Source organism: Sceloporus occidentalis, unplaced genomic scaffold, assembly GCF_023333645.1.
Source record: "Sceloporus occidentalis isolate IW3139 unplaced genomic scaffold, rSceOcc1.0.p SCAF_64, whole genome shotgun sequence".
NCBI lineage: Eukaryota > Metazoa > Chordata > Lepidosauria > Squamata > Phrynosomatidae > Sceloporus > Sceloporus occidentalis.
The window spans coordinates 5,551,913-5,624,001 of record NW_028317044.1 but is presented as its reverse complement, the minus strand read 5'-3'; the positions used below and the strand labels follow the sequence as shown (position 1 = coordinate 5,624,001).

The window sequence follows — 72,089 nt, the reverse complement described above, 5'->3', positions numbered from 1 at the left end:
GTGTTTTAATAAAGTTCTTTGCTATTTCAACAGACTGGACTCTTTGATGCGCAGAAGTTGTGAATTTGCACAAAACGGACCCTTTCTTCTCTCCTCATTCCTCAGCTCCATTCCCAGCCATAAGAACAGCAAAGGCAAACACACACACGAGATACGAGCCGACTTGGATGCCAGCATAATATAATAAGAAAAGATTTATTTCTAGCCCGCTCTATGAAGGAGAATCTGTGCTGGTTTCAACAATAAAATACATCGAGGTTACAATAAAATCCAAAAGAAATCAATCCCCCCCGATCCCAGTACTAAAACTGGATTAAACAATGAGAGTATAAATGTTGGGAGAAAATGCAGAGGTGAACTCAGAGCAATCTTGGAAGCTTGTGAGTAGATAGACAAACTGGCAGACTGGAGCTTTGCCAGGAAACACAACTGCTAGATTAAAGCACCGTAGGCTGGCTTTTCTCCAAGAGGCACTGTTTATTTTTGGTTGCAAAACATACACGAGAGCTAGACCAACCCCATCCACCAATTACAAAACCCACACTGTACAATGATGATCTGAGCTGATATACACTTTTGCCATGTGGCAATCTAGCTCAACCCCTTCCTGTACAATTTCCTGTGTTACCTGGATTACTGTCCATCATTCCAGATGTCACCGCATATTTACACAAGTGCTATGTGCTGCTCTCTGGCACACTCCGCCACAATCTTGGACAATCCCCTGCTGTCTGGAGCCACAGCTGCAACCAATTCCTGGTTAAGAGCAGCGAGTGTCCATTAGCTTCTCTGCCACATCTGAACATTTTCAATGCTGCTCCATACCTCAACAATAAACACAGTAAAGACATTCCAGTGACTCTGTGAATAAGATCATACTGGATCATTGTGAATCTGTGAGTACTGAGGATGGGGACAAGCTCCTTGGAAGTGTGAAGAAGACAACTTGCCCTCTCAACCCTTGCCTTTCATGGCTGGTCATCCAAGGAGGAGATGCTTTGAGGACTCACCTGAGATATATCATAGATGCATCTCTTAGGGAGGGCTATTTTCCATCTTGCTTAAAAGAAGCAGTGATACGGCTGCTTCTGAAAAAGCCCTCCCCAGATCCCTTGGAAATGAAGAATTACAGAGCGGTCTCCCGTCTTCCATTTCTCTTCAAACAGTCTTGCTATGGTTACCTTAGATGATCTCCGCTTGAGTATCGACAGGGGAAGTGTGACCCTGTTGATGCTTTTGGGCCTCTCAGTGGCTTTTGATACTATTGACCATGGCATCCTTCTGGAACTCCTGAGGGAATTGGGGATCGGGGGCACTGCATTGCAATGCTTCCGGTCCTATTTCTCAAGCAGATTCCAGATGGAGATGCTTGGGGACAGTTGCTCCTCTATGAGGGATCTTAAATGCAGCGTTCTCCAGGGTGCCATCCTATCCCCAATGCTAGTCAACATCTACATCAAACCGCCAAGAGAGTTCATCCGGAGGCATGGGGCGGGTGCTTTCTGTATGCTCATGACATCCAGAGATATCTCAGTGTCAAGTAAAGAAGGCATCTCCCTATGAATGAATGTCACAAAAACCCACTGAGTGACCTTTGGCAAGTCACACTCTTTCAGAGGATGGCCATGGGAAACCCACTCTGAAGGAACCTGCCAAGAAAACCCCTTCAGAGACTCCCATAAGGTCACCATAAGACCTGAAACAACTGGAAGGCAGACACCAAGAACGACATTGGGAAATAAGGGCAAGCCTTGCCTTGGGAAAGTGCAATGACTGGGCTCCAGTCAATGGAGGTCTTCTTCAGGCAGTAAAGGGAGGTTTATGCAAATGCATTGTGACATCTCTGCTACGGAAGGGTCTCTTGACCAATCAGAAAGCAAGATGAAGGTTTTTCTGGAAGCTTCCGTGAGAAGGAGATATAAGGCCTGAGAGACCAAGAGACAGTTGGGGGAATTGTGTCGGTCGGAGATCGAGAGTTAAAGAGCGGATCTTGGAAGTTAGTCTCAGAATTGGAAGCTTAGGTTTATTTGTTTTTTTAATAGCTTGTATGAATTGAGCATTATATACTTTCAAATATTGTACCTGCAAGATTCTTAATATCTTGTATGACTTATATTTCAGTTATATTTTGTTGTTTATAATACATACCTCCTTAGAGTATCTACTACTCGGCACTCCTTTTACACGTGTCTTGGCTCGGTTGATGCTTGGAAGATCAGTAAAGAAGTAGAAATAAGGTTCCTTAACTGGTCCCAGTGGAGGTTAAGGGAAACCCTTTGATAATTCACTGGGAGGTGGCAGCATGATTTAAGGAATTAAAGTGCCTTCTGGGCTAAGAGCCATAATGTCTAAATGTCTAATTAACAATTTGTAAGCCACTCTGATAGCCTTTTGGCTGAAGAGAGGGGTATAAAATATTATTATTATTATTATTATTATTATTATTATTATTATTATTATTACAGGGCCGCGGTTTGGCTGCTTGGACCACGGAGATCATCACAGTGAGTCAATTGGAAAAGCACATCTCACTCCAGAAAATAATGGTACTTGAGGAGTTTGCACTCTACATTTTTCTGTAATAATAGCTACAAACCTGATAATAGCATATGGGACATTTAGATTTTTAAGAGCAACTACTGCAGATTTAAATGCTGCTTTAAAACCTCTTTCCATCTGCCAGATTTGCGCTTGTTTTGGGGGGAAATGAGAAAGTGTTGGGAGGGAGGGACTGGCAACAGAATTAGGAGATGCATTGCAGGCTATGGGCAATTTGCGGCCAAGTAAGGTCCAAAACACACGGCAGCAATAGTCCAGCTTGAGTGCGCTTTAACTGCCCTGGCCCAGTATTAGGGAATCCTGGGAATTGGAGTTTATTGTGGCACCAGAGCTCTCTGAAAGAGAAGGCTCAATGTTTCACAAAACTACATTTCCCAGAATTCCCTAGCACTGCTCCAGGGCAGTTAAAGTGGTCCCAGTCCTGCAGCTGGACTGGCCTCCCTGAGCGGTCAAGACTTGAGCTGGTTGTGGACGATAGGCACTCTTAATATCAATATCTTTCACTATTGATTGTAATTAAGGAGGGGATCAGGTTCCTCCTTTCAATAGCATCAGGAAAATGTTTAGGTGTTGTTAAGGTTTGGAAATCCTGTTTGGGGACTTTTGTGTCCTCACAGCCATCGGGTGCCATCAGGAAAACCTTCCTGTGTTGTTTAGGTTCAGAAATCCTGTATGGGGTCCCTTCCGACTTTGGGGCCCTTTCATCTGCCATTTTGGGTTCCCTGAAGGCCTCAAACTGCCATCTGCCAAGCACCGAGGCAGAGGCAGCCATTTTGTGTTCAGGCGGCCATTTTGTGTTCTGGCAGCCATTTTGTGCTGCTTGTGACTGTGGGGAATAAGGTTCCAGAACCTTCTCTGAGGCCTCAGTTGAACAGAGGCTTCTCTTTCTCTCCTGAGGCTCCAGAGAGAGAAGGAGGCCAGGCTCCTTGGGCCAAAAGGAAGGAAGTGTGTCTCTTTGTGTGTCTTTTCTGAGAGGGTTTTCTTACACAGCTCTGCTCCTTCTGGGGAACGTGGGTTTTAAAAGGGATCAGAAATTATCCCTTCTAAGATTGTCCCCCAAAAAGGCCAAAAGTAGCTCCTTTGGGAGGTTTTAAAAGTCTCCCCAGTTTTCTTATCAATAGATTTTCAAGGAAGAAGGAAGGAGGCAGACCAGACCATCTCATATTACCAAGAATGATACATACAAACAAACAAACAAATAACAACAAGAAGAATAAGGATTAGACAGAAAAACAAACTTCTTATATTTAAAAAAGCAAAAACATTTTTAACAGGATAAAAATTCAACTTGGGTCCTTTTACAACTGAAACAGTCTGTATCTGCACTACAGAAATAATTCAGTTCGAAACTGCTTTAACTCTCCTGGCTCCATCCTATGGAATCCTGGGATTTGTAGTTTGTTGTGGCATGAGAGCTCTCTGGCAGAGAAGGCTAAGCGTCCAAAGGTAAAATCCCAGGATTCCATAGCACTGAGTGGTTAAAGCGGTGTCAAAGTGCCTTATTTCTATAGTGCAGATGCAGCCTTCTTGGGAAAGGGGCTGATGCTGGGGAAAAGAGGAGGAATGCATTAGGAAAGGGGGACGGACGGAGGGCCACCTGCAGCTGGACTGGCCTCCCTGAGCGGTCAAGACCTGAGCTGGTTGTGGACGATGGGCACTCTTAATATCAATATCTCTCACTATTGATTGTAATTAAGGAGGGGATCAGGTTCCTCCTTTCAGTAGCACCAGGAAAACGTTTAGGTGTTGTTAAGGTTTGGAAATCCTGTTTGGGGACTTTTGTGTCCTCACAGCCATCGGGTGCCATCAGGAAAACCTTTCTGTGTTGTTTAGGTTCAGAAATCCTGTTTGGGGTCCCTTCCGACTTTGGGGCCATTTTGTCCTCCATTTTGGGTTCCCTGAAGGCCTTAAAAGGACAACTGCCAAGAACTGAGGCAGAGGCGGCCATTTTGTGTTCAGGCAGCCATTTTGTCTTCTGGCAGCCATTTTGTGCTTCTTGTGATTGTGGGGAATAAGGTTCCGGAACCTTCTCTGAGGCCTCAGTTGAACAGAGGTATCTCTTTCTCTCCTGAGGCTCCAGAGAGAGAGAGGGAGGCCAGGCTCCTTGGGCCAAAAGTGTGTCCCTTTGTGCCTCTGGCCCTCCATTTTGGGGTGAAGGAAGGAAGGAGGGAAGGGAGGGAGAAGGAAGGAAGGGAGGAAGAAAAGAAGGAAGGAAGGAAGGAAGGAAGGAAGGAAGGAAGGGAGGGAGGGAGAAGGAAGGAAGGGAGGAAGGAAGGAAGGGAGGGAGAAGGGAGGGAGGGAGGGAGGGAGGGAGGGAGGGAGAAGGAAGGAAGGGAGGGAGGAAGGAAGGAAGGGAGGGAGAAGGAAGGGAGGGAGGGAGGGAGGGAGGGAGGGAGGGAGAAGGAAGGAAGGGAGGAAGGAAGGAAGGAAGGAAGGAAGGAAGGAAGGAAGGAAGGAAGGGAGGGAGGGAGAAGGAAGGAAGGGAGGAAGGAAGGAAGGGTGGGAGAAGGAAGGGAGGGAGGGAGGGAGGGAGGAAGGAAGGGGCCTGTGGGGGTCTGAGGAAGGCTGGGCAGGGACTCAGGGCCAGTGGGGAGGCTGGGCTTTGGGGGATGGGAGAGAGAGGTGGGAAAGAGACCCTCCCTTTTTGCCCTATCTGGGGAGGGTCCCACTGGTCCTTGCCTCCCTCTTTGGGAAAGGAGACCCCCTCAGCCCCCTGGACTCACTCCTGCCACTCATTCCTAGAATGGCTGGGACTCAGAGGGGTTCCTAGGCATTGCCACCTTCTGCTCTCCATGGCCATTGGCACTGACCTTTCCCCATTGCCTTCCCTCCCTCAGCCCTGTGGACCTCCTCCTCCTTCGCACTCAGAGCAACCCTTCTCTACAGTTGAGGAGACAGCCTCTGACCCAGGGAAGCACCGGCAATAAAGGACTGCAGGAGAGGGCTGCAGGAATCAGGGTCTTTGCAGTGAAGGTAGGCCTTTATTCCTGGAGCTGAAAGAGGACCTTTGTTTAAATGTTTCAGTCCAGGATTGTGTGGAAGGGTTGCAGTTGAGAGAGTGAGCCATGCTTTGCAGGTATAAAGCCCCAAATTCAGTCTCTGGCAGCATTGTCCTCCCAGAAGGTGGAAGTTGGATTTCCAGACCCCAGACGCACAGTGCGCCAGTGAGTCCTTTGTGTGGGGACTGTGTGTGTACATGTTGTTTACTACAGCTTTGTGAGATATTTGTTTCACTGGGTTTATAAAATGAATTTCCATAGGTCTTCACATCCCCAAAATTAGCATAGACCAGGATGCAGTCTTCCCTCATAAACCTATACAGAAGAAGCATAAATTAGATATCTAAAACAAAGGAGTTTTGAACCAGCAAACAAGCCAGGAAGATGGCTTGCCAATAAAATAAGGAAGTTGAAACAACGAAACACGATTACGGAAATAAACAAAGATTCGACATTAACATCTGGCCAAAATAAAATTAAGAAGGTCTTCCAAAAATTCTATGCTAAATTATATAAAGGATCTCAAAGGTCTAGAGCCAAAATAGAGGAGTTTTTGGGAAAAGCTAACTTAAAGCCACTTTCAGACCAACAAAGAACTATATTACGATTTTACTGTACACCGCTATGATCATCGCGGAATAGCGGTCTATAAATAAAACATATTATTATTATTATTATTATTATTATTATTTTAAATGGACCGATGACAACAGCAGAAATCATGGAAGTAATAAGAAAAAGGGAAAAAAGGGAAAACACCAGGAATGATGGCTTCATCGCCAGTTATCATAAAGTATTTGAGGATCGACTGTTAACACCACTCAAATTAACGATAAATGCCATCAAAGGAAACCATTATCCTGAAACATGGAAACAAGCTAATATAACTTTGCGGTTAAAAGAAGATATAGATGCAACTGAAGTAGAGCTATAGGCTAATTTCCTTATTAAATATGGATTATAAATTATTTTCTATGATTTTGGCAGATAGACTCAAAAAAGTTCTTAAAGACGGGATTCATAAGCACCAATCAGGATTTCTTCCTCACAGAGAAATCAGTGATAACATACGAAACACCTTAAATATAATTGAATATTTTGAAAGGCAGAACGGAAAAAACCTTGCACTTATCTTTCTTGATTTAGAAAAGGCCTTCGATAACATAGGATGGGATATGTCATTTGCGACACTTGAAATAATCGAAATAGTAGCTTCTTATTTAAGATAGGGGCAATGTATAAAGATCAAAGAGCCAAACTGTTAACTATAAAAAGAAGAAGAAGAATTTAAGATTTCTAAAGGTACACGGCAAGTTTTCCCACTATCACCCCTTTTGTTCATTCTGATCCTTGAAGTGTGAATAATAGGATAAGATTAGAAAATAAGATCAATAGAATAAAAATTAACATACATTGAGTTTAAAATGAGAGTCTTTGCAGACAACATTTTGTATTCCCTGGAGAACCCAGAAAAGAGCATAAGGGAATTGATGGATGTAATACTGGAATTGGAATATGTTTCGGGACTAAAAGTAAACAGAGACAAAACAACAACAAAAAATATGGAGGAAAGGAAGAACAAATCCTGGAAGAAATTAGTGGATTTAAAGTGGGAAAGAAAGTTAAATATCTTGGAGTAAATTTCACCAATAAAAACGCAGATCAGTTTCACAATAACTATGAGACAATAAGGAAGGAAATCAGAAAAGACCTAGAAATATGGGGGAAATTACACTTATCTCTATTAGGAAAAATATCACTGATCCAAATGAGTTTCCTTCCTGAAATACTGCTTCTGCTTCAAGCGATACCCATCATCCAGAATGAAAAACCATTGACTCTATGGCAAAAGGAATAAAAAAAGAGCCAGGATAAAAACAAAACTACTTTGTGATGACAAAAGTAGAGGAGGGCTGGGTTTACCAAACTGAAAACTTTATGATGCTGCTTGTTGTTTAGTTTGGATTAGAGAATGGTTTATGTTAGAGAATGAATAATTGTTATGTCTGGAGGGTGAACATTTAAGATTTGGGTGGAATGGATCCCGAATTTACGGCAAAGAGAAAGTTCATAAAGGAAGCACAAATCATTTCGTAAGAAAAGCTCTGTTGAAGATCTGGGGGAAAAACAAGTGTAGAATATGTCCAAAAATACCTTCATGGTGTTCGTCACATGAGGCTCTTTTTGGGAGGAACACTATCCAGAAAACTCAATGGTTAAGATACAAGGATGTACTGAAAGAATCGCAAGGAAAACTAGAGATCAAACTTAAAGAATCTGGCCTAGATTTTTCAATGGTGTCTTTATCGTCAAATGAGGGAGAGGTTTAAAATAGATGTGAAATGAGAAGGAATACAAAATGAAAAGTGGGAATTGTGGAAGCCATGCTCCATGTTCATTCCATGCCTGATGAGAGTGTTGGAGAAGCATGCAGCTGTGTTTCTCTAGCCAGAAGCAAAAGGAAGGCATTCTCCTCTGAGGGCCACTGGGGAGGTCAGGAGGTTTCAGCAGATGATGCGCTCATTTCACATCTAGCGACAGGGACATAGCCAGGGTCCTCTCCAATTCCCATCCCCTGACCCCCCTCCACTCTCACAAGGCATGGAGTGTCAGGACCATGGTGAACAGGTCTGAGGAAATGACATGCATGTGGCCACTAGGTGGAGCTGTTGTGGAAGTCATTGACAGCTCTAGTAGCAGCATTTAAACAGTGCATCATTGGAATGTTGATGCAACTGTCAACTGTCATTCTCAACTGTCACTGAGGAAGAGTCAGACAGTGTGAGCCTCAGAGTGGGTTGTTACTGGTGTGGATGGTGGGTGGTGTCGATGTATATAGAGTTGTACACAGTGGAACTTCTTATATGAATAAAAGCCTGATCTGAGAGAAGATTACAGTGTCTCTGCTCATTGAGAAAGCGACAGGTGTTTCTTCAGCTCACAAGCTACTGACTACAGTCAAGGTGGAGAATCTGGTGCCATACGTTAACGTGTTGCCTCACGTGCTGCGCAACACAGCAATGTCAAAAGCGTTTAACATGGAGTATCTGTTGTGTAGGGGAGCTGCAGTGAATCTATGCTAGGTCCAGAGGGCTTTGTTTGGTGAAGAGGGAGGAAGGGGATACCCACCTCTGCATTGGCCCAAAGGCATATGTCACCTGCGTATCTCACTAGCAGCATGCTGTTCTCTGTGTCTTGACAAATCAAGCCTAACCCTAGTCTCTTTTCTCAGGAACTTCATCTCAGTCTCCTTCTACACAGCCTTGGGCCATATTTTGCTGAAAGAGACACAGGTGCAGGGCCACCAGGACAACCTAATGGCCAACACAGAGCCCAAGCAGAGGGAGTTGGGCTCCAAGAGAAAGAGGCTGTCGAAGTACAACAACTCTTTGGTGAGTTGACATCCTGACTATTAGTTTCCTTTGTGTCACTGCTGGGGCTGTTCATGAAAGTGAGCGGAGAACATATTGTTCCAATTTGGCAGAGAAAGTCCTGGTTAATCCTCTGTCACCCCACTTTTTCAGGGGCTTTCAAAAATGTCCCGGTTTCTCTCTCCTCCTCCAACTTTGCCCCTTCTCCTCAGCTGCCTTGGGTTGCTGCAAAGTGACTTCCAAGGAATTTGCACCCCATCAACTCAAAAATGGGGACAGGAGAGGAGATAAGTTGCAAGGGTCTTCCCTTGCCAGGAGGCTGAAGCAAAAGCAAACTGCTGTGCCGTTCCTAGCTTGTGTGATCTTCCTCCTAAACAACCTTGGCCATCCTCACCACCTTCTGGTGTTGCTTGTCCACATGTGCCTTGCTTTTCCTGTCTGTGAAATGTTGGGGATATGGGAGACCATCTCTGGATCTAAATTGGGGGTGGCCCAGTGGCCTTCAAGTCCAGAATGCTCCCCAGAACTGTTTTTTAAAATGACCTTTGCCTCTGAAATGTGGCAAGAAATGGCTAAATGCACCATAATTCTTTTGTGGCTAAATGTACTCTATGTGTTGGGATAGTCAGTATCCTAATCCATCCTCAATATCCCAGCCATGGCCTAAATTATATTGTTTATGACATTGCATATACAGTGGTGCCTCGGGTTACGAAATTAATTCGTTCCGCTGTCAATTTCGTAACCCGAACGGCTTTCGCAAGCCGAATTCCCATAGGCGCTAATGGGGAAAAGCCGCGATTTGGTGTGAAATCGCGCCGAAAAGCACCAAAAGTTTTTTCGTAACCCGGAACAATGTTTTCCAATGGGATTTTTTCGTATCCCGAAAATTTCGTAACCTGGGTATTTCGTATCCCGAGGTACCACTGTAATATTGAAAGGATTCAAGACAAACTGATCTGAAAGGCAGTAGCTTTTTGCTTGCTAACAGAATTTAAAGTTTATTTCTGAAGTGATGAAATAACATTTGGGAAGCACCATGTGCTTTCCTCCCCTTTTCTTTGTCACTCTCTGGATGAGGGCTATTTTCTGTTTCAGGTGACCTTTGCCGATGTGGCAGTATATTTCTCCGAGGATGAATGGAATCTGTTGACGGCGAAACAGAAACTTTTGTACAATTCTGTAATGATGGACAATTATGAAAAGGTGGCTTCTGTAGGTAAGGAACCTGAATCCATGGCTCTTTCTATAAAGACTGAGGGCCCTTTCATTATTATCATGTCACTAAGGTTCCACTAGAATTATAGAGTCATAGAGTTGGAATAGACCACAAGGGCCATCCAGTTCAACCCCCTTCTGCCATGCAGGAATACACATTCAAATCACCCCCAAGAGATGGCCATCCAGTCTCTCTTTAAAGACCTCCAAAGAAGAGGACTCCACCAAACTCTAAGGGAGTATATTCCACTGTCAAAGTGCTCTTACTGTCACAAAGTTCCTCCTAATGTTTAGGTGGAACCTCTTTCAATGTGTCTGGCATCCATTGCGGTGTCTCCTTTTCTCGGTGTCAGCAAAACGCAAGCCTGCTCCTTGCGCAACAGGACACCCTTTCAAATGTTTAAACATGGAGGTCATATCCACTCTTTATCTTCTTTTCTCCAGGCTAAACATAACCAGCTCTCTAAGCTGCTCCTCATAGAGCTTGATGGTTTCCAGACCCTTCACCACTTTGGTTGCACTCCTTTGGACATGCTCCAATTTGTCAACATCCTTTTCGAATTGTGGGGCCCAGAACTGGACACAGGATTTTTCCAAATGAGCCTTGACCAAAGCAGAATAGAGTGGCACTATTACTTCTCTTGATCTAGAAACTATTCTTGTATAGAGGCAGCCTAGAATCACATTGGCCTTTTTAGCTGCCTCATCACACTGTTGGCCCATGTTCAACTTGCGGTCTACTAGGAGTCCTAGATCCCTTTCAAGCCTAGATTAATTGTGATAGCAACATCCTGTAGAATATTTGAATCTGTAGTTCAGTGAGGCGCTATTGCTCTCCAGGTTCTAAGGATTCTAATAACCCCATCTTAAACTGCCAATGCTAGGTTTTTATGGGAAGAAGCCATTGAGATTAATGCTTTTCTCACCCAAATGGTACTCAGCACATCCCTGAGCATGTTTCCTACCTCTTTTGGCCCCTCTTCCATCCTTTTAAGACTTTGTAGAGTCTTCTTAGGGGAACGCCCCCCTTGGGCCTGCAATGGTTCAGAGAGGGCCCAACAGTGGCAAAATGGCCTCTACATCCCCAAAAGGATGTTTCGGGATGTTGAGGGGCAAAATATTATTTCATCTGCAACAGGGGCCTGCTCAGGTCACCCACCCCAACTTTATTAAGAGATTCCACCTCAACATTTGAAAGAACCTTCTGAGAGTAAAGGCTGTTCGACAGTGGAACACACTCCTTCCTCGGAGTGTAGTGGAGCCTCCTTCCTTGGAGGTCTTTAAACAGAGGCTGGATGGTCTGGGATGCTTCGATTGAGAGTTCCTGCATGGCAGGCGGTTGGACTGGATGGCCCTTGCGGTTTCTTCCAGCTCTATGACTCTATGATCCCTTTTATGCATCACACTCTGTGGGTTTGTGTCTGTAACAGAGAGACGGAGGGAAAGTGAAAAATAGAAAGGCAGGGAAGAGAGGCTGAAAATGAGATGCTGAAGCAGTGCAGATGGGCAAGAGGGAAGGTTGGAGAGCGGAGGGAGAAAGGGAAGGGGATCTGGCAGATGGGAGCCAGGAGGGGAAGGCTGGAGCAAAGCCAGGATCTCCTAGCTCTGTGCGGAGAGGAAGGGACCTCTGGGAAGGGCCAGGAGAGGGGCCTTGGGGATTGGGAGGCAGCCACCAACCTGACAGATTTTAAGAACCGAACCTGTGAGAAGCAGCTCAGGTCCTTGTTTTCAAACATATTAAGGGGTTCCATTTAGAAATTATGAGCAATGTCTATGAAGAGAGGAAAGGGCAACACAAAAATGCCTTTTTGTCTAATGTTTCTTTTCCAACCTGAGCTTGCTTAGCTCCATGGGTGATTCCAGAGGCCCTTTGTTACCCGAAATGCTGGAGTCTGGGGAGGACACTCCCAAGTGCTATGGGGAATTTCATACTTAGCTCAAAGGAGAGATTGGGGCAACAGTGGCCATCTCCCCCCCCCCCGGTGTTAGGGGGATCCCATCTATTCTCGAGCCCTATTTAAATGAATGGGGCTTTGCACAGGCGGCATTAACCCTTATGGGGCACATCGCCCCTTTTCCCAGTGTGGCTTTTAGTGTATGCTGAAATCCACGTAAGGCGTGCCCGCGTATGACACAGGTGCACTGTACACGCATGCACACACATATAGGTGTTCACACAAACACACAAGAAGTAGGTAACAAAGGTAGGAGTGGTGAATAGATGTTAGGCTTTGCTAATGGTAATACATAACCTAGACGGAACTTGATTCCAATTGCTGAGGGTCCACAATGGGGAGAGAAGTCAGTAACTCCCATGGCAAGTGGAGCTGGCGAGTGTAGTGAGGCGTTTAGCAATGTAAACCAACAGAGTGTCTGTCTGCAACTGGACTGCAATATTTATACTGAAATGGTTGCTAGTGGGCAGAACCCAAGTTTTCTATAAGGTTTAAATCGTTTTAGAAAGTTTCCTGGGTGGGGAAAATATTGTCGAAAATCAAATTGAATGCAATGGGTGCTTGGTGCAAATACCTCAGACATAAGGGATTACCACACCGGTCCTCAGGTCCTTGTTGTTCTGAATTCCAGTCCCGTTCACAAGCCAATGTACAGCGCAATGTGAGCACGATGCTCCCAGATGCAGCTCAACAATAACATAGCACAGTATGGAAACAACTTTCCAGATACAGGTATTGGCAATGCACTGGCCACATTTCACACTTAAAAATAAGTCACAGACACAGTTGATTTCATCCGACTCTTTGGAGGTTCTCTATCTTGAGTTGCAATATAATCAAAATATTTGCAAGCTCTCCTCTCTGACTTCCATCATGTTCACCATCTCTTCTATACACAACTCCAATCCAATCCTATCCACAGCAATCCACATGTGTCCTGTATTGTGTATTGGTTGTGATCCATCTCCTGGTGCCACACAGCATGAAGCGTCCTCTGCAGTTGGCTTGCATCATGCCATGTGCTCAGACTCAGGACTCTCTGGCCGTCTCACAGGATATGATGCCACTTTTCAATCAAAATATTTTACACATGTTTAAAGGAATCTCTTTTCAACAGTCTGTATGACTATCTGCTTCAACTGATTACCTCAAGGTAGTTCCCCCACAATCTCTTCTTTGCCAGCTCCTGTGGATAAGGATATAATCGTTTCATGGATTTGGGGCATCTGCAACAGGGTCCTGCTCAGGTCACCCACCCCAACTTTATTAATTTAATATCAAATAGGGAGGTGTGAACGTAGGGCTAAATCTTGGGCTAACACTTTCCTCTCTTAACTCTGATATTCAGTATTGTTTTCCTTCTTTACAGAAGAACTTGTCAGTCATGAAAGCGTCCACACATCAGAGAAGCCATACAACTGCCAGCATTGTGGGAAACATTTTGCATACAAGTCGATCCTTCTCATGCATCGGAGAGTTCACACCGGAGAGAAGCCATACAAATGCCAACACTGTGGGAAATGTTTTTGTTTGAAGTCAGTCCTAGTGGCACATCAGAGAGTCCACACAGGAGAGAAGCCATACAAATGCCAGTATTGTGGGAAATGTTTTTGTTTGAAGTCGGTCCTAGTGAGACATCAGAGATTCCACACAGGAGAGAAGCCATGCAAATGCCAGCATTGTGAGAAATGTTTTTATTTGATGGGAGACTTAGCAAGACACCAGAGAGTCCACACAGGAGAGAAGCCACACAAATGCCAGCATTGTGAGAAATGTTTTTATTTGAAGGGAAACTTAGTGAGACACCAGAGAATCCACACCGGAGAGAAGCCATACAAATGCCAGCATTGTGGGAAATGTTTTTCTCAGCAGTCCTACCTAGTGATACACAAAAGACTCCACACAGGAGAGAAGCCATACAAATGCCAGCAGTGTGGAAAATGCTTTTCTCGGAGGTCAGGCCTATTCAGTCACCAGAGAGGCAGCACAGGAGAAAAGCCACACATACCCAAGAAGTGAATGAACATTATTTTTGTAAAGGTGGAATAGAAAAATATTTTTTCAATCCAGCGGTGCTAAAAAGCCCATGGTGGAATACAAACCGCCGCTTTGCGGCACTTCCCCACCGCCGCCGTTTGCTCCGCGCGGGAGCTGCAGCAGCCAAACGGCACGGCTCCTGCGCGGAGCAAAAAAGAAGCTCCATTTCGGAGCTTCTTTTTGCGGTGCCTCTATGATGTCGCGAGGCGCTGCTGGCGAATACGCGACGTCATAGACGCCGCGACACGTCTTGACTCTATGCGTCCAGTACGTAAAGATGGCGGCGCCCATGTGGAAGGGGTGCCGCCATCTTGTACGTATAGGATACGTACTAGGGTTAGGGGGGTGCGGAAGCACCGCCCCTTCCTAACCCTAGTACGTATCCTATACGTACTGTATGGTGGTTTGTATCCCGCCCATATGAATTTATTTGCACAGTTTCTCTATGCATATGTCTGTTTATGTTTTAAAGTTATGATTAGTAAAGTTTAGGTTTTAATTGCTACTAGTATAGATAATTGCTTTGGGTTATAAATTTGGCGGGGGATTATGGGTCGTGGTTTAGGTTAGTTAGATGGGGGGCTGGGGTTTGTTGCGGCTGGCTAGAATAGCAATGATAGCATTCGGAATTTGTGGGATGTTGGCTGAAGAAAGTTGGGGACCTGTAGTAACAGAAAGGGATCCAGTTTCTTCGAATGTCTGGGGCAGGGAGAGATTGTGCGTGTGAGAGGGATGGCAAAGTGGGGGATAGATGGTGGGAATTGTAGGTGGGGGCTAGGTTTGGTAGAAGGTGGAGTTTTAGGTTTGGGGGTTTCAATATATTCTTTGGCTTGGGGAGGGCAGTTCTAGCTTAAACACTCAATTTCTGACTATGTGTTTTAATAAAGTTCTTTGCTATTTCAACAGACTGGACTCTTTGATGCGCAGAAGTTGTGAATTTGCACAAAACGGACCCTTTCTTCTCTCCTCATTCCTCAGCTCCATTCCCAGCCATAAGAACAGCAAAGGCAAACACACACACGAGATACGAGCCGACTTGGATGCCAGCATAATATAATAAGAAAAGATTTATTTCTAGCCCGCTCCATGAAGGAGAATATGTGCTGGTTTCAACAATAAAATACATCGAGGTTACAATAAAATCCAAAAGAAATCAATCCCCCCCGATCCCAGTACTAAAACTGGATTAAACAATGAGAGTATAAATGTTGGGAGAAAATGCAGAGGTGAACTCAGAGCAATCTTGGAAGCTTGTGAGTAGATAGACAAACTGGCAGACTGGAGCTTTGCCAGGAAACACAACTGCTAGATTAAAGCACCGTAGGCTGGCTTTTCTCCAAGAGGCACTGTTTATTTTTGGTTGCAAAACATACACGAGAGCTAGACCAACCTCATCCACCAATTACAAAACCCACACTGTACAATGATGATCTGAGCTTATATACACTTTTGCCATGTGGCAATCTAGCTCAACCCGTTACTGTACAATTTCCTGTGTTACCTGGATTACTGTCCATCATTCCAGATGTCACAGCATATTTACACAAGTGCTATGTGCTGCTCTCTGGCACACTCCGCCACAATCTTGGACAATCCCCTGCTGTCTGGAGCCACAGCTGCAACCAATTCCTGGTTAAGAGCAGCGAGTGTCCATTAGCTTCTCTGCCACATCTGAACATTTTCAATGCTGCTCCATACCTCAACAATAAAAACAGTAAAGACATTCCAGTGACTCTGTGAATAAGATCATACTGGATCATTGTGAATCTGTGAGTACTGAGGATGGGGACAAGCTCCTTGGAAGTGTGAAGAAGACAACTTGCCCTCTCAACCCTTGCCTTTCATGGCTGGTCATCCAAGGAGGAGATGCTTTGAGGACTCACCTGAGATATATCATAGATGCATCTCTTAGGGAGGGCTATTTTCCATCTTGCTTAAAAGAAGCAGTGATACGGCTGCTTCTGAAAAAGCCCTCCCCAGATCCCTTGGACATGAAGAATTACAGAGCGGTCTCCCGTCTTCCATTTCTCTTCAACTCCAAACAGTCTTGGATGAAACAGATTACCTAGATCCATTTCAACCTGGCTTCAGGATGGGATACAGAGTCAAGATTGCTATGGTTACCTTAGATGATCTCCTTTTAAGTATCGACAGGGGAAGTGTGACCCTGTTGATGCTTTTGGGCCTCTCAGTGGCTTTTGATACTATTGACCATGGCATCCTTCTGGAACTCCTGAGGGAATTGGGGATCGGGGGCTCTGCTTTGCAATGCTTCCGGTCCTATTTCTCCAGCAGATTCCAGATGGAGATGCTTGGGGACAGTTGCTCCTCTATGAGGGATCTTAAATGCAGCGTTCTCCAGGGTGCCATCCTATCCCCAATGCTAGTCAACATCTACATCAAACCGCCAAGAGAGTTCATCCGGAGGCATGGGGCGGGTGCTTTCTGTATGCTCATGACATCCAGAGGTATCTTAGTGTCAACTAAAGAAGGCATCTCCCTCTGAATGAATGTCTTGAAGCAGTAATGGGCTGGATGAGGAAAAACAGATTGAAACTGAATTCAGATTAAACGGAGGTGTGTATTGTTGGAGGTCCTATTCTCGGTATGGAGGTCTGTTAACCGGTCCTGGATGGAGTCACACTTCCCCTAAAGGACTGTCTTTGCAGTTTAGGGGTGCTCTTGAATCCGTTGCTCCAGATGTCAGCTCAGATAGATAGGATGGCCAAGAGTGCCTGTTATCAGCTTTGGTTGATCCGCCAATCCGTCCCTTCTTGGAACCTGAAGACCTAAACACTATGGTGCATGCGCTGGTAACCTCACGTCTTGACTTCTGTAATGTGCTCTACATAGGGCTACCCTTGTATTAAGTCCGGAAAGTTCAACTAATCCAAAATATGGCTGCCAGAGTGGTCACTGGAAGATCTAGATGTGACCATATAACACCTATACTAAACCATGCCCTATGAGGAACTACCCAGGGAGCTGGGTATGTTTAATCTGGAGAAGGGAAGGTTAAGAGGTGATATGATAGCCCTGTTTAACTATTTGAAGGGGTGTCACATTGAGGAGGGAGCAAGCTTATTTTCTGCTGCTCCAGAAAACAGGACTTGGAGCAGTGGATGGAAGTCCTAGGAATAGAGATTCTTCTTCGTGGTCTCTGCGAATCATACAAATGGGTTGTACTGCGCCTGCGCAGTGCCTTCGGAAACTTCTGGAATCACTAGGCAAAGTACACTTTGCAACATGTTGAAACTTTTTGGCGGTAACCCCGCCCATCCCCTATAAAGCCTCCGTTCCCGCTCTTTTCCCCAGTTCCTTTTTTCCGCCGCGTTAGCTGCCACTAGGAACTTCGCTCTCTCTCTCGCATAAGGAATCACTGGAAAATTGACCTCGGACCGTTTTTTGACTCTTCTCTGCCTTGCCCTTTCACTGATTTTGGCTATTAAGACCCCGGACTGTTTTTGACGTCGCGCTTGTATCTCCCTCGGCTTGTTTCCTCGCTCGTTACCAACCGGACCGTCTGACTTCGCTCTTCGGATCATGCCATCGGTGCCCTTTAAGAAGTGCTCCGTGTGTGGGGGTAAGATTCCCGGCCAGGATCCCCATTCATCCTGTCTTCTGTGTTTGGGGGAGACTCACGTCTCAGCCTCTTGCGCTTTGTGCAAGTCTCTAACTCCCCAAGCGAGGAAGAATCGGGAGACCAGATTGAAGGCTGCGATTTATACCAAAGTCTTCACTTCGGGGGCAATGTCTTCTGTGGGAGCTTCGTCTTCGACCGCAACTCCCCTGCCGACCCTTGCTGAGACTCCGACTCAGCCACCACCGGTTGATCCGCCGGCCCTCGCCGTGGATGTTCCATCTGAGTCCCAGGGGCCGTCCGAACAGGTCCCCACGCCTCCTAAGAAGGACAAAAAACATAAGAAGGTCCCTAAGGAGAGCCGGACCGTCGACAAGGACTCGAGCTCCCATAAGGGCTCTGCCTCGAGGTCCTCTGTCCCGAAGGCACCCACTTCTACCACTCCAAAGTCGGGTTCCGCTTCGAGGCCTTCGTCTACCAAGACCTTGACGTCTTCGGGAGCGACTAAGTCTCCAGCTCAAACGGCAGTCCAGGTTTCCTCTAAGAGGCCCCGTTCTTCATCCTTGGATGACGACCATCGAGCACCATTCGTTGGAACGAGACCCGGAGGGCACTCCTGAGGTTCGCTCCGAAGTCCGCTCCGACACCGTACGCAGGCGCTCGGATGCCGACCGTAGGCTGTCGGATACTGTCTCCCGACCATCAGATCCGCGCCTGGCGGCCAAGAGGGCAAGGACCTCGACCTCCAAGACACGTGACACGGATACCAGCCGTGCAGATCGTCCCCTCGATCTAGCCTTGGGAACCCGACCTCTACCCACTTTCCGTCACACTTGTGAGGAGGCTGTCCAACTCCTCTTGGAACCTGCTTCTCCTGCTGGCTCCAGGGATGACCGTCGCTCTCCGACTCCGATGCCTACCCGCACACGTCGGGTTGTGTCTCCGTCCCCATCCAGAGACCCTGAGCCTGAGTATTACTATGACTCTGAAACGGGCAGGTACTATAAACTAGTCCGTCAGGGTGATGTCGAGTCCTTCCTCGAGCACCGAGATCGGAGGCCCAGACCGAGAGCCTCTTCTAGACCCTCCAGGGTATCGGCGTTTTCACCCCGTCGCGTGGAAGCCACTACTGACCCGGACGTCGTGAACCTCGAGTCGGATGAGGAGGCATCTTCCCAGGTCCGTTATCGTCCAAGACACGAGTCACTCTCTTCCCGGGACGATGACTATCAGTCGGTCAACCAGGATTTTGCCCAGCCAGGTGCAGTTTCCCCGTCCGATGACGTCGGAACCTTTGCAGAACACGTTATTAAAATGAGCAATGCTCTGGACATTAAAATCTCTCAGACCGAGGAGGAAGCGTCGGACCCGATCGAGAGACGAGTCCATGGTAGACTGCCTACCCCACCAGCAATACCTCTTCTTCCCTCCTTAGAGAAGTTGGCCAGGCGCTCTTGGGAGGCCCCTGCATCCACGGCATCTAAAAACAGAAAGATCGAGTCCCTCTATAGGATCTCACCGTCCAACCCGTCTTGGCTGTTTGGCCACCCCAAGCAAAATTCAGCCATTGTTGAGGGCTCGCAACGTGCGTCCACCCCGAAGGCTTCCCTAATGCCCTCGGACAAGGAGGCCAAGAAGATCGACGCCTTCGCTAAAAAGGCTTACTTCTCTTCGGCGTTGGGCATGAGAGTGGCAAATTACAATGCATGCATGGGCGCGTACATCCATTGGCTCATGGAGAAAGTCTCCCCTCTCATACCAGACTTACCTGACGACTCCCAGGCTATCCTATCGGAGGTTCGTGACGAGGCCCACTCGATTGGGGGGTGGCTCATCACCTCAGCCAGACATGCCACTGACTGTTCCGCTAAGTCTATGGCGGCTGCCATAGCGCTCCGCAGACATGCCTGGCTACGGTCTTCAGACCTAAACCAAAATGCTCGCTCCACCATCGAGGACATGCCCTTCGACGAGGACGGCCTCTTCCATCGCGAGACCGATGAGAAGCTTAATTTCAAGTATAGGATGAGAACCGCGGCTAAGAAGCACGGTATGTCTTCTTCCCCCCAGTCATCTTCTCGCAAGCGCTTCACTGCTGTACGCCAGTGGTATGGCCAGGGCCAGAGGCCCTACCAACAGGATCGGCCTTTCCAGCGCCAGGATCAGGCCAGACAGCGCTTTCCGTCCCAGTCTTCCTCATCCTCGGGCCGTCGGTCGGGGCCCAAATACAAAAAGAATTATAGGAGGCAAGATTCGGACCCAAGTAAGAAGAGAAACTGAGGGGACGCAGCGTACTCTGTCGTTTCTCCTGTCCCTTCCTTCCTGGACAGACTGAGGCCTTTTTCTAACACCTGGGCCGCAATCACCACCAATTCTTGGGCCCTCACCATCGCTGTAGGGCTTATGCCCTTGAATTTGAAGAGCTCCCACCAACTGGAGCTATCCTGTCCACACCCCCCTCAGACACCCTTCTCGACGAAGTACGCACCCTTCTCGCCAAAGGCGCCATCTCCACTGTCGATCCCGTCGACACCCCTAGATGTTTCTTCTCCCGTTATTTTACGGTCCCGAAGCCTGACGGAGGAGTCAGGCCTATATTGGACCTTAGACAATTGAATGCTTACCTGTCTTATTGCCGTTTTCGGATGGTAACGCTTGCTTCTATTCTACCTCTGTTGCAGCAGGACCTGTGGTTTGCAACGATCGACTTAAAGGACGCTTATTTCCATGTCAGCATCCGGGAGTCCCACCGCAGGTTCCTGGCGTTTGCCGTCGGGACGGATGCCTACAGATACAACGTCCTTCCCTTCGGCCTATCTACAGCTCCTCGCATCTTCACCAAGTGCATGGCGCCCGTGATAGCTCATCTACATCGCCGCGGCATGAGGGTCTTCCCGTATCTGGACGATTGGCTCTTCGTGGCCCCTTCACGTCAAGAGCTGCAACGGCACACCTCAGAGACACTCGAGCTCTTACGGGACCTGGGACTGGTGGTCAATCTCGAAAAATCCCAACTGCTCCCCACCAAGCAGATAAGGTTCATCGGGTCCATCCTCGACTCAGACAGTTGTACGGCATACCTGCCCCCGGACCGTTTCCAGGCCTTGTGCCGAGCCGTCAGCAGGTGCACCACCCGAAGGCGGGTTATGGCCAGGGACGTCCAGGTGGCTTTGGGCCACATGGCATCAACAACATTCGTCACTCCATGGGCAAGACTTCGTTCTCGACCGCTCCAGTCGTGGTTCCTGTCGGTCTTCGACCTGGAAAGAGACCCCCCTTCTCGCAGACTCACCGTACCAAGACCAGTCATACGCTCCCTCCGTTGGTAGCTCGACTGCCAGAACGTCTGCGTCGGCATGCCCTTTTCGCCGCCCCAGCCAGAGTTGGTGTTGACCACGGATGCATCAGAAGAAGGATGGGGCGCCCACACCCTAGACCTGTGGGCCAAGGGCATCTGGTCCCTAGACGAGAGGGCACTCCACATCAACGCGCTAGAACTGTTGGCGGTGGAAAAGGCCCTAAAAGCTTTCGAGTCCTCACTGTTGGGGAAGGTCATCCAGCTCAGGACAGACAACACCACGGTGATGTACTACCTGAACAAACAAGGAGGCACCAGGTCGCGCACCCTCCTAGACATCACGCTCCGACTTTGGGACTGGTGCATCGCCCGGGACATTTTGCTTCAAGCAGTACACTTACCTGGCACCCAGAACTCGCATGCGGACCTACTAAGCAGGTCCCCCTCGTCATGCCACGAGTGGAGACTCCACCCAGAGACTGTACACGACCTCTTTGCCCGATGGGGAACCCCACAGATAGACCTGTTTGCAACCGTGTACAACTCCCATTGTCCCCAGTTCTGCTCCCGGACGCCGGACGACGACTCCCTCGGGGATGCGTTCGGGTTCCGATGGTCGGGGATAGCACTCTACGCCTTTCCCCCCTTCCCGTTGATCACCAGGACGGTCTCCAAGATGGTCTCAGATGCAGCCGACGCGATCCTGATCACGCCTTGGTGGCCGGGACAGCCCTGGTTCCCTTGCCTTCTTCACCTCTCTCGAGCCAACTTTCTCCGGCTCGAGTCCAGGCCAGATCTCCTCACGGTTCAGGGAGGACGGGTTCGACATCCGGACATCGAGACCCTTCCCCTGGTGGCATGGAGAATCCATCCCTAGCCCAGCTACCGGCCTCGGTACGGAATGTCATCTTGGCTGCCCGAAAACCGGCCACCCAAAAGTCCTATAGACTTAAGTGGAACAGATTTCTTCGGTTCCTGTCTGACAGACACCTCTCCCAAGACCAGGTGACTACACCGGTGGTCCTGGAATTCCTGATGTCCCTGATTGATGCGGGCCTCTGTATCACATCTGTTAAGTGCTACCTGTCCGCTATCTGCTCTTCCTTCCAGTTTGACGGCAAGCCTTCTTTTTTCAAGGACCCCCTGGTCAAGGGATTCCTGAGGGGATGCAATAACTTACACCCTCAGGTATCTTTGCCGACTCCGGCTTGGAGCCTCGAGACGGTGTTGGGGGCCTTACAGTCTAAACCATTTGAGCCTCTAGCCACCACTGACATTAGACTTTTAACCTGGAAAACGGTATTTCTGGTGGCTATCACTTCTGCCCGCCGTGCGGGCGAGCTTTGTGCCTTACGCCAAGACCAGCCCTTCCTTAGATTTCACTTGGACAAGGTAGTTCTCAGGACAGATATTACCTTCTTACCCAAGGTTGTTTCCACCTTTCATATGTGCCAGGATATTGTTCTACCCACCCTGGCACCGAGCCCAACTACCGATACCGAGAGGACCCTGCACTCCCTGGACGTCCGTAGGGCCCTAGCCTTTTACCTGGACAGAACTAGGGACTCGAGCCGCTCTGAGAGACTGTTCCAGTGCTACTCGGGGCCGAAGAGAGGACTGCCCGTGTCGGCTCAGAGACTCTCTAAGTGGGTTTCTAGTACTATTGCCCTATCTTATGAGCTCTTGGGCAAACCTTTGCCGACCAGGATTTGCTCCCATGCCACAAGGGCAGTAGTGGCCTCTTCTGCCTTCCTGTCTGGTATTCCTTTGGACGACATTTGTAGGGCTGCTGTATGGTCACAACCTTAGACTTTTATTAAACACTACAGGTTGGACACTAGGGCAAAAAGGGATGCAGCTTTCGGGAGGGCTGTGTTGGTATCAGAACTACATTGATTTGTTTAGCTGTCTACTGTGCTCCATGCAGACGGCACAAACCTAGCCATTCTCGAAGGACTCAATGCTTGGGTTGCATGCCCTCGTTTGGGCTTGTTTCATAAGGTGGGATTTCTTTGCAAGTATATAAACAAACCATCAACTTTTATGCTTGTGTTCAGTTATCCTTTATTGACCATTAATTTATTGGTTCACTGAGGTATCATGACACTCCCGCCTCCGCTGACCTTAGCTTGCCAGTCTCAACCCATTTGTATGATTCGCAGAGACCACGAAGAAGAAGGACAGGTTGCTTACCTGTAACGGTATTTCTTCGAGTGGTCATCTGCAAATACATACAAATCCCGCCCATCCTCCCCTCAGTGTCCTGCTCTGATTGGCTCTTTTTTTGTCGCCTACACGGCGGAAAATTGAGGAACTAGGGAAAAGAGCGGGAACGGAGGCTTTATAGGGGATGGGCGGGGTTACCGCCAAAAAGTTTCAACATGTTGCAAAGTGTACTTTGCCTAGTGATTCCAGAGGTTTCCGAAGGCACTGCGCAGGCGCAGTACAACCCATTTGTATGTATTCGCAGATGACCACTCGAAGAAATACCGTTACAGGTAAGCAACCTGTCCTTCCACCTCAACATTAGGAGGAACTTCCTGACAGTAAGGGCTGTTCGACAGTGGAACAAACTCCCTCGGAGTGTACTGGAGTCTCCTTCCTTAGAAGTCTTTAAACAGAGGCTGGATGGCCATCTGTCAGGGATGCTTTGATTGAGAGTTCCTGCATGGCGGGGTAGGACTGGATGGCCCTAGTGGTCTCTTCCAACTCTATGATTCCAGGATTCTATGATTCTGAGATCACAATGGGACAGCCTCAATGCTTCAGGTAAGGAGCACCAGCCTGAAATCAAAATGTGCAGACTCAATGCATGAGGGAAGGAGCATCAGCCTTAGGTCACAATGGGCCATTCTCAATCCAGGTAAAGAGCACCTTAACTGATAATAGTCCCATTTCAATCTTTAAGGCAAGGAACTTTAGGCTGAGATCACAATGAGCCAGTCTCAGTTATTCAGGTAAGATGCATGAGCCAGAAGTCACAATGGGCCAGTCGCAATCCTTCAGGTAAGGAGCATCAGACTGAGGTCACAATGGGCCAGTCTCAAAATGGCCGCTGGACCACAAAATGGCTGCCAGAACACAAAATGGCTGCCCCAGCCTCAGCTCTTTGCAGTTGGCAGTTTGAGGCCTTCAAGAAACCCATAATAGAGGATGTAACATCCCTAAAGTCAGAAGTGACCCCAAACAGGATTTCCCAGCCTTAAGAATACCCAAAAGTTTTCCTGATGCTCTAATATAGAGACTCCCTGAGATAGTCAGTATTCGCAAGCAAAGGAGGGCCAAGAGAGCCCTGGAGAGCCTTGCCTTGGGGTGGCTCTGGATCTCTGGTGCCGCAAGAAACTACAAATCCCAGGATTCCACAGGAAGGAGCCAGGAGAGTTAACACAGTTTCGAACTGGAATATTTCTGCAGTGCAGATACAGCCTGAGCTGGTTGTAAAAGGGTCGAAGCACCCAAGTCTGGTTTTTACCCTCTTAATCATGGTTTTACTTTCAAAAAATAAGCTCTTTTTTCTGTCTAATCCTTACTTTTGTTGTTGTTTCTTTGTGTCTATATTTGTTTGTTTTATTCTTGGTAATGTGAGATGGTCTGCTTTGTCAACTTCCTTCATGAGTAAAAATCTCTTAGTAAGTAAGAAAACTGGGGAGGCTTTTAAAACCTCCCAAAGGAGCTGCTTTTGGCCTTTTTTCTAAGAGGGGGCAGTCTTCCTCTTAGAAGCCAAAGCCCAATGTTTGTGAAGAAGAAGAATCAGGCTTGTATTAAAACTATCCTCCCCATTTCTGATCCCTTTTAAAACCCATGTTCCCCAGAAGGAGCAGAGCTGTGTAATATGAAAACCCTCTCTGAAAAGAGACACAAAAGACAACAAAGGGACACACTTCCTTCCTTTTGACCCAAGGAGCCTGGCTTCCTTATCACTCTAAAGCTTCAGTGAGAGAAAGAGAAGCCAATGGTCAGAGGAGGTTCTGGAACATTATTCCCCACAGTCACAAGCAGCACACAAAATGGCTGCCAGAAAACAAAATGGCTGCCAGAAAACAAAATGGCTGCCAGAAAACAAAATGGCCACCAGAAAACAAAATGGCTGCCAGAATGCAAAATGTGAGTCTGGGGCAGGCAGGGGCAGGGTCTTCTAGCTGCTCTGCCCCCATTGGCCAGCCTCGAGAAGAGGCGGAGCTTCAGCTTCTCTATTTAGCTCTATGCGTGGAAGAGTGAGCGAGGAGAGGAGCAGAGTGTCCTAGAGAGAAAGAGAGAGACAGACAGACAGGGAGGGTCAGCAGAGAGACAAGGCCTGGAACCACTAGGCTTCACTGCTGCACTGAGGGCTGGCTGGGCCTGGCTTGGGTCTACTGCTGCTGATGCTTTCCTTTGGCCACTGCCACTAAGGTGGGGAGGAAGGAGGCCCTGCAGTCCTTCTAGGCATGGGCCACTCTCTCTGAAGGTGGGAGAGTGGGACTCCCCAAAAGGGATTTTAATGCTTTTAATGGTGGCTCTCATGCTGTAGTGATGATGATGATGATGATGATGATGATGATGATGATGATGTTGATTGATGATGATATTATCAGACCTGCGGGGCAGAGGATGGAGCTGCTGCCACACCTTAATCATCATTAATGCCACCTTCCTGGGCCTTCTTGATGTGCCCCACCGTAATGGCCATGGCTCTGTCTTATGGAACTCTAGGAATGTTCTTTTGGCTTGGCATTTTAAGTGTTGTTAAGGTTTGGAAATCCTGTTTGGGGTCCCTTCCAACTTTGGGGCCCTTTCATCCTCCATTATGGCTTCCCTGAAGGCCTCAAACTGACAACTGCCAAGCACTGAGCCAGAGGCGGCCATTTTGTGTCCCGGCGGCCATTTTGTGTTCCGGAGGCCATTTTGTGTTCCGGAGGCCATTTTTTGTTCCGGAGGCCATTTTGTGTTCTGGAGACCATTTTGTGTTCCGGAGGCCATTTTGTGTTCCGGAGGCCATTTTGTGTTCTGGAGGCCATTTTTTGTTCCGGAGGCCGTTTTGTGTTCGGAGGCCATTTTGTGTTCCGGAGGCCATTTTGTGCTGCTTGTGACTCAGTTGAGCAGAGGCCTCTCTTTCTCTCCAGAGGCTCCAGAGCCAGGAGGAGGCCAGGCTCCTTGGGCCAAAAGGAAGGAAGTGTGTCCCTTTGTGTGTCTTTTGTGTCTCTTTTCAGAGAGGGTTTTCATATTACACAGCTCTGCTCCTTCTGGGGAACATGGGTTTTAAAAGGGATCAGAAATGGGGAGGATAGTTTTAATACAAGCCTTATTATCATTATTCTTCACAAACATTGGGCTTTGACTACTATCCCTGTTTTTAATAACTGTTTCAATAACTGTCCAATAATTTTAAATAACTATCCAGTAATTTAATGGCATTTTGTTTTGGATGGGAGTGTTAGGGTTACGGTTTGGCAGATCATGAAACATGTTTTTATTGTATTGTATGGATATTATTATTGTAAGCTGCTCAAAGGTGGCCATTCTTGTGTAGTAATTGTCTTGTGATTAACTCCCACAACAGCCTTGTAAGGTAGGCTTCGTAGGCTCCTAGGGCTGGAAGGGAGCCCCAAGGGCCAAACAGTCAGCCCCATTCTGCCCTCCAAGTCCTCCGAAGAGATGGCCATCCAGCCAGAGACTCCTCCAATGTTCTTTGAGGCAGCGTCTCCCATAGATTTGCTCACAGGTCATGGAGGTCCACAGTCCCATGGGAACCAGTTCTTTCCACCCCACTTTGGGAAAGGAGACCCCCTCAGCCCCCTGGACTCACTCCTGCCACTCATTCCTAGAATGGCTGGGACTCAGAGGGGTTCCTAGGCATTGCCACCTTCTGCTCTCCATGGCCATTGGCACTGACCTTTCCCCATTGCCTTCCCTCCCTCAGCCCTGTGGACCTCCTCCTCCTCCTTCGCACTCAGAGCAACCCTTCTCTACGGTTGAGGAGACAGCCTCTGACCCAGGGAAGCTCCGGCAATAAAGGACTGCAGGAGAGGGCTGCAGGAATCAGGGTCTTTGCAGTGAAGGTAGGCCTTTATTCCTGGAGCTGAAAGAGGACCTTTGCTTAAATGTTTCAGTCCAGGATTGTGTGGAAGGGTTGCAGTTGAGAGAGTGAGCCATGCTTTGCAGGTATAAAGCCCCAAATGCAGTCTCTGGCAGCATTGTCCTCCCAGAAGGTGGAAGTTGGATTTCCAGACCCCAGACGCACAGTGCGCCAGTGAGTCCTTTGTGTGGGGACTGTGTGTGTACATGTTGTTTACTATAGCTTTGTGAGATATTTGTTTCACTAGGTTTATAAAATGAATTTCCATAGGTCTTCACATCCCCAAAATTAGCATAGTCCAGGATGCAGTCTTCCCTCATAAACCTATACAGAAGAAGCATAAATTAGATATCTAAAACAAAGGAGTTTTGAACCAGCAAACAAGCCAGGAAGATGGCTTGCCAATAAAATAAGGAAGTTGAAACAACGAAACACGATTACGGAAATAAAGAAAGATTCGACATTAACATCTGGCCAAAATAAAATTAAGAAGGTCTTCCAAAAATTCTATGCTAAATTATATAAAGGATCTCAAATGTCTAGAGCCAAAATAGAGGAGTTTTTGGGAAAAGCTAACTTAAAGCCACTTTCAGACCAACAAAGAACTATATTAAATGGACCAATGACAACAGCAGAAATCATGGAAGTAATAAGAAAAAGGGAAAAAAGGGAAAACACCAGGAATGATGGCTTCATCGCCAGTTATCATAAAGTATTTGAGGATCGACTGTTAACACCACTCAAATTAACGATAAATGCCATCAAAGGAAACCATTATCCTGAAACATGGAAACAAGCTAATATAACTTTGCGGTTAAAAGAAGATATAGATGCAACTGAAGTAGAGCTATAGGCTAATTTCCTTATTAAATATGGATTATAAATTATTTTCTATGATAGACTCAAAAAGGTTCTTAAAGACTGGATTCATAAGCACCAATCAGGGTTTCTTCCTCACAGAGAAATCAGTGATAACATACGAAACACCTTAAATATAATTGAATATTTAGAAAGGCAGAACGGAAAAAACCTTGCACTTATCTTTCTTGATTTAGAAAAGGCCTTCGATAACATAGGATGGGATATGTCATTTGCGACACTTGAAATAATCAAAATAATAGCTTCTTATTTAAGATGGATAAAGGCAACGTATAAAGATCAAAGAGCCAAACTAATTGTTAATTATGAAGAAACAGAAGAATTTAAGTTTTCCAGCGATGGAGGTGGAAACATCCTATAACGTGGGTTGATTCCATCTCTTGCTCCGAAATAGGCAGGAAAAACAGACTTGAAGGAGCCGATGCCACCAGAGGGAGCAACCCCCTCCATCCCTCAGTCTTTTTTCTGCCTCGCTCCGAGTAGGCTGTGTTTTTCCTTTTCTCCTCCTTCTTTGTCTTAAAGACTTTAATATTTCTTCTAATATTTCTTCTATTCTTCTTATATTCATGATCTGTTCTCTCCTGCAAAAAACAGCAATGTTTTTCTTTAGTCTTTCTCTATCCCTTTGCCTCTCTAACGGCTGAAACAAAGCCAGGCAGGGAGAGACAGTTCAGAAGCTGCTGTGCTGTGAGGAAACAAGGCCCAACTCCAGCATTAAAGAAGAACAAGACAGCCCAGCCATATCTGGCCGAAGGGGCTGAAGGGCCAGAGAGCCCAGGTGTGGCTGGAGGAGGGAGATCCCTCGGTCCTGGACCAGATGCGCTCCGCTGCAATCTCCAACCCCAGGAAGGCGTCTGTGCAGTGAGATGGACATCCCAAAAGGAATTGGCGTGGTGGAGGAGGGAATATTCCCTGTCCTTAACCAAAAGGCGCCACACCGCAGTCACCATCCCCAGAAGGAGTTTGGGCGGTGAGATGGACAACCTGAAAAGACCTTGGCGCGGCTGGAGGAGGAAGAACCACCTGTCCTTGGCCAGATTGCGCCCCACTGCAGACATCAAACCTGCAGGTTTGGGCAGTGAGAGAGAGACAATAAAAACAGACTTCAAGAGGTGAGTGATGATCCTACTTCTAATCCTAGGTTTGTGGGTTTAGATTTACTCCAGAAGTTTGTTTCTGGCTTACATTGCCAGTTTTCAAAGAGATTTCAGTTATCTCATAAATATGACTGGAGAGTTTGTTTCTGGCTTGCATTGCCAGTTTTAAAAGAGTTTCTGGCTTGCATTGCCAGTTTAAAACAGACCTCACCACAAAAATACAAATGGAGAGTTTGTCTCTGGCTTGCATTGCCAGTTTAAAAGAGACCTCAGTTGCACAGAAGTGCAAATGGAGAGTTTCCTTCCAAAACCAACTTCCGCCGCCTCCTCCTCTCCTTCCTCCATGATCCACTTGGACTAAGGGATCAGAGAGGGTTAACAAAAGGATCTGCCAGGTGTATCATCCCCTAGTTGGATTTTTCAGTCACTCCTTTGGAGAAATTTGCCTAAACAATGTATTTATTGTGCTCCCCTTTTTAAAAGAAGAGGCAAAGCTACAACTTAAGGTGCGGCAGCCATTTTGTTTAAGGACACCAAGTCAAGTCAAAAGAAGAAAGGCCTGCTGCTTCTGCTCCAGTCTGCTCCTCTCTTAAAACAAAATATTAACTGGAGTTCATTCCTCAGAAGAGGAATCTGATCTGAAATATATATATATATATATACCTATATATGTATGTATATATGAAATACAAATAAAAATGAGGGCCCTTCAGTAGCTCCTGAAATCTCTTAGACTTTTGGGGTCTGATGATCTTTTATTATTGCTATATTTGTTTTTATGTTATTATTGTATAAGACAATTAATATATTACAATTTAATGACACCTCGGTGCAATTAAAGCTGTAAGATCCTGATCTCTCTCAAGGGAAGAATGTTTTCCCCGTCCAAACCTGGGCCTTCAACACCAAATACTCCATTTTCATACAGATTTTATGAAGGTCATAAGGCCTCCATAGATTGTTATTGTGAGACCAAATCCAATAGCTCTGTGTGTATATATAGTTACAGCTCACCTCGTTATGGGAATCAGCAGATCCCACTTGTGATTGCCATAGTTTATGCTCAATGAAAGTTGTTTCTCCTGTTTTCATTTTTTCTAGAGCTATGTGTGGCCTACAGCACTTGTTAAAAACAAACAAACAAAAAACACTTGAGGTCAAAATAAAGTTCTGCCAGAACATTAAAAAATGGTTTAGGATAGTGGCTATTTCAGGAGACACTAGCCTAAATGCGATTTGATACAATCCAAGACCACAATTGGTTTAGTTCCAGTACAACAACAGATTTGATCAAAGAAATTGACACATAGATGTCCATTACAAACAAAATCTGACATTTCCACCTCTTACTGGAGACCAATTGTTTAGAATAAAGTCTCTTGGCTGAGACTAAGGATAACAAAAAAAAAAAAAAAGGTTCTTTCCTATGATATTATTATTATTAATAAAATAATAATAAAATTTTTATTTATATCCCGCCCTTCCTGCGATCAGGGCGGCTTACAACAGAGATTAAAACAATCCATACAATACAAAAGATTAAAATACAAATACATCAGCCCTCCATTTAAAATAACAGGCATAAAAGCCCCATAGCCCAACCTCTTGGCCACGGAAGAGGAGGGAGGCCCACAGGATTTTAGTCGGGGAATGCCTGTTGGAACAGGAAGGTTATTATTATTATTATTATTGTGGTGGAAATATTCCTTGTTGAAATAAAAAAACTATAGAAAGATGGAGTCACCTTTGTCAGCCAGAGAGATGGTTTTTGAAATAAAGGCTTGGAGTTTAGAAAAACTAGAGCAAAGGAATAAGGAGTGCATCTTGACCTGGATGGAAGCTGGCACCAGTAAAAAGACATAACATAAACTACTGAGATAAGGACATTCAGGAGCAAGGTTAGGAGGAAAGCCACTGAATTCCTACAGGAGGGGGTAAGGAGTGATGATGCAGTTTTAATGTATGCATGTATTTCTGTTCTGATTGTAAGAATTCTGTATGTTTAAATTGTAATTAGCCAATCAGGTGTATTGAAGAAGCTTCTTTGTCTTGAATAATATAAAAAGAGCCATTTTGTCTTGTTCGGGGTCTCAGCTTTTGGAACTTGAATTCCACTGAGTTCATTGTTTTCCTTTGTCGACAATTGGAAATAAACTTATGGATTTTCAATTACTAGGTCCTCTTGCCAATCCTATTGCTCTGCCAATCCTAGAAATTTAAGTTTCCTGAAATTTCTGTTACATATTTGGCGAGCCAGCCAGGAGTAAAGGCAAGCAAGAATTGGCAAAGAGTGGAAGAACTTATCTTCCTGCAGGCTCTGTGTGTTTTTGGCATTGAGTGGACCCTTGTGAGAAGGCCCTGGCGCCATCCAACATCTTGATTGGAAGGGCTGAACATAAGGATTGGCTCAGTGGTAGGAACAGAGTTTAGCCTATGTGAGACCACTTAGTAATTTGAAAATTCACTGGGGGAAAAGGAAAGGGAAAAGAAAAAATAGAAAAAGAATCATCTCTTCAGGAACAGGTAAAGTATAAAATATAGGGAAAAGTGCACTAAAAAGGGAGCCTCGTTGACCGGTCCAAATCTTTGGATGCGAGTGGGAGAAAGGACCCCCTCCCTGTGTTAGCTGAGCCAGTAGCAAAGGTTCTGCCCAGAGAAGCCTTCTTGCCAAAACTCAGGAACCAGGCCCCTAGGGAACATAAGCAAGGAACTGGGAACTGAAAGGAGGTAGATTGTGGTGTAAGTATTGATTGCCAAAGTGTGGGATCAGTGTGAAAGTATAAGGCACTTGCTCAGTTGTGCTGGTGGAGAATTGGCTACTGATCTCCAAGTGCCAATAAATTGTTTTACCTTTTGTGTGGTGGCAAACCTTTCCCTTCTGTGGTATTTTGTTTTAAATAGCTAGAAGTTAGGTGCTGGTGGAGAGTTGGAGGAGAGCATTGGTCTATTGTGAGTATAAATTATGGTTGTGATATTTTGTTTCATTCTGTCTGGTTGTGGTGGAGGCTCCAGTAAAGACTGTTGAGTTCCAGTAAAGAGTAAAACGTGGGTATATAACGTGTGGAATTTGTCTGTATGTAGTGTCTGAGGTTTGTGGGTTTTGCAATCTGTCCAGTGTGTACTTTTAAATCCTAATCCTATAGTGTTTGCGCCTGTTGAAATTGTGCTTGTGGTCTTTTGTTGTTTTGTGTCTAAGGATGGCTGAGGGAGGTTAAACTCCTTTGGATTACATTAGGAAAGGCATGGGGAAACGTTTGAAAAAGGAGCGATTAATCTTTTTGTGTAAAGATGTTTGGAGTCAGATTTTGCCAAATTGGCCGAGAGAGGGTAGTATAGATATTGACATTGTCTTGCAGTTGTATTCTAAAACATTGGAGCCAGAAAGAGGGTTACTCAATGATTATTTGTATATTTTCTATTGGTATAAGACTGTTTTAAAAGGCCCACCTGGGTTGAATAGTTGCAGAGAATTGGTGTTTAAAAAGGATGAGAGATTAACTAGTATTAAAGAAGCTGTGTTCAAGATTCAGATTGATTTGGCCCAAATTGTGGAAGAGATAGAAAAGATAGAGATAGACTCTGTAGAGAGAGGTGCAAATCAGGGAAGAAGGCCCCCACATGACAAGAAAAGAGGGTTTTGAATTAGCTTTGTGTGTTAGACAGTGGCCAGGAGCAACCCAGAGGTAGAAACTTGTTGTTTGGGGAAATTGAAATTGTTTAAATTATAAAAATTGGAAATTGCCTTTGTGTATATTGTAGATAAATTTTGGAAAATTGGTGTTTTAACTTGAGGTTTTCATGATTTTAAATGATCAGTGCCTTTGGGAAAGTTCTGCCCTAAATTTGAATGCATACCCATTTAAAGCCAAAGGAAAATCTAAATTGAATATTAAGCCTGTGCCTTCCCAGAGACATTGCAAATTCTTTTGTCGGTGAAAGTTTTAAGAAGATGGGCAGAAAGAAGTGCTTTAGAGTGGTGGTGTTGTTATGGCATAGTAATAATAAAATAGTGAGTTTTAAGCTTAGCCAGTAAGCTTCAGCTGTGGCCTGATTTTGTGAACTGGACTGTGGTTGGAAGTTATCTAAGAGTGGAGGAAATTGTGAGAAAGATAAAAGAAAGTGTTTGAAGGTATGAGGATGTGAAAATGATGGTGTGTGAAAGGAGAAAGCTTAAGCATAATGTTTTGGAAAATGGTTGGAAAATGTTTACAGAGGAAAGTATAAACAAGGTTTGAATTGAAATTGAAGGCTCAAGAATGTTGCAGAAGGTTTGAGAATGTTTAAGTGGCTGAGAAAGATTTAGAAATGGGTTTGGTGCAGAAGGACAAGTGGTTTGAGTTCTGGCTGGAGTTAGAGAGAGAAAGGGGGGGTTAGAGAAAGCCCACGGTTTGCATTTTAAAACTTTTCCTTTGGCTAAAGCTAGAATAGTAGAAGCTATGTTGGAAAGAAAACCTGGAATGGAGTTTCGTGTTGCCAATCTGGTGGCTTTCACACCAAGATGGGTACTTTTCAGAGCCTTTGGTGTGATTTTGGTGATTGGTTTTAATAGTAATTTTGAAAGTTAAGTATTTGGTGAGTTTTGGCCAAACGTTTGGGGAATTATCTTCGAGGCTTGTTGGCTACACTGTTTGTGAGAGGTTTTTTCCTGGCTGTGGCTAAAGGAGATGGAGCAGCAGCACAGCGTTGTAAGTGTGTAGTTCAAAGCTTGTTTTAAAAAAAATTTCTCTTCCCCTCTGGCTGAGATTTTTGTAGACTATTTTTAAAGGCAAAGGATTTTTTTCCCTTAAGTTCATAGAATAGAGGTTGTGCTTTAGACTTAGATGAACAAATAGTAAATGTCTTGTTAAGGGTGATCTATGAAGATGCTTGTTAAAAGAGATTGCATTAAGATGGTTTGTTTTCCTTTGAGTGGGAAGTGTGTGTGTTTGTAGAGAGAGTTCATATCACATCAATAGCAGCCAGACTGGATTCTATCTGACCAGAGAATGCAAGCTTGTTTTTGGTATTTTTAAATTTACAGGCAAGCAGCTTTTTGCTCAATGTTTTGTTTTTATTTTCTGGCCTCAAGATGCTCTCATGGGTTTTTAAAATGAAGTTTAAGTTGTGCCTTTGGGAATTTATATATGTTTTTTTAATTGCAATTGTTTTTCATTGTGCTTTTTGGATTTTAAATTATAAACCTGCAATCTTCTGATTGGCAATCCAGCTAAATTATTTTTCCAATTAAAGTTGATAAGATTAGTGTGTTAGGCCTGAATTCTTTTGAAGCCTGGGGAAAAGTTAGGATGTTTTGGTTTTGTAAGGCTACAGCTGTGCTAGGCTGAAACAGTTCTTGCAATCATGAGCATTCGAATGCCTGAGGTCATGCAAACCTGGTTAGAATTGGTTTATTTTTTATCTTTTGAGTTTTAAGTTGTGATCCATGAGTTTCCTGGCCTATTCCCTGGCCTATTGAATCTTCGCTTTTTCTGAATATTGTGTGCTTGTTTTGTACTTATTTCAACTGCTAATTTTTGAGGCCATAGCTTTTGTATTTTTGAGCTCAAAGATGCCTGCAAAGTCTTGCCAATGTCATGTTAAATTGGCTTGTTTTAAATCATTTTTTGATCCTGGTTTTAATTTTTAATTTTGCTCTTGAATATTTTGATTTGTTTTGATTCTTGCTTATTGACTGCAATAATTGTTTTTTTGTTTTTTTGTTTTAAATTTCTGGCCTAAAGTTTTTGAAATGATTTCTTGTTACAACAGTCACTGAGAACTATTTTTATATTTTTAAGTTTTGAGAATGGCCCATCCAAGAGGTTTTTGTATATTGTTTTAGCTTGAATTTTTATTTTTATAATATCTAAATGTATTTTTGAAAGCACCCGAAGTTTCTTTTTGTGATTTTTGGAACCCAGAGATCCAGAATATAATTGTTATATTCTGGTTAATTAGTGATCGTCAATTTGATTTACACTCATTAAAATTTATAATTTTTGTTATTTTGAAAAAATAACATGGCGAGCCAGTTGATCCTATGTTGAATTATTATGTGGTTCTGGAATGGAATAAGGAACGATATGAAAGTATTAAAGAGATTGGTATTCTACTATATTGTAGCAAGAGAAAATTTGGAAACACTTTACAAATTCAAATTCTGGTTTCCATTGCCAGACGTAATCAAAATTAATCAAGTTAAACTCAAGCCAGCATGTGTGAAATTGTATCCTAATTCCAAGATAGAGTATATCATTTTGGCCTAAAAAAAGAGCATGAACTGATTTTTTGAGTCTTGAGTAAAAAGCAAAGAAGTCACTCTATAATAGTTTTGTTTTTTCCTGTCCCCTGTTCTGTTGTCAAACTGTTGTGGATTCAAATGAGATAAAGCTGTGAGTACATTGGGTCAGAGTTAAAGTTTCATATTCAGTATGTACATGTAAATGCAGTCTGTAAAATTAAGGTTACATATGTATTAAAAAAAAAGCATTCAAAAGGTCCAAAAGATGCAGGCATAGATAAAAACCTAAAGCATAAAGAGCTCAGAATGACCCAAGAATGATCCAGGGATCTGTTGTTAGTTAGAGTTAGCAGTGAGACATAAATTCTAGAAGAGAAATATCTTAGCAAAGCCTATAAGAGGGGAGTTAATGAAATGTGGCTAAAGTATACCTTTAATGTATTCATAACATTCTAATAACTTGTCAATTAGTATTTTCAGTTTTTGCTTTTCCTTTGCCTGGGAAAAGGGGGGGCACAGACAAGAGGAACGAAGTTTAAGCCCCACTTACAACCGGAAGCTGAGTGGGCTCTACTTCGCCATCAATCAAGAAAAGCTAGGCTGCACCTTTCCAGGGCTTCAGGTGCTCTACGCCAGCTCCTCTGAAAGAAAGATTTCAAATGCTCTCTATCACCCCTTTTCTCTTTTATGATTTCCTATATGTCTGTTATAAGTGATGCACAAAAATAATAAAAATAATACACATACAGGTGCATGTCCCATTTTCACACCCCGGAAGCTGAAATGGGCACCACCTTGGACTTCAATCAAGTTTGAGCTGAAGCTCCATCACAATATTATTTTTTTCAGAGACATTGCCTCTTTTTCTTGTCTATATTCCTTGTTTGTGTTCTCTATTCATGTTTCTGTTTGTTGTCTGAGGTTTTTATAAGTAATTAATGCTAAAAGTGATAAAGTTCAATCATACATATTCTCAAATCAAATCACATCCCAACACATAAGCCTACATATACATGCACATATGTTCCTGACATAAGCAATAACATATGATTTTCACAATAAAGTTAATAAAGCAACCCTATTGAAAAGAAGAAATAAGCTCATCAAGCTCCATGATCAAAGACATAATTGTGTTTGTCGTCAGGATTCCTATTGTTAACTGTGGAATTGGCATGAAATTCAAGTCAAGCATGGTAAGTTTTTTCTCAGGACGCTCTTTGAAAGGAGGGAGACCTTTATACATCTGGAGATAGTCTTAAAGTGTGAAGGCCAGATCTATTCTGATTAAATGGCATTACACAACAAGAGCTATTCCATAGTGATCTCCCTGAGGAAACGTGAGATGGAAGATGCCCCTGGAGTGGAGGAACATCTGAAACATGCGGCACCCTGGGCATTCCTATTCTGTTATGAGAGTAGTCCAGAGAAGCATAGTAACAGTTGCTTGGCAAGAGTCTGTAACCAGGCTAAAAATTATAGTTTCTCAATGAGAGGTGATTCTGACAGCAGATACAATATTCTTTATAGTGGAGTTTTCCTATTGAATCATGAAACAAATACACAATACATCACTATTAGAAGATTAGCTTGGTGGCAAGAGTAAACTCCAGAGAATCAAAAGTGTCAAAGGGTTAAAAGCAATGAGAATATGTGTGTTTAACTAATGCTATACACTGTCTTTCTGAAATTGGACCGACTGGAAGATGTTATTGCCTGGTGATGGTAAGAATATTAATATTTTGGTAACTGCTAGACAGGTTTGTTTTGTTCTGAGTTTAGAGTGTCATATAAACATAGTTAATAGTTGATAGTATCATGCAATATGAATATTGATGAAACATCAAAAGGGGGGAATGTGGTAGAAATATTCCTTGTTGAAATAAAAAGCTATAGAAAGATGGAGTCACCTTTGTCAGCCAGAGAGATGGTTTTTGAAATAAAGGCTTGGAGTTTAGAGAAACTAGAGCAAAGGAATAAGGAGTGCATCTTGACCTGGATGGAAGCTGGCCCCAGTAGAAAGACATAACATAAACTACTGAGATAAGGACATTCAGAAGCAAGGTTAGGAGGAAAGCCACTGAATTCCTACAGGAGGGGGTAAGGAGTGATGATGCAGTTTTAATGTATGCATGTATTTCTGTTCTGATTGTAAGAATTCTGTATGTTTAAATTGTAATTAGCCAATCAGGTGTATTGAAGAAGCTTCTTTGTCTTGAATAATATAAAAAGAGCCATTTTGTCTTGTTCGGGGTCTCAGCTTTTGGAACTTGAATTCCACTGAGTTCATTGTTTTCCTTTGTCGACAATTGGAAATAAACTTATGGATTTTCAATTACTAGGTCCTCTTGCCAATCCTATTGCTCTGCCAATCCTAGAAATTTAAGTTTCCTGAAATTTCTGTTACATTATTATTATGATACATTCCTCAAATGAATAATGAAAACAAGGCCCTGACTTTGCTATATTGTCTAGATATGATAATGGAGAGCCCTTAGAGATCAAGATCGCTCCATCTTCTGACTGAGCATTTTGCAGTGTTACTACACAATGGTTAAGATTTTTAAATAACATTTTCGAGGCCACCCATCCACTCCAATTGTTCTACAAAAAACGGTCTTGATTTGCCATAAGGCAAAGGTGACTTTTCTTAGACCAGGGCCTTCAATCCTAGAGACACTCTTCAGAGCTGTCTTCACAAAGCTATCAGATAAGAGTGGGATAAGCCTGCCACATTACACCTAAATTCTGTGTCTGTTAATAAGCTTTATCATTTACCTTGACAGGTAATGGCAAAACTACAATTCTAACCAATGGATGACTCATTATAAGCCCTGGGTTTCTCCCGTTTATACTCAAGCCTTACGAGACACACATTCCCTCTCTCTTTCACACACATACATATACAATATACATGTATATATACGTACACTAATAAAATGACAGAAAAACGATCATATACAGCATCCTCCTTGGCAATTAGGGCTGCTTCAACTATGTCATTTTCTCAAGGGCTGACCTTATGTGGGCTAAAGATTTTATGAGATCCCTCATAATCAGATAAACATAAAATTATATCAAGACAACCTACAAAATACCCAGAATGGCTGCTTTCTCAGCTGATGCCAGGCCAGATATAATACAATTTGACATAAGGCCACAGGCAGCCTCTATATTGGTCAAGAGGCAGATTTTAAATAAAATCAAACAAATAAACTAAACCACAGACATGTGGATGCCTGTTCTAAACAAAATTTGATAATTTGATTGGTGATATACTCTTTCAACAATCACTGGATCCAATATTGATAAAAAAATTAATGAAAAGGGAAAATCATTTGCTTTTTCACATAATAATAAAAAATGAGGTCCCTTCATCAGGGACAATCCTCCTTTCCCCCCCATAGATACTTATTTTACAAGAGACAATAGGTTTGGCAGACAGTAGTCTGAGCTTAGTTACCAACCTTACCATCTGTCCCAGGAACTGCTTCACCTGAACCTACAACAACAATGTTCAGTGACAATTCTTGTCAAACAATGACACAAATAGCCCCAGTCCTGGCTGACTGGTGCTAAACGATAGGAGGAAGACTGCAGTCTTTCTTTCATCTTTCATAACAAATTCAGCCAGACCTATGGGTCCTCCCAACTCTAAAAATTTGCTCACATATACATATACCACTCTCATCACTATTTCATTGCTTCCTCAAGATACAGGAAAGCAAAGAGTCATTGGCTGATACCAAAAGCCACAAGACATCTGATCAATATTGGGACAATTAAAAAACTATAAAAACAAAGAGGCTTGTTCCAATCTTCTTTAATTCTACATTTAAAACAATCAAAAACAAAATTTAGAGTGTGGTGCTAGACCTAAAATGGGTCAATTGGTTTATTAAAAACAAACAAACAAACAAAAAACAGGGTCAGACTGGAGAGTCTCCAGAAAACCCTGGAGGCACTTCAGCTCCATGATTTTGTGTGTCCCTGTTCTTAGTTGTAGTTGTTTCTGCATCCCAATCCACCTACCTCATCACAATTATCTACACACTGCTTACCAGGGAAAGCTTTTTCCATACAAGGCTCTACCATTCAGTCTGTTGTTTTATTCGGTGACACTCACTACACTGATAGGGACACATTAAAACAGTGAGATCTTCTTGTATACCATAACTTCACAATGTCCTGATCAGATCTGTTTCTCTTCCATAAGATGTAACAGATGTCGAGTTGTGCTTTCCTTCCTATCCAGAAAAGGTTTTCTGCTAACTCATAAAAAGGACAACCTAATTCCATTTCAGAAGCTACAATACTTTGGAGTGGTTGTAGATGCATTGCTGACCAGAGTCTACCTGACCAAACAAAGGGTAAGATCCATGAAGAACACCTTCAAGCAGGTAGGTTGTTCTCAGTTATCTGACCTAGTGTTACTGGCTCACCTACAGTGCCTGATCTGCTTCAATTAATAGTTTGTCATAAACATGAGGAGCCTAGAGTGGTTCCTCTAGCTATTTCAACAATAAATGGCACAGATAAATCACTTGTTCTGACATATACCAAATAAGTTCAAATCCCTTTGAACGGTGGTTGTGCTGCCAATCGAGAAGGATTGTCTGATTTGGCCCCTTAGGGCGATACAAATCATTTTGTTACACCCAATAAGCAAAATGAATACGACCAACAATCTCTACTCCCCAATATAAATTGGCTTCAATTAAAACCAATAGTGTTTGTTTTCAACCCAACTACTAACAGCTCAATTCTAATTCAAATTGACAAGTTTATATTAAGGGTTCATATACACCAAATGACTGACCCAATCCAGGTCACTGATGACAAAATCAACATTTCTAATAACTTGATTCAAAAACTGATTTCAACATCTTTTTGTCACAATTAAATTGTGGCTTGTCTTGGATGCATTTTAACATGCTACAAGAAGATTGAGATATCTCTGTTGTGATCAGTGCAGCTACTTCCTCTGCAATACCAACAATCACATCCATCTAAGATAAATGTAGGACATGACATGGCCTTCATCTTCCACATTTACATGCCACCTCTGTTGAGTTGACTTGAATCAAGAAGAGGCTTCCTTTGGAAGACACATCTGGTGGTTCTCACATAAGTGATATGCCTCAGTTCACCCACCCATTGGTTTGGGGAGCTTTGGTAAGTCCCACGTTATAGGATGTTTCCACCTCCATCGCTGGAAAAAGGAACATTGGGTCTTACCTGTGAGATATTCGTTTTCAGCGATGTAGGTGGAAATATCCTCCCCACCCAGAACTGAGGAGGCTGTTTTCCCTTGACTTTGCAAGGGTGGTTGTTAGTTATTTATTTTTAGTTTGACTTTATGATAGTTTCCATTGATTATACTTAGATTTCCATTAAATGCTCTCTGAGTTTGTTTTCTATCCTCGGCTGTAATATTGACTGAGGGATGGAGGGGGTTGCTCCCTCTGGTGGCATTGGCTCCTTCAAGTCTGTTTTTCCTGCCTATTTCGGAGCAAGAGATAGATTCAACCCACGTTATAGGATGTTTCCACCTACATCGCTGAAAACGAACATCTCACAGGTAAGACCCAATGTTCCTATTGCTAAAGGTACAAGGTAAGCTTTCCCACTATCACCCCTTTTGTTCATTCTGATCCTTGAAGCGTGAATAATGGGATAAGATTAGAAAATAAGATCAATGGAATAAAAATTAACATACATTGAGTTTAAAATGAGAGTCTTTGCAGACAACATTTTGTATTCCCTGGAGAACCCAGAAAAGAGCATAAGGGAATTGATGGATGTAATAGTGGAATTGGAATATGTTTCGGGACTAAAAGTAAACAGAGACAAAACAACATTAATAACATAAAATATGGAGGAAAGGAAGAACAAATCCTGGAAGAAATTAGTGGATTTAAAGTGGGAAAGAAAGTTAAATATCTAGGAATAAATTTCACCAATAAAAACGCAGATCAGTTTCACAATAACTATGAGACAATAAGGAAGGAAATCAGAAAAGACCTAGAAATATGGGGGAAATTACACTTATCTCTATTAGGAAAAATATCTCTGATCCAAATGAGTTTCCTTCCTGAAATACTGCTTCTGCTTCAAGCGATACCCATCATCCAGAATGAAAAACCATTGACTCTATGGCAAAAGGAATAAAAAAAGAGCCAGGATAAAAACAAAACTACTTTGTGATGACAAAAGTAGAGGAGGGCTGTGTTTACCAAACTGAAAACTTTATGATGCTGCTTGTTGTTTAGTTTGGATTAGAGAATGGTTTATGTTAGAGAATGAACAATTGTTATGTCTGGAGGGTGAACATTTAAGATTTGGGTGGAATGGATCCCGAATTTACGGCAAAGAGAAAGTTCATAAAGAAAGCACAAACCATTTCGTAAGAAAAGCTCTGTTGAAGATCTGGGGGGAAAAGAAGTGTAGAATATGTCCAAAAATACATTCATGGTGTTCGTCACATGAGGCTCTTTTTGGGAGGAACAGTATCCAGAAAACTCAATGGTTAAGATACAAGGATGTACTGAAAGAATCGCAAGGAAAACTAGAGATCAAACTTAAAGAATCTGGCCTAGATTTTTCAATGGTGTCTTTATCGTCGAATGAGGGAGAGGTTTAAAATAGATGTGAAATGAGAAGGAATACAAAATGAAAAGTGGGAATTGTGGAAGCCATGCTCCATGTTCATTCCATGCCTGATGAGAGTGTTGGAGAAGCATGCAGCTGTGTTTCTCTAGCCAGAAGCAAAAGGAAGGCCTTCTCCTCTGAGGGCCACTGGGGAGGTCAGGAGGTTTCAGCAGATGATGCGCTCATTTCACATCTAGCGACAGGGACATAGCCAGGGTCCTCTCCAATTCCCATCCCCTGACCCCCCTCCACTCTCACAAGGCATGGAGTGTCAGGACCATGGTGAACAGGTCTGAGGAAATGACAGGCATGTGGCCACTAGGTGGAGCTGTTGTGGAAGTCATTGACAGCTCTAGTGGCACATTTAAAAAGTGCATCATTGGAATGTTGATGCAACTGCCAACTGTCATTCTCAACTGTCACTGAGGAAGAGTCAGACAGTGTGAGCCTCAGAGTGGGTTGTTACTGGTGTGGATGGTGTCGATGTATATAGTGTTGTACACAGTGGAACTTCTTATATGAATAAAAGCCTGCTCTGAGAGAAGATTACAGTGTCTCTGCTCATTGAGAAAGCGACAGGTGTTTCTTCAGCTCACAAGCTACTGACTACAGTCAAGGTGGAGAATCTGGTGCCATACGTTAACGTGTTGCCTCACGTGCTGCGCAACACAGCAATGTCAAAAGCGTTTAACATGGAGTATCTGTTGTGTAGGCGAGCTGCAGTGAATCTATGCTAGGTCCAGAGGGCTTTGTTTGGTGAAGAGGGAGGAAGGGGATACCCACCTCTGCATTGGCCCAAAGGCATATGTCACCTGCGTATCTCACTAGCAGCATGCTGTTCTCTGTGTCTTGACAAATCAAGCCTAACCCTACTCTCTTTTCTCAGGAACTTCATCTCAGTCTCCTTCTACACAGCCTTGGGCCATATTTTGCTGAAAGAGACACAGGTGCAGGGCCACCAGGACAACCTAATGGCCAACACAGAGGCCAAGCAGAGGGAGTTGGGCTCCAAGAGGAAGAGGCTGTCGAAGTACAACAACTCTTTGGTGAGTTGACATCCTGACTATTAGTTTCCTTTGTGTCACTGCTGGGGCTGTTCATGAAAGCGAGCGGAGAACATATTGTTCCAATTTGGCAGAGAAAGTCCTGGTTAATCCTCTGTCACCCCACTTTTTCAGGGGCTTTCAAAAATGTCCCGGTTTCTCTCTCCTCCTCCCACTTTGCCCCTTCTCCTCAGCTGCCTTGGGTTGCTGCAAAGTGACTTCCAAGGAGTTTGCACCCCATCAACTCAAAAATGGGGACAGGAGAGGAGATAAGTTGCCAGGGTCTTCCCTTGCCAGGAGGCTGAAGCAAAAGCAAACTGCTGTGCCCTTCCTAGCTTGTGTGATCTTCCTCCTAAACAACCTTGGCCATCCTCACCACCTTCTGGTGTTGCTTGTCCACATGTGCCTTGCTTTTCCTGTCTGTGAAATGTTGGGGATATGGGAGACCATCTCTGGATCTAAATTGGGGGTGGCCCAGTGGCCTTCAAGTCCAGAATGCTCCCCAGAACTGTTTTTTAAAATGACCTTTGCCTCTGAAATGTGGCAAGAAATGGCTAAATGCACCATAATTCTTTTGTGGCTACATGTACTCTATGTGTTGGGATAGTCAGTATCCTAATCCATCCTCAATATCCCAGCCATGGCCTAAATTATATTGTTTATTACATTGTATGTTATATTGAAAGGATTCAAGACAAACTGATCTGAAAGGCAGTAGCTTTTTGCTTGCTAACAGAATTTAAAGTTTATTTCTGAAGTGATGAAATAACATTTGGGAAGCACCATGTGCTTTCCTCCCCTTTTCTTTGTCACTCTCTGGATGAGGGCTATTTTCTATTTCAGGTGACCTTTGCCGATGTGGCAGTATATTTCTCCAAGGATGAATGGAATCTGTTGACGGCGAAACAGAAACTTTTGTACAATTCTGTAATGATGGACAATTATGAAAATGTGGCTTCTGTAGGTAAGGAACCTGAATCCATGGCTCTTTCTATAAAGACTGAGGGCCCTTTCATTATTATCATGTTGCTATGGTTCCACTAGAATTATAGAGTCATAGAGTTGGAATAGACCACAAGGGCCATCCAGTTCAACCCCCTTCTGCCATGCAGGAATACACATTCAAATCACCCCCAAGAGATGGCCACCCAGCCTCTCTTTAAAGACCTCCAAAGAAGAGGACTCCACCAAACTCTAAGGGAGTATATTCCACTGTCAAAGTGCTCTTACTGTCACAAAGTTCCTCCTAATGTTTAGGTGGAACCTCTTTCCCTGTGCCTTGCATCCATTGCGGTGTCTCCTTTTCTCGGTGTCAGCAAAAAGCAAGCCTGCTCCTTGCGCAACAGGACACCCTTTCAAATGTTTAAACATGGATATCATATCCACTCTTTATCTCCTTTTCTCCAGGCTAAACATAACCAGCTCTCTAAGCTGCTCCTCATAGAGCTTGATGGTTTCCAGACCCTTCACCACTTTGGTTGCACTCCTTTGGACATGCCCCAATTTGTGAACATCCTTTTTGAATTGTGGGGCCCAGAACTGGACACAGGATTATTCCAAATGAGCCCTGACCAAAGCAGAATAGAGTGGCACTATTACTTCTCTTGATCTAGAAACTATTCTTGTATTGATGCAGCCTAGAATCACATTGGCCTTTGTAGCTGCCTCATCACACTGTTGGCCCATGTTCAACTTGCGGTCTACTAGGAGTCCTAGATCCCTTTCAAGCCTAGATTAATTGTGATAGCAACATCCTGTAGCATATTTGAATCTGTAGTTCAGTGAGGCACTATTGCTCTCCAGGTTCTAAGGATTCTAATAACCCCATCCTAAACTGCCAATTCTAGGATTTTATGGGAAGAAGCCATGGAGATTAATGCTTTTCTCACCCAAATGGTACTCAGCACATCTCTGAGCAAGTTTCCTACCTCTTTTGGCCCCTCTTCCATCCTTTTAAGGCTCTGGAGAGTCTTCTTAGGGGAAAGCCCCCCCTTGGGCCTGCAATGGCTCAGAGAGGGCCCAACAGTGGCAAAATGGCCTCCTCTTCCCCAAAGGGATGTTTCGGGATGTTGAGGGGGAAAATATTATTTCATCTCCCCCCCCCCCCTCCCGGCAATACAATGTGGGGTTGCCCCTGAGATCTCCTCCAACCCCATCAGTAGTCCATGCCTGTCTTATAGATGTTTTAAGGCTGTTTTAAGGCTGCTCCCTGGCACTTCACCCTCACCAAAATTGGAGTCCAGGTCCCAGCCCCCTTGCTCTGCCTTTGCCAATGAATTATTTGTATATTGATTATCCTGCCTTTCTCAACAAATGGGCCTAAAAGGGATGTCATACTGAGGAGGGAGCTGACTTGTTTTCAACTGCTCCAGAGACTAGGACCCAGAGCAGTGGATGCAAGCCGCAGGAAAAAGAGATTCCACCTCAACATTTGAAAAAACCTCTTGAGAGTAAGGGCTGTTCGACAGTGGAACACACTCCTTCCTCGGAGTGTAGTGGAGCCTCCTTCCTTGGAGGTCTTTAAACAGAGGCTGGATGGTCTGGGATGCTTTGATTGAGAGTTCCTGCATGGCAGGCGGTTGGACTGGATGACCCTTGCGGTTTCTTCCAGCTCTATGACTCTATGATCCCTTTTATGCATCACACTCTGTGGGTTTGTGTCTGTAACAGAGAGACGGAGGGAAAGTGAAAAATAGAAAGGCAGGGAAGAGAGGCTGAAAATGAGATGCTGAAGCAGTGCAGATGGGCAAGAGGGAAGGTTGGAGAGCGGAGGGAGAAAGGGAAGGGGATCTGGCAGATGGGAGCCAGGAGGGGAAGGCTGGAGCAAAGCCAGCATCTCCTAGCTCTGTGCGGAGAGGAAGGGACCTCTGGGAAGGGCCAGGAGAGGGGCCTTGGGGATTGGGAGGCAGCCACCAACCTGACAGATTTTAAGAACCGAACCTGTGAGAACCGTCTCAGGTCCTTGTTTTCGAACATATTAAGTGGTTCCATTTAGAAATTATGAGCAATGTCTATGAAGAGAGGAAAGGGCAACACAAAAATGCCTTTTTGTCTAATGTTTCTTTTCCAACCTGAGCTTGCTTAGCTCCATGGGTGATTCCAGAGGCCCTTTGTTACCCGAAATGCTGGAGGCTGGGGAGGACACTCCCAAGTGCTATGCTTTCAGGGGAATTTCAGACTTAGCTCAAAGGAGAGATTGGGGCAACAGTGGCCTCGGGACTATTCCCATTCCTGATCTCCCCCCCCCCCCCCCCCCGGTGTTAGGGGGATCCCATCTATTCTCGAGCCCTATTTCAATGAATGGGGTTCCGCACAGGCACCATTAACCCTTATGCGGCACGCAGCCCCTTTTTCCAGTGTGGCTTTTAGTGTATGCTGAAATCCGCATAAGACGTGCCCGCGTATGACACGCATGCACACACATATAGGTGTTCACACAAACACACAAGAAGTAGGTAACAAAGGTAGGAGTGGTGAATAGATGTTAGGATTTGCTAATGGTAATACGTAACCTAGACAGAACTTGATTCCAATTGCTGAGGGTCCACAATGGGGAGAGAAGTCAGTAACTCCCATGGCAAGTGGAGCTGGCGAGTGTAGTGAGGGGTTTAGCAATGTAAACCAACAGAGTGTCTGTCTGCAACTGGACTGCAATATTTATACTGAAATGGTTGCTAGTGGGCAGAACCCGAGTTTTCTATAAAGTTTAAATCGTTTTAGAAAGTTTCCTGGGTGGGGAAAATATGGTCCAAAATCAAATTGAATGCAATGGGTGCTTGGTGCAAATACCTCAGACATAAGGGATTACCACACCGATCCTCAGGTCCTTGTTGGCTCTGAATTCCAGTCCCGTTCACAAGCCAATATACAGCGCAATGTGAGCATGATGCTCCCAGATGCAGCTCAACAATAACATAGCACAGTATGGAAACAACGTTCCAGATACAGGTATTGGCAATGCACTGGCCACATTTCACACTTAAAAATAAGTCACAGACACAGTTGATTTCATCCGAATCTTTGGAGGTTCTCTATCTTGAGTTGCAATATAATCAAAATATTTGCAAGCTCTCCTCTCTGACTTCCATCATGTTCACCATCTCTTCTGTACACAACTCCAATCCAATCCTATCCACAGCAATCCACATGTGTCCTGTATTGTGTATTGGTTGTGATCCATCTCCTGGTGCCACACAGCATGAAGCGTCCTCTGCAGTTGGCTTGCATCACGCCATGTGCTCTGACTCAGGACTCTCTGGCCGTCTCACAGGATATGATGCCACTTTTCAATCCAAATATTTTACACATGTTTAAAGGAATCTTTTTTCAACAGTCTGTATGACTATCTGCTTCAACTGATTACCTCAAGGTAGTTCCCCCACAATCTCTTCCTTGCCAGCTCCTGTGGATAAGGATATAATCGTTTCATGGATTTGGGGCATCTGCGACAGGGTCCTGCTCAGGTCACCCACCCCAACTTTATTAATTTAATATCAAATAGGGAGGTATGAAAGTAGGGCTAAATCTTGGGCTAACACTTTCCTCTCTTAACTCTGATATTCAGTATTATTTTCCTTCTTTACAGAAGAACTTGTCAGTCATGAGAGAGTCCACACATCAGAGAAGCCATACAACTGCCAGCATTGTGGGAAACATTTTGCATACAAGTCGATCCTTCTCATGCATCGGAGAGTCCACACCGGAGAGAAGCCATACAAATGCCAACAGTGTGGGAAATGTTTTTGTTTGAAGTCAGTCCTAGTGGCACATCAGAGAGTCCACACAGGAGAGAAGCCATACAAATGCCAGCATTGTGGGAAATGTTTTTCTCAGCAGTCCTACCTAGTGACACACAAAAGAATCCACACAGGAGAGAAGCCATACAAATGCCAGCATTGTGGAACATGTTTTTCTCGGCAGTCAAACCTACTGACACACCAGAGAGTCCACACAAGAGAAAAGCCACACAAATGCCAGCATTGTGGAACATGTTTTTCTTCAAAGAGAGACTGAGCAAGACACCAGAGAGTCCACACAGGAGAGAAGCCATACAAATGCCAGCAGTGTGGAAAATGCTTTTCTTTGAAGGTAAACTTAGTGAGACACCAGCAAATCCACACAGGAGAGAAGCCATACAAATGCCAGCATTGTGGGAAATGCTTTTCTTTGAAGGTAAACTTAGTGAGACACCAGCGAATCCACACCGGAGAGAAGCCATACAAATGCCAGCATTGTGGGAAATGTTTTTCTCAGCAGTCTTACCTAGTGTCACACAAAAGAATCCACACAGGAGAGAAGCCATACAAATGCCAGCATTGTGGGAAATGTTTTTATTTGAAGGGAGACTTAGTGAGACATCAGAGAATCCACACCGGAGAGAAGCCATACAAATGCCAGCATTGTGGGAAATGTTTTTCTCAGCAGTCCCACCTAGTGTCACACAAAAGAATCCACACAGGAGAGAAGCCATACAAATGCCAGCATTGTGGGAAATGTTTTTCTCAGCAGTCCCACCTAGTGTCACACAAAAGAATCCACACAGGAGAGAAGCCATACAAATGCCAGCAGTGAGGAAAATGCTTTTCTCGGAGGTCAGGCCTATTCAGTCACCAGAGAGGCAGCACAGGAGAGAAGCCACACAAACCCACGAAGTGAATGAACATTATTTTTGTAAAGGTGGAATACAAAAATATTTTTTCCATCCAGCGGTGCTAAAAAGCCCATATGAATTTATTTGCACAGTTTCTCTGTCCATATGTCTGTTTATGTTTTAAAGTTATGTTTAGTAAAGTTTAGGTTTTAATTGCTACTAGTATAGATAATTGCTTTGGGTTATAAATTTGGCGGGGGATTATGGGTCGTGGTTTAGGTTAGTTAGATGGGGGGCTGGGGTTTGTTGCGGCTGGCTAGAATAGCAAGGATAGCATTGGGAATTTGTGGGATGTTGGCTGAAGAAAGTTGGGGACCTGTAGTAACAGAAAGGGATCCAGTTTCTTCGAATGTCTGGGGCAGGGAGAGATTGTGCGTGTGAGAGGGATGGCAAAGTGGGGGATAGATGGTGGGAATTGTAGGTGGGGGCTAGGTTTGGTAGAAGGTGGAGTTTTAGGTTTGGGGGTTTCAATATATTCTTTGGCTTGGGGAGGGCAGTTCTAGCTTAAACACTGAATTTCTGACTATGTGTTTTAATAAAGTTCTTTGCTATTTCAACAGACTGGACTCTTTGATGCGCAGAAGTTGTGAATTTGCACAAAACGGACCCTTTCTTCTCTCCTCATTCCTCAGCTCCATTCCCAGCCATAAGAACAGCAAAGGCAAACACACACACGAGATACGAGCCGACTTGGATGCCAGCATAATATAATAAGAAAAGATTTATTTCTAGCCCGCTCTATGAAGGAGAATCTGTGCTGGTTTCAACAATAAAATACATCGAGGTTACAATAAAATCCAAAAGAAATCAATCCCCCCCCCCCCGATCCCAGTACTAAAACTGGATTAAACAATGAGAGTATAAATGTTGGGAGAAAATGCAGAGGTGAACTCAGAGCAATCTTGGAAGCTTGTGAGTAGATAGACAAACTGGCAGACTGGAGCTTTGCCAGGAAACACAACTGCTAGATTAAAGCACCGTAGGCTGGCTTTTCTCCAAGAGGCACTCTTTATTTTTGGTTGCAAAACATACACGAGAGCTAGACCAACCCCATCCACCAATTACAAAACCCACACTGTACAATGATGATCTGAGCTTATATACACTTTTGCCATGTGGCAATCTAGCTCAACCCCTTCCTGTACAATTTCCTGTGTTACCTGGATTACTGTCCATCATTCCAGATGTCACAGCATATTTACACAAGTGCTATGTGCTGCTCTCTGGCACACTCCGCCACAATCTTGGACAATCCCCTGCTGTCTGGAGCCACAGCGGCAACCAATTCCTGGTTAAGAGCAGCGAGTGTCCATTAGCTTCTCTGCCACATCTGAACATTTTCAATGCTGCTCCATACCTCAACAATAAAAACAGTAAAGACATTCCAGTGACTCTGTGAATAAGATCATACTGGATCATTGTGAATCTGTGAGGACAAGCTCCTTGGAAGTGTGAAGAAGACAACTTGCCCTCTCAACCCTTGCCTTTCATGGCTGGTCATCCAAGGAGGAGATGCTTTGAGGACTCACCTGAGATATATCATAGATGCATCTCTTAGGGAGGGCTATTTTCCATCTTGCTTAAAAGAAGCAGTGATACGGCTGCTTCTGAAAAAGCCCTCCCCAGATCCCTTGGACATGAAGAATTACAGAGCGGTCTCCCGTCTTCCATTTCTCTTCAACTCCAAACAGTCTTGGATGAAACAGATTACCTAGATCCATTTCAACCTGGCTTCAGGATGGGATCCAGAGTCAAGATTGCTATGGTTACCTTAGATGATCTCCGCTTGAGTATCGACAGTGGAAGTGTGACCCTGTTGATGCTTTTGGGCCTCTCAGTGGCTTTTGATACTATTGACCATGTCATCCTTCTGGAACTCCTGAGGGAATTGGGGATCGGGGACACTGCATTGCAATGCTTCCGGTCCTATTTCTCCCGCACATTCCAGATGGAGATGCTTGGGGACAGTTGCTCCTCTATGAGGGATCTTAAATGCAGCATTCTCCAGGGTGCCATCCTATCCCCAATGCTAGTCAACATCTACATCAAACCGCCAAGAGAGTTCATCCGGAGGCATGGGGCGGGTGCTTTCTGTATGCTCATGACATCCAGAGGTATCTTAGTGTCAACTAAAGAAGGCATCTCCCTCTCAATGAATGTCTTGAAGCAGTAATGGGCTGGATGAGGAAAAACAGATTGAAACTGAATTCAGATTAAACGGAGGTGTGTATTGTTGGAGGTCCTATTCTCGGTATGGAGGTCTGTTAACCGGTCCTGGATGGAGTCACACTTCCCCTAAAGGACTGTCTTTGCAGTTTAGGGGTGCTCTTGAATCCGTTGCTCCAGATGTCAGCTCAGATAGATAGGATGGCCAAGAGTGCCTGTTATCAGCTTTGGTTGATACGCCAACTGCGTCCCTTCTTGGAACCTGAAGACCTAAACACTATGGTGCATGCGCTGGTAACCTCACGTCTTGACTTCTGTAATGTGCTCTACATAGGGCTACCCTTGTATTAAGTCCGGAAAGTTCAACTAATCCAAAATATGGCAGCCAGAGTGGTCACTGGAAGATCTAGATGTGACCATATAACACCTATACTAAACCATGCCCTATGAGGAACTACCCAGGGAGCTGGGTATGTTTAATCTGGAGAAGGGAAGGTTAAGAGGTGATATGATAGCCCTGTTTAACTATTTGATGGGGTGTCACATTGAGGAGGGAGCAAGCTTGTTTTCTGCTGCTCCAGAAAACAGGACTTGGAGCAGTGGATGGAAGCTCTAGGAATAGAGATTCCACCTCAACATTAGGAGGAACTTCCTGACAGTAAGGGCTGTTCGACAGTGGAACAAACTCCCTCGGAGGGTGATAGAGTCTCCTTCCTTAGAAGTCTTCAAACAGAGGCTGGATGGCCATCTGTCAGGGATGCTTTGATTGAGAGTTCCTGCATGGCGGGGTAGGACTGGATGGCCCTAGTGGTCTCTTCCAACTCTATGATTCCAGGATTCTATGATTCTGAGATCACAATGGGACAGCCTCAATGCTTCAGGTAAGGAGCACCAGCCTGAAATCAAAATGTGCAGACTCAATGCATGAGGGAAGGAGCATCAGCCTTAGGTCACAATGGGCCATTCTCAATCCAGGTAAAGAGCACCTTAACTGATCATAGTCCCATTTCAATCTTTAAGGCAAGGAACTTTAGGCTGAGATCACAATGAGCCAGTCTCAGTTATTCAGGTAAGATGCATGAGCCAGAAGTCACAATGGGCCAGTCGCAATCCTTCAGGTAAGGAGCATCAGACTGAGGTCACAATGGGCCAGTCTCAAAATGGCCGCTGGACCACAAAATGGCTGCCAGAACACAAAATGGCTGCCCCAGCCTCAGCTCTTTGCAGTTGGCAGTTTGAGGCCTTCAAGAAACCCATAATAGAGGATGTAACATCCCTAAAGTCAGAAGTGACCCCAAACAGGATTTCCCAGCCTTAAGAATACCCAAAAGTTTTCCTGATGCTCTAATATAGAGACTCCCTGAGATAGTCAGTATTCGCAAGCAAAGGAGGGCCAAGAGAGCCCTGGAGAGCCTTGCCTTGGGGTGGCTCTGGATCTCTGGTGCCGCAAGAAACTACAAATCCCAGGATTCCACAGGAAGGAGCCAGGAGAGTTAACACAGTTTCGAACTGGAATATTTCTGCAGTGCAGATACAGCCTGAGCTGGTTGTAAAAGGGTCGAAGCACCCAAGTCTGGTCTTTACCCTCTTAATCATGGTTTTACTTTCAAAAATAAGCTCTTTTTTCTGTCTAATCCTTACTTTTGTTGTTGTTTCTTTGTGTCTATATTTGTTTGTTTTATTCTTGGTAATGTGAGATGGTCTGCTTTGTCAACTTCCTTCATGAGTAAAAATCTCTTAGTGAGTAAGAAAACTGGGGAGGATTTTAAAACCTCCCAAAGGAGCTGCTTTTGGCCTTTTTTCTATGAGGGGGCAGTCTTCCTCTTAGAAGCCAAAGCCCAATGTTTGTGAAGAAGAAGAATCAGGCTTGTATTAATACTATCCTCCCCATTTCTGATCCCTTTTAAAACCCATGTTCCCCAGAAGGAGCAGAGCTGTGTAATATGAAAACCCTCTCTGAAAAGAGACACAAAAGACAACAAAGGGACACACTTCCTTCCTTTTGACCCAAGGAGCCTGGTTTCTTTATCACTCTAAAGCTTCAGGGAGAGAAAGAGAAGCCAATGGTCAGAGGAGGTTCTGGAACATTATTCCCCACAGTCACAAGCAGCACACAAAATGGCTGCCAGAAAACAAAATGGCTGCCAGAAAACAAAATGGCTGCCAGAAAACAAAATGGCTACCAGAAAACAAAATGGATGCCAGAATGCAAAATGTGAGTCTGGGGCAGGCAGGGGCAGGGTCTTCTAGCTGCTCTGCCCCCATTGGCCAGCCTCGAGAAGAGGCGGAGCTTCAGCTTCTCTATTTAGCTCTATGCGTGGAAGAGTGAGCGAGGAGAGGAGCAGAGTGTCCTAGAGAGAAAGAGAGAGACAGACAGACAGGGAGGGTCAGCAGAGAGACAAGGCCTGGAACCACTAGGCTTCACTGCTGCACTGAGGGCTGGCTGGGCCTGGCTTGGGTCTACTGCTGCTGATGCTTTCCTTTGGCCACTGCCACTAACGTGGGGAGGAAGGAGGCCCAGCAGTCCTTCTAGGCATGGGCCACTCTCTCTGAAGGTGGGAGAGTGGGACTCCCCAAAAGGGATTTTAATGCTTTTAATGGTGGCTCTCATGCTGTAGTGATGATGATGATGATGATGATGATGATGATGATGATGATGATGATGATGATGATATCAGGCCTGCGGGGCAGAGGATGGAGCTGCTGCCACACATTAATCATCATTAATGCCACCTTCCTGGGCGTTCTTGATGTGCCCCACCGTAATGGCCATGGCTCTGTCCTATGGAACTCTAGGAATGTTCTTTTGGCTTGGCATTTTAAGTGTTGATAAGGTTTGGAAATCCTGTTTGGGGTCCCTTCCGACTTTGGGGCCCTTTCATCCTCCATTATGGCTTCCCTGAAGGCCTCAAACTGCCATGCACTGAGCCAGAGGCGGCCATTTTGTGTCCCGGAGGCCATTTTGTGTGCTGGAGGCCATTTTGTGTGCTGGAGGCCATTTTGTGTTCCGGAGGCCATTTTGTGTTCCGGAGGCCATTTTGTGTTCCGGAGGCCATTTTGTGTGCTGGAGGCCATTTTGTGTTCCGGAGGCCATTTTGTGTTCCAGAGGCCATTTTGTGTTCCGGAGGCCATTTTGTGTTCCGGAGGCCATTTTGTGCTCCGGAGGCCATTTTGTGCTGCTTGTGACTTAGTTGAGCAGAGGCCTCTCTTTCTCTCCTGCGGCTCCAGAGCCAGGAGGAGGCCAGGCTTTTGGGGCCAAAAGGAAGGAAGTGTGTCCCTTTGTGTGTCTTTTGTGTCTCTTTTCAGAGAGGGTTTTCATATTACACAGCTCTGCTCCTTCTGGGGAACATGGGTTTTAAAAGGGATCAGAAATGGGGAGGATAGTTTTAATACAAGCCTTATTATCATTATTCTTCACAAACATTGGGCTTTGACTACTATCCCTGTTTTTAATAACTGTTTCAATAACTGTCCAATAATTTTAAATAACTATCCAGTAATTTAATGGCATTTTGTTTTGGATGGGAGTGTTAGGGTTAGGGTTTGGCAGATCATGAAACTTGTTTTTATTGTATTGTATGGATATTTTTATTGTAAGCTGCTAAAAGGTGGCCATTCTTGTGTAGTAATTGTCTTGTGATTAACTCCCACAACAGCCTTGTAAGGTAGGCTTCGTAGGCTCCTAGGGCTGGAAGGGAGCCCCAAGGGCCAAACAGTCAGCCCCATTCTGCCCTCCAAGTCCTCTGAAGAGATGGCCATCCAGCCAGAGACTCCTCCAATGCTCTTTGAGGCAGCGTCTCCCATAGATTTGCTCACAGGTCATGGAGGTCTACAGTCCCATGGGAACCAGTTCTTTCCACCCCACTTTGGGAAAGGAGACCCCCTCAGCCCCCTGGACTCACTCCTGCCACTCATTCCTAGAATGGCTGGGACTCAGAGGGGTTTCCTAGGCATTGCCACCTTCTGCTCTCCATGGCCATTGGCACTGACCTTTCCCCATTGCCTTTCCTTCCTCAGCCCTGTGGACCTCCTCCTCCTTCGCACTCAGAGCAACCCTTCTCTATGGTTGAGGAGACAGCCTCTGACCCAGGGAAGCTCCGGCAATAAAGGACTGCAGGAGAGGGCTGCAGGAATCAGGGTCTTTGCAGTGAAGGTAGGCCTTTATTCCTGGAGCTGAAAGAGGACCTTTGTTTAAATGTTTCAGTCCAGGATTGTGTGGAAGGGTTGCAGTTGAGAGAGTGAGCCATGCTTTGCAGGTATAAAGCCCCAAATGCAGTCTCTGGCAGCATTGTCCTCCCAGAAGGTGGAAGTTGTATTTCCAGACCCCAGACGCACAGTGCGCCAGTGAGTCCTTTGTGTGGGGACTGTGTGTGTACATGTTGTTTACTAGAGCTTTGTGAGATATTTGTTTCACTGGGTTTATAAAATGAATTTCCATAGGTCTTCACATCCCCAAAATTAGCATAGACCAGGATGCAATCTTCCCTCATAAACCTATACAGAAGAAGCATAAATTAGATATCTAAAACAAAGGAGTTTTGAACCAGCAAACAAGCCAGGAAGATGGCTTGCCAATAAAATAAGGAAGTTGAAACAACGAAACACGATTACGGAAATAAATAAAGATTCGACATTAACATCTGGCCAAAATAAAATTAAGAAGGTCTTCCAAAAATTCTATGCTAAATTATATAAAGGATCTCAAACGTCTAGAGCCAAAATAGAGGAGTTTTTGAGAAAAGCTAACTTAAAGCCACTTTCAGACCAACAAAGAACTATATTAAATGGACCGATGACAACAGCAGAAATCATGGAAGTAATAAGAAAAAGGGAAAAAAGGGAAAACACCAGGAATGATGGCTTCATCGCCAGTTATCATAAAGTATTTGAGGATCGACTGTTAACACCACTCAAATTAACGATAAATGCCATCAAAGGAAACCATTATCCTGAAACATGGAAAGAAGCTAATATAACTTTGCGGTTAAAAGAAGATATAGATGCAACTGAGGTAAAGAGCTATAGGCTAATTTCCTTATTAAATATGGATTATAAATTATTCTCTATGATAGACTCAAAAAGGTTCTTAAAGACTGGATTCACAAGGACTAATCGGGATTTCTCCCCCACAGACAACTCAGTGATAACATACGAAACGTCTTAAATATAATTGAATATTTAGAAAGGCACAACGGAAAAAAATTTGCACTTTGTCGATTTAGAAAAGGCCTTCGATAACATAGGATGGGATATGTCATTTGCGACACTTGAAATAATCGAAATAGTAGCTTCTTATTTAAGATAGGGGCAATGTATAAAGATCAAAGAGCCAAACTGTTAACTATAAAAAGAAGAAGAAGAATTTAAGATTTCTAAAGGTACAAGGCAAGCTTTCCCACTATCACCCCTTTTGTTCATTCTGATCCTTGAAGCGTGAATAATAGGATAAGATTAGAAAATAAGATCAATAGAATAAAAATTAACATACATTGAGTTTAAAATGAGAGTCTTTGCAGACAACATTTTGTATTCCCTGGAGAACCCAGAAAAGAGCATAAGGGAATTGATGGATGTAATACTGGAATTGGAATATGTTTCGGGACTAAAAGTAAACAGAGACAAAACAACAACAAAAAATATGGAGGAAAGGAAGAACAAATCCTGGAAGAAATTAGTGGATTTAAAGTGGGAAAGAAAGTTAAATATCTAGGAATAAATTTCACCAATAAAAACGCAGATCAGTTTCACAATAACTATGAGACAATAAGGAAGGAAATCAGAAAAGACCTAGAAATATGGGTGAAATTACACTTATCTCTATTAGGAAAAATATCACTGATCCAAATGAGTTTCCTTCCTTTTTTTTTTTAATTATTTTATTTTAATTAAATTTTAATGCAAACAATACAAGTATATACAGTCCGAAAAACATACACAAACATGGCATCCACCCCTACCCTTCCCCTCCCAAGTCATTTATTCTACGTATTCCTCACCCCCCTTTCCCTCCCCCGACCCCCTATACCTACTAACGAGAATAAAAAAAAGAAAGAAAAGAAAAGAAAAAGGAACTCAATTTACCCTCTTATCATCTACTATCGCCTAATTACCTCTACATCTAAACTATCATCTATCATACAACTCTAACTCATTCTCACACATCCTGAGACTTCCATCCTCTTTGCTTGAATTATAATGTTCTTGTATCTCTTATATATGTTCTATTTGATCTATTCTATACTAAGAGTTTTCCTAAGTACATTCTCCATTTTTAAATACTTCACTTTCTCTATCTTATTACAATTACTTCATTGTGTATACTACGCTTCTTCAGCAGATAATCAACATACAAATTATTAACAATTCAGTACAATCTATCATCAAATTTATCAATATCACTATTTTACAGTATTATTCCTTTACATTGTTTCCTCATATATTCAAACACCAATTGCCATTCATCATTCATTTTCTTCTCAACATCCACCATGGCTGTATCCCTTATTACCTGTGTTAATTTGTCCATTTCTATAATTTCCATCAATTTTATTATCCATTCTTCTTTTTTTGGAATAACCTTTGATTTCCATTTCTGTGCCAATAAGATTCTTGCTATCGCCATCATATAAAATAATTGTTTTCCAAATTTTATTTCTATTTCATTATCGAAAAGTCCTAATAAAAAGCTCTCTGGTTTTAGTTCTAATTTGATGTGTAATATTTCCCCTATTAAATCTCTGATTTGTTTCCAAAAGTTATTTATTTTCTTGCAACTCCACCAGCAGTGGATAAACGTCCCAGTTGTGTCTCCACATTTCCAGCATTGATTGTTTTTGTTTTTATATATGTTAGCTAATCTCTCAGGGGTTAAATACCACTGACAGAACATTTTAAACCAATTTTCCTTTATGTTTTGCGATGCTGTGTGTTTCAATCCTTTAATCCACATAAATTCCCACTGATCCAATTGTATATTATGTCCCACATAATTTGCCCATTTGGTCATAGTCTCTTTAACCACTTCTCCCTCCATTTCCCATTCTAGTAGTTTTTTATATATTTTCCCAATTTCCTTTTCTTGATTATTGATTAATAATGCCTCCAAATCTGTCTTATTTTCTTCATCTCCAATTTCTTTTAGGTCTTTCATCATTCTTTCGTATATCCTTCTGTATGCATACCATCCCATATCAAATCCTTCTTGTTCCAATTCTACTTGTGATTTTATTATTATTTTACCCATATATTTTTTTGTCAATTCACTATATTTGAACCATTTTTCCCTTCTGATCATTTCTTTTCTATATATAGCCTCATGGGGTGATAGCCACATCGGGAGTTTAATCATAATCCGCCTTTTGTATTTATTCCATACCGCTAATAAATTCCTTCTCACGCAATGATTACTGATTATTTTGTTAACTTTTTCTTTATTATACATTAAATAGGCATGAAAGCCATAACTAAGCCCTTCTCCTTCTAGTTCCAAAAGTTTTCTCTCCTCTAAACTCATCCACTCTTTCAGCCAAATAAGGCTACAAGCTTCTGAGTATAATTGCAGGTTCGGTAATCCCATTCCTCCTCTTTCTTTGGCATCCTGCAATAGCTTCAATCTAATTCTTGGTCTTTTATTCTGCCAAATGAATCTTGATATATCTCTTTCCCAATTTACGAATGGTTTCTTTGAATTAATAATAGGAATCATCTGAAACAAAAAGAGAATTTTGGGGAGAACAGACATTTTTATTGTAGCTATTCTACCCATAAACGATAGTTTTAACTTATTCCAGTTCGATAAGTCTTTCTTAATATCCAACCACAGTTTGACATAATTGTTTTCAAATAATTCATTAGTTTTTTTTGATAACCAAATTCCCAAATATTTTCCTTTTTTCTTTATTGCAATTCCCGATTTCTCCTCTAACCACTTCTCTTCTTCTTTTCTAACATTTTTTGTTATTAGTGCTGATTTATTTTTGTTAATTTTACATCCCGAAAATGCTCCGAATTCTTCAATTAGATCCAGTAATGGTTCCATACTAGTTTGCGGCTCTTCCAAATTTATCACGACGTCGTCTGCGAAAGCCCGGATTTTATATTCAAATTGTTTAATTTCCACACCTTTAATTGTGTCATTATTTTTTATCCTAATCATCAAGGTTTCCATTATTAACAAGAAGAGAAGTGGTGAGAGAGGGCACCCCTGTCTTGTACCCCTCTCAATCTCAACTAACTTTGATAGGTCTCCATTGATGTTAATTTTTGCCTTTTGTATTGTATAAATTTGCGAAATCCAATTTCTATAATTTAATCCACAATTAATCTTTTCCAAAATTTCTAGCAATGCCACCCATTTGACCGAGTCGAAGGCTTTCTCCATATCCACAAATACCAGACCCAACTTTTTATCACTATGTCTTTCATAATATTCTATGATGTTTAATATATATCTAATATTGTTTCTCATATATCTTTTTGGTAAAAAACCACATTGATCCGAGTCTATCAATACTTCTAAACAATTCTTAAGTCTGTAGGCCATAATCGTTGCAAAGATTTTATAATCCAAATTAAGAAGTGAAATTGGTCTATAATTTGAAATCTCTAATTTGTCCTTGCCTTCTTTTGGAATTAAAATTATTTCTGATTCTTTCCATGATTCCGGCATTTTCCCTATCAAGATATTATTCATAGTCAATCTTAAAGGTTCGGTTATTTCTTTTTTGAATACTTTATAAAACTCTATAGGGAAGCCGTCTGGGCCAGGTGATTTGCCATTTTTGTTTTTCTCAATTGCCATATCTACTTCATCTTGTGTAATTTCTGCTTCTAAATTTGCTTTTTGAAGTTCGTTAAATCTGAATAATTTCCCTTCTTTCAGGAATTCTCCTAATGTGATTGGATGGTCTTGTCTTTTTGAGTATAATTTATTATAATATTCCCTAAAATGTTCTATGATCTCCTCTTGCTTGGTAACTATCTTATCATTTATTTTTATCTTTGCTATCGTTCTTTCCTCCTTTCTTTTTCTTAATCTGTACGCTAACCATTTCCCTGGTTTATTTGCATTCTCAAAATACTGTAGCTTAGCCTTTCTTAGTTCGTTTCCTACCTCCTCTGCCAGCTCTAAGGATATCTGGTTTTTCAATAATTTACTTTCCATACGTGCTTGTTCATTTTGGGCATTTCTAATTAGTAAACTTTCTTTTTCTTTCAAACTTTTACTTAATTGCTCAATTTTTGTATTTTTCTTTTGCCTAAAAATTATATTTTGTTGTATTTTTTTTTTAATCTTTATTGGAAAATTGTTTACAAATTAAAAAGGGCAAACGATATCTTAATACATGCCATGTTATATTCTCGCACCTTCCCCTTCGAACCCTCCCCCCTTCAAACCCCCCCCCTTACTATTCTACTCTCTTTGTTCCTTATGTTAGCTATAACATCTACTTTCCTCAAGAGAAAAAATAACATTCCACTCCTTTGCCTCACTAGTAATAACCACTCTCCAGCTTGGTCGTCATAGATTGTACATTATATATTTCTATTCCACTTGTCAGATAACAGGACGATTTTTATCATCTTCCCGCTCTCATCTATCCTATATATAACACTTGCACTAACTAGCTTTCCCCATAATATACATTTTTTCCAGATTTTCCCAAATCTGATCTTCTTCTTCATTTGTGTCCTCTTTCAGTTTTCTTGTCAAATTTTCCATCTCTATCATTTCTAGACTTTTTTCCATCCAATTTTCTATCTCTGGTATTTCATTACTTCTCCAAAATTTGGCTAATATAATTCTGGCCGCTGTAATTAAATATAATAGGGGTTTGATTTTTTTCCTGATTTCTTTATTTTCCACTATGTTTAATAAAAATAATTCCGGTGTCATTGTAAAATTCAATTCCAGTATTTTAGTTATTCTTTTATGTACTTCTATCCAAAATTTGTGCACCTTGGGACATGTCCACCACATATGAAATAGACTACCTACACTTTTTCCACACTTCCAGCATTCACTTTTTTCGTTTTTGTAGATTCTTGCCAATCTGTTTGGTGTTATATACCATCTATATAGCATTTTGTAGTAATTTTCCTTAATATCTGCACATAAGGTGAATTTGAGGTCTTGCCCCCACGCTCTTTCCCATTTCTCCAATTGAATATTCTTACCTAAATTTTGCGCCCATTTTATCATATGATGTTTAATTTGTTCCTGTTCCAATTCTAGCTTTAATAATAGTTTGTAGAATTTAGATATTTTCTTTTTCCCTTTGTCTAATATTATCTCATCTAATTCTGTTTTATTTGGGGTTATTCCGAATTGTTTTTCATCTATTCTATATCTCATTGTTAATTGATAGTATAAGTACCAGTTTATATTTAGTCCGTCCCTGCATATTTCCTCTCTTGTCTTTAGAATTAGCTTTCCATCTATTAGTTTCAAGATATCCTTATATTTTATCCACTCCTTTCCCTCTAATTTACCTCTTTTTAATATTGCTTCATGTGGTGACGCCCAAACTGGTATTGCTCTATATACTTTTCCCTTATATAAATTCCATACTTGCCATAGTGTTTTCCTTAAAATGTGGTCTTTGAATTCTCTATTTAGATCCACTTTGTCCCACCACATATATGCATGCCAACCATACCTCAAATTAAAACCTTCCAAATTTAATAAGTCTTCATCCTTCAGTTCTGTCCAACTAGTAATCCAATCTAAACAACAAGCTTCAAAATATAATTTAAAATTTGGGATCCCTAAGCCGCCTCTTTCCTTGCTATCCATCATTGTTGTCCATTTGATTCTTGCCTTCCTCCTTGCCCACACGAACTTTTTTAAGTCTTTTTCCCATGTCGTAAAGATTTTTTTATTGTATATTATTGGTATATTTTGAAATAAAAATAAAATTTTGGGTAAAACTGACATTTTTATTAGGGCTATTTTCCCCAGTAATGATAATTGTAGTTTTGACCATTTCTCCAAGTTTTTCTTTATTTCCTGCCAACCTGCTTTATAGTTATTATCGAATAATTCATTATTTTTCTTTGTGATATATATTCCTAAATATTTTACTTTTTTTTGAATTCTGATTCCGACTAGTTCTTGTAGGGTGTTCTGGGTTTTTTTAGTCATATTGCAAGTAATCATGGCTGATTTTTCTTTATTTATTTTTAGACCTGCTTGTTCACCAAATTCATTTATTATTTTCATAGTTTTGGGTATATTTGTTAAAGGGTTTTCCATCACCAACATTATATCGTCTGCAAATGCTTTGATCTTTATTTCATTCCCTTTAAATTTGTATCCTTGTATTGTCTTATTTGTCCTAATTTCGTTACATAATATTTCTAAACATAGTATAAATAGTAGTGGAGATAGTGGACACCCTTGCCTAGTACCTTTATTTATTTGACAGTCTTTTGTCCTTATTCCATTTACTAATATTTTTGCTGTTTGTTTTTTATATATTTCTTCTATCCACTTTACTATATTTCCCCCTAACTCCAATTTTTTAATTAATTTTATCAAGAATTCCCAATTCAAGTTGTCAAATGCTTTTTCTGCATCTAAAAAAATCATTGCCACATCTTTGCTTGGATTTTTTTCATAATACTCAATTAAATCAATTATAATTCTTATATTTTGTTTAGCTTGCCTACCTGGGAGGAATCCACATTGATCTTTATTAATCCAATCTTTAAGTATTATTTTTAATCTTTCTGCTAGTATTGTGGTAAATATTTTGTAGTCTGTATTTAGTAATGATATAGGTCTGTAATTCTGTGGGTATTTTGGGTCTTTCCCTTCTTTTAATATGAGAGTAATATTTGCTTCTTTCCAAGTTTCAGGAATTCCTTCCAATAATATATTATTAAAGACTTTTTCTAAATGCTCAACTAATTCTTCCTCAAAAATTTTATAAAAATTTAAAGTGAATCCGTCTGGACCTGGAGCTTTACCCTTTTTTCCTCTCCTTATGGTTTCTCTTATCTCTTCTTTTGTTATTTTTTGATTCATCTTTTCTTTGATTTTGTCATCCATTTCGATTTTCCCTATTTTCCCTAAATATGTTTCGAGTTTATGTTTTTTATTTTTCCCCTCCCCATTTTCTCCATATAAATTTTTATAATACTTTAGAAAGATTTCCCTAATTTTGGATTGTTCCGTTATAATTTTATCATTCTCTATCATTTCTACTATCTGTCTTTCTTCCTTCATTTTTTTTACTTTATATGCTAAGAATTTCCCTGCTTTATTTCCATGTTCAAAAAATTTTTGTTTAGCAAATTTCATCTTTTTGACTATTTCATCTGTCATTTTTGTATTAAGTTGGTTCTTTAATATTTTGATTTCCTTAATTAATTTTTTACTGTTAGGGTTTTTGATTTTTTCCTTTTCCTTTTCTTGTATTTTCTCTGAGATCAGTCTAATGCTTTCTTTTCTTGATTTGTTTCTTTCTGATTTTTTCTTAATCAGATATCCTCTCATTACTGCTTTGACCGTATCCCAGATTATTTTCATTTTAGTATCTTTCTCAGTGTTCTCTTTAAAGAAGAATTTTAATTGTTCCCTTATTTCTTTTTGAATATTTTTATCTCTCAATAGCATGTCATCTACTCTCCATCTAAAATCAAATTCTTTTTGTTGCAGCTCCAGCCAGATTTGATTATGGTCCGAATTCTTATTTATTTTAATTTTAGTTTCTTTAATGTTTTCCAATAGGTTTCTCGAAATTATAAACATGTCGATTCTCGAAGCTGAATTATGTGGTTGTGAGAAAAAAGTGTAATCTTTACAGTTACCTTTTTTATATCTCCATGCATCTGCTAATGACAACAAATCAATCATTTCAAAAAAACTATTAGGCAGTTTACCTTGTTTGTCCTTTATTTTTCTTGCTGACTTCCTATCCATAAGTGGATCTAATACCCCATTCCAGTCACCCATTATTATATGTTTCTCATAGTCTAATTTTTTAATTTCCTTGCACAAATTTTTATAAAATTTAGTTTTATTTTCTGTAGGACCATAAATTCCTACTACCAATGTTTTTTCCCCATTAACCACAATTTCTAATCCAATATACCTCCCTTCTTTGTCATTTATTATTTCTTTAGCTGGGATTTTGTTCTTTATATAAATTGCTACCCCATTTTTTTTCTTTCCTCCCCCTGAAATATACACATCTCCTAGTTTTGGGTTTTTAAGGTATTTTTCATCTTTCTTTTTTATTCTGGTTTCTTGTAGACTGCATATGTCCCAATTTAGCTTTTCTATTTCATGAAAGATTATTTTCCTTTTGTACACCGAGTTTAGGCCTTTTATGTTCCATGACAGGAACTTCATTTCTGATTAGCTATTTGTTTGTCTGTTTACCCTAAGTTCCTTCTGTTTCCTTGTTGGTTTTGTCTTCCTCTTTTTCCCGGTCTTTCTTCCACTCAATCAACAGTTCATTATCTTCTAGCGTTAATCTTGTCTCGTCTTCCCATTCCAGCTCGGCACCTCCCACAGCTCCCGACATTTGTATATCTTCTTCTGGTTCTATTCCTTTTTCCGATTCTTTTTCTGATTCCTTCTGAGTTTCTTCTTTGTCATCTCCGTTTGCTTGGTTCTTCTCTGTGTGTTGATCTTCCTTCTTCTTCTGATCTTTCTTTTTCTTCATTTGTTCTTCATTCAAATCTTTACTCATTTTTCCTCTTCTTTCAGCCATCTATTGTAAAACACTTTCGCTTTTTCTACAGAGTCGATTTTGTAAAACCTCTGCCTCCATGTGAAAGAAATTCCTTCAATCGGCTCCCATCTGTACCTTATGTCTCTTTCTTGTAGTGCTTTTGTTAGGTTTGCGTAGTCTCTTCTCCGTCGCAGAATATCGCCCGGGATATCTTTAAAGATTTTTAATTCTATTCCGTCTATTGTAATTTTTTTCATATAACTTTCTTGTATAATTTTATCTTTGATTCTCTCCCTCGTAAAGTAAACGACAATGTCCCTGGGTAAATTTTGGTTTCTAGCTGCCGCAGAGTTCACTCTAAAGATTTTATCTATGTCCAGGTCAAGATACTCAGGTGTGCACTCAATTAGCTTTGCTAGCACTGGCACCACTTTTTCATACAGATTTTCATTAAATTTCTCTTTTAAGCCACGAATTTTGATGCATTTCCTCCTATCTTTAAGATCTCTCAGTTTATTATGATCTTTCTCTTGCATCTGTACCAAGGCTAGTTCTTGTGTCGCTCTTTCCAAGTCTTCTGTTTTCATTTCCAATTTATTTGTTTTCTTCTTTATTTCTTTTACATCTTCTTGCATCCCTTTAATAGTGTCTTTTAGTTCCTCTATCTCTCTCTTAAAGTCTTGTCTTAATTCATCTCTCGAATCTTTAATTTCCTGTCGTATGTTGGTTTCAATTTTTTGAATTGCTTCTAATACCCTCCAGTTAGGGTCCATTGTTTTTATTTCTAATGAGGGTCTTCTTGGTGGATTTTGCTTTGCTTCTGCTTGTTGCATCATTTTCTTTTCTTTTTCTTTTTCACTTCCCCTTGTCACAATGGTTCTTTCTGGTCTTTCCATTTTATTTATAATTTTTATTTAACACTATTCTGATTTTATTTGTAAATTCTGTAATGTTACCTTTTCAACACACGGTGGCGCTGTCTTATTCTTAACTTGGTGCTCTCTTAGATGCTATCCTCTTCTTTTTTCCCTTTGTTACACTTCCTTGTTCCTTGCTTGTAATTACACCTCCTGTCCACAGGGTGTCGTTTCTTCACAAAATATCTCTTTTCTTCTTTTGTAGCTACCTATCTTGCTACTGCTCTTTGTTAGTCCTGCTGTCCTTCTCTTCCTCTCTCTTCCTCTCTCAATTTCCTGTTTTACATGCGGTTGCTGACCTTGAAAACGCCGAGCCCAGCCAGCACACAATCAATCTCCCCTCCTTACTGTTTAAGTCCGGTATGTCCAAACTTTACTGATTCATCAAATTCCTTTTACTTTTCTCTGTCCTACTTTTTCTCCCTTGGCTTTTTCCTTTCTCTCCCTTGTCTGCTGTCGTCTGCTTCTCGTCCTTGTCTGCTGTCGTCTGCTTCTCGTCCTTGTCTGCTGTCGTCTGCTTCTCGTCCTTGTCTGCTGTCGTCTGCTTCTCGTCCTTGTCTGCTGTCGTCTGCTTCTCCTCCTCCTTCTTTGTTCTTTTTCCCCTTCACTTCCCTATGGGGTCTCTCCTTTAATTTAACTTGTTTTTTCCTCCCTCCTTGCAAAGTTGTCTATTTATTTGTCCTTTTACCTTCTAGTTTTCACTCGCCGTTGTTTAAACTTTTCTCTCCTTTTCTCTCCACTCACCCGGTCGAGCCTTCTCCGTCGTCTTGTTTTTATTATTTCTCTTAGCGTTTTGTGTCCTCCAATCTTACAATCTTAGTTGCTAATCCTCTTCTTCTTACTTTTCCCTTTATAAACCTCTAATCCTCCGACAAGGTCTTAGAGATGAGGAACTTTTCCCTCCGGAACCATGCTTATATGCTCTATTCTTCCTTCCCCTTAAAACCGGCTTGGCGAAGCTTGGCTTGGACCCCTGTTTGCAGGCGCGGTTGCTCTCGTCCTCCAGCTGATTTTCGCCCTGGCTGGAGATTTTTGCTCCAATCTTGGCTAGAATTGCTGTAAGAGGACCCCGTGAGCCCACCTGAGTCCCCTTTAACGGGGGGAACGATTTTCCTTGCTCCACAAACCCTGCAAACGGCACAGCTAATTCACCTGCTACCTTGAATTGCTGCTAGCACTTCGCCATCTTGGCTATATTTTGTTGTATTAAATGACCCCTAAACACTGCTTTCCCAGCGTCCCATACTATATCTGGTGCCGTTTCTTTATTTGAATTCTCTTTGAAATGATTTGTTATTACTCTTTTAGTATTCAATACTATATCTTCGTTTCGTAATAAGTCAAGATTCAATCTCCATTTAAAGAAAGGTTTCTTATTTGTAAAATCCTTTAATTCCAGTACTTGTGGGTTATGATCCGAAAGGATCCTGGGCATAATTTCCATCCCTTTAACAAATTTCGCTAATGTTTGTGTAATTAAGATTAGGTCAATTCTAGCCAGAGAATTGTGTCTTGATGAGTCATGAGTATATTCTCTTGCTGAATCATACAAGTATCTCCAGGTATCTAATAGGTTTATGTTGTCCATTAGCCTAAAAAGTGATTTTGGTAGCTTCCCCTGTTTCTCTTTTATAATTTTACTTGAATTTCTATCCCGTTCTGGGTTTATCACCCCATTGAAATCTCCTAACACAATTATCTCTTCATATTTTTGTTCTAATAATATGTCTTGTAATTCTTCCAAAATTTTTGCTTTTTTTTCTTGGGGTGTGTAAATTCCCATTAATAAAATTTTTTTTCCACTAGTGTAAATTTCAATACCCAAAAGATAACCTTTATTATCATTATAAATTTCCTTAGATTTTACGTAGTCCTTTACATAAATTATTACTCCCTTTTTCCTTTTTTGCTTAGTTGATATGTAACATTTCCCTAGTCTTTTGCCTTCAATATATTTTTTTTCTCCCTTTTTTATATGAGACTCTTGTAAGCATATTATTTCACATTTTTGTTTTGCCAAAAAGTGGAATACTTTCCTTCTTTTACCTGCTGAGTTCAAGCCATTTACATTCCAACTTAAAATTTTCATTATTTATTAGCTTACGCCTTTATTTAATCAGTATAATCGAATAAATGAGGAAACAATTTGAAATCACCCCACAATACAAAAGGAAAACAGTACAGCCAAGTAAATATTCACTCTTTCCATGACTTCTCCACTAAATCTTCCTTAACCCAGCATCTTATCAAGGTCTGGATCCTTTCCTTTGTCTGGATTTTTATTTCCCCCCCAATGTCTTTACTTGTTCCTTCTTGTTTTGTTCTAAATCCAGCAGCCTTGCCGCCATCCCTCTTCTTCGCACCCCTTGTTCGTCTTCTGAATGGTTTTGGTCTCTTGCCTTTTCAATTGCTTTCCTATTTCTTTTCCAAAAATCAGTTGCTTTGTCCATTGAGTCAATCTTGTATCTTTTTTGTTTCCACGTTAATGTCAGTCCTTCAACCTCATCCCATCTGAATGGTATTCCATAAATCTTTAGCTGATCTGATAAAAAACTATAGTCTCTCCTCGATTTTAAGACAGCAGCTGGAATGTCTTTAAAGATCTGGATCAAGCGTCCTCCTATTATCAATTCTTTTTTGAAACTTTGCTGTATAATTAGGTCCCGAGTCTGTTTTCGTACACAGTACACCACAATGTCCCTGGGAAGTTTCTTCTGTCTTGCTGCTTTCGAACTGATGCCATACATCATATCTATCTCCCAAGGGAACTGTTCCGCTGGTTCTTCAACAAAGTCAGCTAGTAGTGGGATCAAAAACTGATGAAGGTTCTCCTCCTCCTGCTCTGGTACTCCACGAAGTTTGATACAATTTTGCCTCACTTTCGTTTCTAGTCTTATTATTGTTTGTTTATCAATCTTTCTCTCTTCTTCCATCTTTTTGACCTTTTCTTCCATCTGTGTAGCATTGCTTTCCATTTGCTTCACATTGAGTTCCAGATCTTCTACTTTGTTAGCAATTTTCTCCATGTCCTTATTAATCTTTTCCAAAGAGTCTTTAATTTCTCTATGGATCTCATTCCTTATCTCCAGTTTCAAATCATCTCTCAATTTTTTATTATGATCCTTCAGTTCATCTTTCAGTCGTTGGTTATCTCCTTTTAAATCAGCTCTCAAATTCCTTATTTCATCCAGCATTGTTAAGTCACTAATTTCATTAGGTTTATTAATTAATTCCACAGATGGTCTTTTTTGGGTGGAAATAAGGGAAGTGCTGTTACTTTTTTATTTGCTGACATTTCTTTTCCAAAGCTTGGCCACACAAAAATGAAATCCACTGGAATACAACCAAACATACACAGCTTCCTAATCTAATACATACTCAAATAGATTCAATTATACTAATCTTTAACAGGGAAGGAGAAAAAACAAAAAAAAGAAGCTATACCCAATTATTGCCTTTTAAATTATTATACAATGTTGTTACAATTTAATTAATTCCTCACTTTCCTTCCCTGGTTCTCCTTAATGACAGCAGATGGCACTCTTACCCTTTTTAAAGCACTTTGTTAGCCTATGCCTTGTTGACTTTCCTTTTTTTCCCCTTCTTTCTCTATCTCCAGGGAGTTAGTTTAGTCTTGCACCAGCAAGTTCTTATCTATACTTTACAGGTGTTCTCACGGACATTTACAAAGTGCCAGTTGCTACCCGTAGGCTTCTTACAAACTTACTCTGAATATATGTTTTAATCCCCCTTAATAACCAACTATTAAGCCAAGAAGTTTATACCCCAGACAAAGTCAGTAAGGCAAAGGAAATAATAGAGAGACCATAGAGACAAAGCACAAAATTGTCCTCTTCATCACACCAACCAAAACAATGACAGTAATAATAAACCCCAAACCCCGAGTTTAGCACGTTTCAGTCACAACTTGTTGTCAAGATATATTTCAAACTCCAGCACTGGTGTCTCCACTGTTTTCTTTCACTTCACAAGGGGCTTGAAATCACACAGGTAAGAGGAAATGGTTTTAGGATGCAGCTTATTTTTGTAGCTAGCTAAGTGGATTTTCTCTTGTAATCCTTAGCGTAATAGAGTCAATAAGTACATTTATGTATCCATGAGATGCCTATCTTCCAGTGTATCAGATCTTCCAAACCCCTGAGGTATTTTGTCCTACTTTTTCGGAGTTCTTTCCTGCAATCTCCGCTCTTCCCCTCCACTCCTTCTCAGAAAGACACTCCTTTCTTATCTCCCTCACACTCCTCAGCGAAGTTGCAATTAAACTGTCACAATGAAGGATGGTGTAGAGATTATTTCAAAGAGGAGAGCGGTTTCTTTCAGTTTCTTTCTTCTTGTTGCTTAAGAGTAATAAAGTGGTAGGTTCGCTTACACCAAAAGGCTGGCTGCTGGTTCCGAGCTCACCCGCGCACCCCTGGGCTCCTTTCCATACCGGTCTCCCAGATCTCATCCAGACTTCTCTCCGTCCTCTCCTCCTTTCAGCCTTGGGGATCGGATGTCAGGAGTTCACAGGGATGCAAAGTGGGCGCCTCTGGTTCCCCTTATCGAGGGGCTACTTCAGCTTTGCTTGGATGCCTCGCACAAAGCCTGGTCCCCAGCAGCTGTCGCTTTGAGTGATGAGCCTCACTCACAAGCGGCCACCGCGATCGGCCATACCACCGGAAGTCCCAAATGAGTTTCATTCCTGAAATACTGCTTCTGCTTCAAGTGATACGCATCATCCAGAATGAAAAACCATTGACTCTATGGCAAAAGGAATAAAAAAAGAGCCAGGATAAAAACAAAAATACTTTGTGATGACAAAAGTAGAGGAGGGCTGGGTTTACCAAACTGAAAACTTTATGATGCTGCTTGTTGTTTAGTTTGGATTAGAGAATGGTTTATGTTAGAGAATGAACAATTGTTATGTCTGGAGGGTGAACATTTAAGATTTGGGTGGAATGGATCCCGAATTTACGGCAAAGAGAAAGTTCATAAAGAAAGCACAAATGATTTCGTAAGAAAAGCTCTATTGAAGATCTGGGGGGAAAAGAAGTGTAGAATATGTCCAAAAATACCTTCATGGTGTTCGTCACATGAGGCACTTTTTGGGAGGAACAGTATCCAGAAAACTCTATGGTTAAGATACAAGGATGTACTGAAAGAATCGCAAGGAAAACTAGAGATCAAACTTAAAGAATCTGGCCTAGATTTTTCAATGGTGTCTTTATCGTCAAATGAGGGAGAGGTTTAAAATAGATGTGAAATGAGAAGGAATACAAAATGAAAAGTGGGAATTGTGGAAGCCATGCTCCATGTTCATTCCATGCCTGATGAGAGTGTTGGAGAAGCATGCAGCTGTGTTTCTCTAGCCAGAAGCAAAAGGAAGGCATTCTCCTCTGAGGGCCACTGGGGAGGTCAGGAGGTTTCAGCAGATGATGCGCTCATTTCACATCTAGCGACAGGGACATAGCCAGGGTCCTCTCCAATTCCCATCCCCTGACCCCCCTCCACTCTCACAAGGCATGGAGTGTCAGGACCATGGTGAACAGGTCTGAGGAAATGACAGGCATGTGGCCACTAGGTGGAGCTGTTGTGGAAGTCATTGACAGCTCTAGTGGCAGCATTTAAACAGTGCATCATTGGAATGTTGATGCAACTGTCAACTGTCATACTCAACTGTCACTGAGGAAGAGTCAGACAGTGTGAGCCTCAGAGTGGGTTGTTACTGGTGTGGATGGTGGATGGTGTCAATGTATATAGTGTTGTACACAGTGGAACTTCTTATATGAATAAAAGCCTGATCTGAGAGAAGATTACAGTGTCTCTGCTCATTGAGAAAGCGACAGGTGTTTCTTCAGCTCACAAGCTGCTGACTACAGTCAAGGTGGAGAATCTGGCGCCATACGTTAACGTGTTGCCTCACGTGCTGCGCAACACAGCAATGTCAAAAGCGTTTAACATGGAGTATCTGTTGTGTAGGGGAGCTGCAGTGAATCTATGCTAGGTCCAGAGGGCTTTGTTTGGTGAAGAGGGAAGAAGGGGATACCCAGCTCTGCATTGGCCCAAAGGCATATGTCACCTGCGTATTTCACTAGCAGCATGCTGTTCTCTGTGTCTTGACAAATCAAGCCTAACCCTAGTCTCTTTTCTCAGGAACTTCATCTCAGTCTCCTTCTACACAGCCTTGGGCCATATTTTGCTGAAAGAGACACAGGTGCAGGGCCACCAGGACAACCTAATGGCCAACACAGAGGCCAAGCAGAGGGACTTGGGCTCCAAGAGAAAGAGGCTGTCGAAGTACAACAACTCTTTGGTGAGTTGACATCCTGACTATTAGTTTCCTTTGTGTCACTGCTGGGGCTGTTCATGAAAGCGAGCGGAGAACATATTGTTCCAATTTGGCAGAGAAAGTCCTGGTTAATCCTCTGTCACCCCACTTTTTCAGGGGCTTTCAAAAATGTCCCGGTTTCTCTCTCCTCCTCCCACTTTGCCCCTTCTCCTCAGCTGCCTTGGGTTGCTGCAAAGTGACTTCCAAGGAGTTTGCACCCCATCAACTCAAAAATGGGGACAGGAGAGGAGATAAGTTGCAAGGGTCTTCCCTTGCCAGGAGGCTGAAGCAAAAGCAAACTGCTGTGCCCTTCCTAGCTTGTGTGATCTTCCTCCTAAACAACCTTGGCCATCCTCACCACCTTCTGGTGTTGCTTGTCCACATGTGCCT

General features: G+C 42.6%; 1 protein-coding gene across 1 annotated transcript; it reads left to right on the top strand.

Annotated features, from left to right (window-relative positions):
* The first annotated feature begins 26,951 nt into the window (after nt 1-26,951).
* LOC149287157 (putative zinc finger protein 75C) lies at nt 26,952-63,282 on the top strand. Its single transcript, XM_089493522.1, has 5 exons — nt 26,952-27,052; nt 42,800-42,959; nt 43,800-43,920; nt 47,542-47,685; nt 63,260-63,282. Exons 2-5 carry the CDS (start codon nt 42,885-42,887, stop codon nt 63,280-63,282), a joined length of 363 nt encoding a protein of 120 aa, XP_089349648.1. The 5' UTR covers nt 26,952-27,052; nt 42,800-42,884.
* Nucleotides 63,283-72,089: the final 8,807 nt, after the last annotated feature.

Excerpts from the sequence above, each read along its gene's own strand:
- LOC149287157 (XM_089493522.1), top strand. The coding sequence starts at position 42,885 with ATGGCCAACACAGAGGCCAAGCAGAGGGAGTTGGGCTCCAAGAGGAAG. Across the intron at positions 43,921-47,541 it reads TGAAAATGTGGCTTCTGTAG|AAGAACTTGTCAGTCATGAG; the intron begins GTAAGGAACCTG and ends CCTTCTTTACAG. Across the intron at positions 47,686-63,259 it reads GCCATACAAATGCCAACAGT|ATATCCTCTCATTACTGCTT; the intron begins GTGGGAAATGTT and ends TTTCTTAATCAG.